A 72089-nucleotide genomic window follows, 5' to 3' on the forward strand; every position below is an offset into this window, starting at 1 on the left:
TTGTAGTCCCCCAGGAAGTAGAAAAAGCTAGGTCTACTCTGATTTCTGATCAGCTGCGTCCTTGCAAAACCAAGTTTGGACCTTTACGCTGGTAAAGTTCGATTTCTGTTTTATTCCCTTTCTATTTTGATAAGCAAATTGTCTTGTTGTGTCCCTTTGTACTTTTTACTTTGTTTTTGTAAATATCGTTGTATATATTTCCTTCTGCACTGGTGCACTTTTTTTGTGGGGCTATTAAATCTTTATTTAATAAGCTAGTCTTATGAATACTAAGCAGAGCTTTACATCTCCTAGAGAGAGACTGCAGTGTAATTGTGTTACAAGTTCAGTGCCTGATTGTGTGCTGTGATTGTTCATCGCTACCGTGTGAGATTGCATTGTGTATGTGGCGTTCTTGTACTTTGGCCTAAAGCCTGTGGCTGAACCAAAATACGTAAAACGCCAGCCTGAGTGCAAGCAGCTCGACAGCAGTGTATGAAATACTTGCCGTGTCTAGCAGTATCGTCGCTGATGACTGCTAGTGGTGGCTGAGTTGTACAGAGTGTTGTTGAGAGGCGACCGTGGGGCTGGTTCCTGACATATTGGTGGCAGCGGTGGGATTGCTTAGTACATTAATATGCTGTTTAACTTAAAGTGAACCTAAAGTCACTTAAAAAAAACGAGATTAACTCACCTGGGGCTTCCCTCAGCCCCCTGCAGACGATCGGTGCCCTCGCAGCTCCGCTCCGATGTCCCAGGACCCGCCGGCGAGCACTTCCGGTTTGGCCGTCACCGGCCGACAGGGATGGGAACGCGAGTGATTGTTCGCGTTCCCAGCCTGTATATCGCCCCCTATGCTGCTATTGCGGCCAGGAGGTCACAATAGCAGCATAGGGGGCGATATACAGGCTGGGAACGCGAACAATCACTCGCGTTCCCATCCCTGTCGGCCGGTGACGGCCAAACCGGAAGTGCTCGCCGGCGGGTCCTGGGACATCGGAGCGGAGCTGCGAGGGCACCGATCGTCTGCAGGGGGCTGAGGGAAGCCCCAGGTGAGTTAATCTGTTTTTTTAAGTGACTTTAGGTTCACTTTAATATGCTGTTTAACTTATCCTGTGTACTAAGGGATGAAAGCTTTTTAGAAGCAACTACAGTCTACTCACTGCAGAATCTATATACTTTTTTCACAAAGGGGACACTTGGCATTTTGTTCCCCCCTTTCTTGTTTTTCTTTTCGATACAATGGCTCCAAAAACAAAGGGGACACAATGGGCTCGATTCACAAAGCAGTGCTAACCCAGTTAGAGACTTTAGGCGTGATAACCATTGCACCATGCTGGTGAAATGCCAGTTTAGGTGTGATAAGTTTAGGTGTGATAAGTTTAGGTGTGATAAGTTTAGGCATGCTAAGTTTAGATAAGTGTAGATAGCGTGCAAAGTCCCGCACGCAAAGCAGCGCCATTAAATTCTATGCATAGTGCACCAGACTTTGCTAGCGCAAAACTTTTGATCAGCTGTGCACTGCGGTGTTAACGCAGTTGGTGCTTAAACTTATCATGCCTAAACTTATCACACCTAAACTTATCATGCCTAAACTTATCACACCTAAACTTATCACACCTAAACTTATCATGCCTAAACTGAGTTTAGGCATGATAAAGGGCTTTTCACCAGAGTGCTAACTGTTAGCACCGCTTTGTGAATCAGGCCCTATGGCTCCAAAAACAAAGGGGACACTTGGCATTTTGTTCCCCCCTTTCTTGTTTTTCTTTTCGATACAATGGGCTCGATTCACAAAGCGGTGCTAACCCAGTTAGAGACTTTGGCCTCGATTCACAAAGCGGTAATAACCCAGTTATCACGCCTAAAAGACTTTAGGCGTGATGACCTTTTCACCACTGAGTTATCACCGCTTTTTCCTGCTCTTCGCGCGAAGTTACCGCGCGTACGCGCGTTCGCGCGTTCGCGCGTGAGAGCGCGCGCAAAGTCCCATAGGGCTTAATGGGAGCTTCGCGCGAAGCGGGGACGCTGCGCGCGCACGCGCGCGGTTGCGCACGCAAAACTTTGCGCGCGGCAACTTCGCGCGAGTTTCTTCTTATCATGCCTAAAGTGACTTTAGGCGTGATAAGGGCCTTTTCACCACGGTGCTAACACTTTGCACCGCTTGGTGAATCGAGCCCTTTAGGCGTGATAACCATTGCACCACGCTGGTGAAAAGCCAGTTTAGGGGCCTGATTCACAAAGCGGTGCTAACAGTTAGCACCCTGGTGAAAAGCCCTTTATCATGCCTAAACTCAGTTTAGGCATGATAAGTTTAGGTGTGATAAGTTTAGGTGTGATAAGTTTAGGCATGATAAGTTTAGGTGTGATAAGTTTAGGTGTGATAAGTTTAAGCGCCAATTGCGTTAGCACCGCAGTGCACAGCTGATCAAAAGTTTTACGCTAGCAAAGACTGGTGCACTTCGTATAAAGTTTAATGGCGCTGCTTTGTGTGCGGGACTTTGCAAGTGATCTAAACTTATCTAAACTTATCATGCCTAAACTTATCACACCTAAACTTATCATGCCTAAACTTATCACACCTAAACTGGCTTTTCACCAGAGTGGTGCAATGGTTATCATGCCTAAAGTTTCTAACTGGGTTAGCACCGCTTTGTGAATCGAGCCCTAGGTGTGATAAGTTTAGGCATGCTAAGTTTAGATAAGTTTAGATCACTTGCAAAGTCCCGCACGCAAAGCAGCGCCATTAAACTTTATGCAAAGTGCACCAGACTTTGCTAGCGCAAAACTTTTGATCAGCTGTGCACTGCGGTGCTAACGCAGTTGGCGCTTAAACTTATCACGCCTAAACTTATCACGCCTAAAGTTATCATGCCTAAACTTATCACGCCTAAACTTATCACGCCTAAACTTATCACACCTAAACTTATCACACCTAAACTTATCACACCTAAACTTATCACACCTAGGCCTCGATTCACAAAGCGGTGATAACCCAGTTATCACGCCTAAAAGACTTTAGGCGTGATGACCTTTTCACCACTGAGTTATCACCGATTTTTCCTGCTCTTCGCGCGAAGTTACCGCGCGTAAGCGCGTTCGCGCGTACGCGCATAAGAGCGCGCGCAAAGTCCCATAGGGCTTAATGGGAGCTTCGCGCGAAGCGTCGGGTGTTGCGCGCGCACTTACGCGCGTACGCGCGTACGCGCGTACGCGCGGCAACTTCGCGCGAGTTTCTTCTTATCATGCCTAAAGTGACTTTAGGCGTGATAAGGGCCTTTTCACCACGGTGCTAACACTTTGCACCGCTTGGTGAATCGAGCCCTTAAACTTATCATGCCTAAACTGAGTTTAGGCATGATAAAGGGCTTTTCACTAGCGTGCTAACTGTTAGCACCGCTTTGTGAATCAGGCCCAATGGCTCCAAAAACAAGCAGCTATGTGAAACAGAGCCAAGACGACCTGCTTAACCTATGTAAACACAGAGGCATTGAGGAGTACGATGAGGCAGAGAAAGCCCATGCTCCAACATCAGCGGATGCAACTCCTAGCAAGTCAGAGGATGTATCGCTACTGCCACAGGATGCAAGAGGAGGTGATGTCCAGGATGATTCGCCTAACCCAGAGATAGCATCTCTGGAAGCTGATCCACAAGTTCTGGGCTTGGCTGATTCAGAACTGCGCCTAACGCTGATTTTGGAACATCGGCAAGCCGAAAGGGAAATACGACAAGCAGCGCGGGAAATATGACAAACCAAGAGGGAATGTGCTGAGCGTCGACACCAGCTGGAGCTGGCTAAACTTCAACCGCAGCAGAATAGGTCTGCCGGAGCACAGGGGTGAGGGAGTCACTAGAATCCCCCTGGACAAGTTTCCCACTATGGATATAAAAGGCGATATAGACACTTTTCTACAGGGTTTGAAAGGTCTTGTCGTCAGTATGAGGCGCCTTGTGAGCAGTAGGCAAGGTATCTCACACCAGGGCTGAGAGGCAAGGCCCTAGAGGCGTTTGTGAGTCTTCCGCAGGAGGAAGAAGAGGACTTTGAGGCAATTAAAAAAGCCATAGCTAAATGATACCATCTCACGCCAAAGGTGTATTGTAAACATTTCAGGACATTGCAGCGAGGTCCTAATGACAGCTACTTGGACCTTGCCTATGGTCTGCGCACTAGTAGGAAGACTGTTTGGTGCACCGTAGCTGCTATTTACAGCATACCATTTGGAGCACATTGCTCACCCGCTGCCTATCGCAGCGTTAGCACGCGGCAGCGAGTTGTTATATGCAGGGCTGGATTTGTACTCTTTACCGCCCAAGGCCACTGTCACCAACAGCCGCCCCCTTCAGTATAGGTAGCCAGATGATTCCAACCCTCCTTTCCCTCCAGTATAGGTAGCCAGATGACCCCTCCCCCCTTTCCCTCCAGTATAGGTAGCCAGATGACCCTTCCCCCCTTTCCCTCCAGTATAGGTAGCCAGATGATTCCAACCCTCCTTTCCCTCCAGTATAGGTAGCCAGATGACCCCTCCCCCCTTTCCCTCCAGTATAGGTAGCCAGATGATTCCAACCCTCCTTTCCCTCCAGTATAGGTAGCCAGATGACCCCTCCCCCCTTTCCCTCCAGTATAGGTAGCCAGATGATTCCAACCCTCCTTTCCCTCCAGTATAGGTAGCCAGATGACCCCTCCCCCCTTTCCCTCCAGTATAGGTAGCCAGATGACCCTTCCCCCCTTTCCCTCCAGTATAGGTAGCCAGATGATTCCAACCCTCCTTTCCCTCCAGTATAGGTAGCCAGATGACCCCCCTCCCCGTATAGGTAATCAGAAACCCCTCCCCCTTTCCCTCCAGTATAGGTAGCCAGATGACTCCTTTAATCCCTCCTTTTCCCACCCCTCTTTCAGTATAGGTAGCCAGCTCACCTTCACACTGCAGCAGCCATAAGTGTCATTCATTTCTCCAATTGTCTTCAGTGTAGAAGCTTCCTCTTCCTTTCCGTTTCCAATCCTGCCCAAGTCCATAGCCGCCGGCCACAATGCAAACATGCACGAAGAGCAAGGTGGCTGCTGCAGCGCTCGCCTGATCTCCCTGCATTGCAGCATTTGCAAGCTTGCAAATGCTACAACAGCTTAGCCTGCTGCTTTGGTGCCCTTGCTCCTGTGGTGCCCTCGGCCATGGCCTAGTTGGCCTTGGCCTAAATCCAGCCCTGGCTATATGCAGAACGGACAGCTACCCCAGTGTCTATTACCACCCTGAGGAGACGGACAACTTGCCACAACAAGCCTGGTCTCCGGCTAGTAGGTTGCATGCCTCCTTTGCTGGCTTCTCCTATCCTGGACTGCCAGTGCCAGTCATCACATCAGGTGAGATTATTCCTGCACCAGCCTCCCCTCACACACCAGAGTCCCTCTGCGCTCTCCATTTGTGTCCTCCTACAGATCGCTCCATAATCACTGAGGCTAACCAAAGAGAAGCTCCAACCTCCATGTGGGACCTGTCCAATTCGATTACATCGATGTGATCGTTCCCCCTGTAAAAGTTACTGCGGTCTTCTATGCACACTTTTGCTTTCTCGCTGATTCGATGAGGGCATTTCAGTGTGATACAAGGCTAAAATACAATCTATGCAGTGCTCACATATTTACAAAGCAAGCTAGATATGACAGAGCAGATTCTAAGATAAAAAAGTAAGGGAGGAAATGACATCAGGATTGGCAGAGTGGACCAAGATGGCAAATGCGAGGACAAGAATTATCTTCATTTACTTTTTAAAATTTTCTGAAATCAAAACATGGACAGTAGTTATCTACTATATCTATATGTGTTGTTGTTTTTTTTTTCTGGCATAGTATGGCTGACCCCGCTGCTTTGAAGTGGATCCGAGATGAAAAACGAACTATAACAAGTAACTTGTCTATATATATCTTATCTAAAGTTTAGATAGTTTACACAGCAAATCTAGCTGCAAACAGCTTCAATAGTTTATGATTATTTATTCCTGTGATACAATGAGGGCAACCATGTTCTGTTTGTCACATTGTCACAGGCTGAGGGCTGGAGATGCTATCAGCTTGCCTGTGTGTAATGTGACAAATTCAGTCCCCTCTCCTCCCTCCTCCCCACTGCCTCTGAAATCTCTGGCTAGTAACCTCCTCTTCCTCCTCCTGCCCAGACTGAGCTCCCATGAGCCCTTGCTACCTGGGACTGAGTGCCAAGGCTCTCTAAAAAGCTGTGGGCGAGGCTTGTTTAGTTTATAGGGAATTAGAGTACTAAAACAAAACAAAAAAGTATTTGGCTTGAGGAATGCCCTATAAACAATATGAAAGGAACACAAGTATGCAATAAGTAAAAGTTTATCTCGGATCCACTTTAACTAATTGCTCTTGGAAGAACTTTTTTTTTTTTTTATTAAAATGTTGTTGGACAAATCTGAAGACAAATGGCTTGCAATTTGAATATGTATGGCGTTATTTCTACTGTCGGAAAAGGGTAATCTTCACACGTTACCCATTGTTTGTTTTACATTAGGAAGCTGTTTGTATGTCTACTGAACTGGCTAACAGAGCACCACCTTCTGTTGGCAAACAGTGTTATCGACGCAAAATATATAAATTATGCATGCCTTCACAGCTTGCCGTCACGTGATCCGCTCTTCATACAGCGCGACGTACACCGCGCCTCGTCATACAACAACTTATCATTATAATATGTCTTCAGGGATTTTACTTACCACGTTGCGATATTCTGCTAAAGCAGCAGAGTCTATTTCAAGGCAGAGGTTAAACATATATAAATACATTAACAGCCAAGCCTGGTACACATTAAAATTCGTGGCTAGAATATAGGGGCTTTTAAAAAGTTATTACAAAAACAAAAAACAAAAACAAAAAAAACAAAAAAACTTCTTTACAAAGTTTCATATCAAAGAAAACCAAGGGTTCGGACACAGGTCACACGGTAATCATTCAGAGCGAACAAAGAACGACGGAAGATCGAGTCTGTAACAAACTTATCTCGTGTTGTCTCTGGAGGCTGCTCTGACAGTGTGGAGCAGCTGGAGGAAGCTTCCTCTTCCTCTGTGGACAGTCACATCCCCGGCTCCCCTGTAGACGTGGGTCAGCGTGTTGTTTCTGGCAGTCTCCCTAGGAGGATGCGCGCAGCTCAGAGCTGCCTTTATAGGTTAAGGAGGCGTGTCTGAGGTGTGTCCGCTGATTCCTGCGGTCGGCTGACACTTGCTGCAGGGATGTTGCTGATTGGTCTGATTTTCCTGAGGGCTTGGTCTGTGCTCTATTCCTGCTATATAAGCCCCGGGCATTCAGTTACTAGCTGTCCGTTGATATTATACCTAGTCTAGCTAGTATATCAGAGCTATATATATATGCAGACACTGCCGATATATATGTACTCTAGTCAGATCAGTTATATATATTGTAAATTGTAATTGTATATCTATATATATAATAGAGTAAGTGCCTCAACCTTCAAGCAAGAAGAAGAAGTAGTACCCTGCCCCCAGGGCGTGCCTCAACCTTCAAGCCAGAAGAAGTACTTTGCATGAGAAAATGTATGCGTACTCAAACACCAAGTTTAAGGCCTCTTTTCCACGGACTGTTGAGCTGTGTGTTCAGCAAGCAGTTACCAGGCAGCAGTGAGCAAATACCAGGCAGCAACAAGCAGTTACCAGACAGCAGTGAGCAGTTGTGAGAGTTTGAGAGTCATTTCACTGCCTATCAACAGTCCATGGAAAAGAGGCCTTACCCTAGCAAGTCTGGCTTTGCAAATCTGGCCTAATTGGCTATTCATGAGGCAATGCTCATGCAAATGCATGAAAAAACCAATAGCGCAAAGCGGTCACCCTGCTACATGCTACATTAGCTAGAGTGACCAGATTTTTGTGGGTCCAACCTGGGACAGGGAGGGAGGGGGGCGGCGCCGAAAAGTGGGGAGGACTGAGGAGCGCGCAACGATGAAGACCGGGGGGGGCTGCGTCGCGCGCAACGCGCCGTGGCGAAAATGGGCGTGGCCATGACGTTGTATGGGCGGAGCTAACGTAATGATGTAACAGCGAGGCATAAGAAAGCAGTGTTTACGCCATGATGTGAACAAACGAGACTTTGCATCATGGGTGTGCAGAAACTGTGTGATGCTAATAGTATACCGTAACCACAAAGCAGCAAACATAGCCATCTATGACCATTAAATAATAAATGCAGTAACAGTTACCCCGGACACCAGAAAATAAACGCAATGGGCAACATGTCAGCACAAAATAAACGCAATGCGGGCATCATGTCAGTATAAAATAAATGCAATGCGGGCAACATGTCAGTACAAAATAAACGCAACACGGGCAAACATGTCAGTACAAAATAAACGCAATGCGGGCAAACATGTCAGTACAAAATAAACACAATAGGGGCAAACATTTCCCCAGAAAAGAAACGCAATGCGGGCAAACATTTCACCAGAAAAGAAACGCAATGCGGGCAAACATTTCACCAGAAAAGAAACGCAATGCGGGCAAACATTTTACCAGAAAAGAAACGCAATGCGGGCAAACATTTCACCAGAAAAGAAAGGTAATGAGAGCAAATTTCACCTGGAAAAGAAAGCATTTACTCACCTGGCAGAAGTCTCCTTCCTCTGGCGCGCTGCTCCCAGGACCATCTTGCTGCCGATCTTCTCTCCCGAGCTGATAGGGCTATGGCAAGATGGCGCCCGAAGCCCTGTACTGGAGACACAAATAGTCTCCAGTACAGGGCTCCGGCGGCCATCTTGCCGTAGTCCTGCTCGCCTGCCGGTGTCGGAACAGACACCGGAAGAGGAGGCTGGAGGCTGGAGCGGGGCTGCGGGCAATGAACTGGCACGGTGTCTATAGACGCCGCTGCCAGTTCATGAGGATAGAGTGGCCAGACTCCCGAGGCCGGGACGTCCTGCTGCTGAAAGTGGGACATTTCCCGGGACCTCATGCTGCCTGGGACAGCGGACCCCGAATCCGGGATGCGTCCCGGGCGATCCGGGACGTCTGGTCACTCTACATTAGCACTATCCAGGAGCGCCACAGGGAGGATTCCCAATGCCCCCTTTGTATACAACCGGGGGGACCACAGGGTCCCAGGCTCTCTCACTGCCTGGGAACCACAGCGGCACCCCGGAGGGGGAGGATGAGTGGTGCAGACGACCCCCCCAAGTGTGGCCAGCGCCGGGGAGAGCCGTCCGCACTCACCTCCCAATATTAAAAACAGGCACTTACCTTAACGTCCATTGCGTTCTGCTACATGCGCATTAACTTGGGGGCACCACATGAGAAAGGAGAGAAGCATGGGTCACCCCAAGCTTTAGAGCTCAGGGCTGGCTCACATACAGCACTCCAGAGGGGGGGGGGGAGGACAGGAGCAGACAACTCACTCCAGGGTTCCCACCACCGGAGCAAGCCATCCACCACCTGCCTCCAAAGGATACAAACTGCACAAAATGCTTTCCATGAGAAAATGAATGTGCATGTAACAGAACGCAATGGACGTTAAGGTAAGTGCCTGTTTTTAATATTAGGAGGTGGGTGCGGAAGGCTCTCCCCGGCGCTGGCCACGCTTGGGGGGGGGGCGTCTGCACCACCCATCCTCCCCCTCCGGGGTGCCGCTGTGGTTCCCAGGCAGCAAGAGAGCCTGGAACTAGTGTTGGGCGAACAGTGTTCGCCACTGTTCGGGTTCTGCAGAACATCACCCTGTTCGGGTGATGTTCGAGTTCGGCCGAACACCTGACGGTGCTCGGCCAAACCGTTCGGCCACATGGCCGAACTAAGAGCGCATGGCCGAACGTTCCCCAAGCGTTTGGCTAGCGCTGTGATTGGCCGAACGGGTCACGTGGTTCGGGCCCGAACGCGCTCTGATTGGCCGAACGGTCACGTGGTTCGGGTAAATAAATACGCGAACCACGTCATATCTCCGCCATTTCTCTGTGGGTTTAGCTTTGGGTAGGCAGGCAGGGTAGTTCGCTCTCCAGCCACGCTAGCCAGGGTCCCCCCCAGTCATTGTGTGTCGCTGCTGGGAACAGTAGTACACCGCTCGCTCAGCCACACTATATATATAGCATTGTTTACTGCCATTGTGCACCTCGCTCAGCCACGCTATATATAGCATTGTGTTTTCTGACACTCTGTGTACACGGCTTAGCCTGGCTATATAGCATTGTGTGTACTGCCACTGTGCACCTCGCTCAGCCACGCTATATATAGCATTGTGTTTTCTGACACTCTGTGTACACGGCTTAGCCTGACTATATAGCATTGTGTGTACTGCCACTGTGCACCTCGCTCAGCCACGCTATATATAGCATTGTGTTTTCTGACACTCTGTGTACACGGCTTAGCCTGACTATATAGCATTGTGTGTACTGCCACTGTGCACCTCGCTCAGCCACGCTATATATAGCATTGTGTTTACTGCCACTCTGTGTACACCGCTCAGCCAGACTATATACCATTGTTTACTGACACTCTGTGTACACCGCTCAGCCAGACTATATACCATTGTTTACTGACACTCTGTGTACACGGCTCAGCCTGACTATATAGCATTGTGTGTACTGCCACTGTGCACCTCGCTCAGCCACGCTATATATAGCATTGTGTTTACTGCCACTCTGTGTACACGGCTTAGCCTGACTATATAGCATTGTGTGTACTGCCACTGTTCACCTCGCTCAGCCACGCTATATATAGCATTGTGTTTACTGCCACTCTGTGTACACCGCTCAGCCAGACTATATACCATTGTTTACTGACACTCTGTGTACACCGCTCAGCCAGACTATATACCATTGTTTACTGACACTCTGTGTACACGGCTCAGCCTGACTATATAGCATTGTGTGTACTGCCACTGTGCACCTCGCTCAGCCACGCTATATATAGCATTGTGTTTACTGCCACTCTGTGTACACCGCTCAGCCAGACTATATACCATTGTTTACTGACATTCTGTGTACACCGCTCAGCCAGACTATATACCATTGTTTACTGACACTCTGTGTACACGGCTCAGCCTGACTATATAGCATTGTGTGTACTGCCACTGTGTACCTCGCTCAGCCACGCTATATATAGCATTGTGTTTTCTGACACTCTGTGTACACCGCTCAGCCAGACTATATAGCATTGTGTGTACTGCCACTGTGCACCTCGCTCAGCCACGCTATATATAGCATTGTGTTTTCTGACATCTGTGTACACGGCTCAGCCTGACTATATAGCATTGTGTGTACTGCCACTGTGCACCTCGCTTAGCCACGCTATATATAGCATTGTGTTTACTGCCACTCTGTGTACACGGCTTAGCCTGACTATATAGCATTGTGTGTACTGCCACTGTGCACCTCGCTCAGCCACGCTATATATAGCATTGTGTTTACTGCCACTCTGTGTACACCGCTCAGCCAGACTATATACCATTGTTTACTGACACTCTGTGTACACCGCTCAGCCAGACTATATACCATTGTTTACTGACACTCTGTGTACACGGCTCAGCCTGACTATATAGCATTGTGTGTACTGCCACTGTGTACCTCGCTCAGCCACGCTATATATAGCATTGTTTACTGACACTCTGTGTACACCGCTCAGCCAGACTATATAGCATTGTGTGTACTGCCACTGTGCACCTCGCTCAGCCACGCTATATATAGCATTGTGTTTACTGCCACTCTGTGTACACCGCTCAGCCAGACTATATACCATTGTTTACTGACACTCTGGGCTCGATTCACCAAGCGGTGCTAACCCAGTTATCACGCCTAAAGGACTTTAGGCGTGATGACCTCTTCACCACTGAGTTAGCACCGTTTTTGCCTGCACTTCGCGCGAAGTTATCGCGCGCAAAGTTTTGCGCGCGCACCCGCACAGGTGCGCGCGCAAAGTCCCATAGGGTTTAATGGGCGCATCGCGCGAAGTGCGGGGCGCTTCGCGCGCACGCACGCGGGAGCGCGCGCAAAACTTTACGCGCGGAAACTTCGCGCGAAGCCCTTCTTATCATGCCTAAAGTGACTTTAGGCGTGAAGAGGGCCTTTTCACCACGGTGCTAACACTTTGCACCGCTTGGTGAATCGAGCCCTCTGTGTACACCGCTCAGCCAGACTATATACCATTGTTTACTGACACTCTGTGTACACGGCTCAGCCTGACTATATAGCATTGTGTGTACTGCCACTGTGTACCTCGCTCAGCCACGCTATATATAGCATTGTTTACTGACACTCTGTGTACACCGCTCAGCCAGACTATACAGCATTGTGTGTACTGCCACTCTGTGTACACGGCTCAGCCAGACTATATATCATTGTGTGTACTGCCACTCTGTGTACACCGCTCAGCCAGACTATATAGCATTGTGTGTACTGCCACTGTGTACCTCGCTCAGCCACGCTATATATAGCATTGTTTACTGACACTCTGTGTACACGGCTCAGCCAGACTATATAGCATTGTGTACTGCCACTTTGTGTACACCGCTCAGCCAGACTATATAGCATTGTGTGTACTGCCACTCTGTGTACACCGCTCAGCCAGACTATATAGCATTGTGTTTACTTCCACTCTGTGTCTGCTGGGCCTGGGAACAGTAGTACACCGCTCACCTGCCACTGTATAGCATTGTGCTCTGTGTCGCTGCTGGGAATAGTGGTACACCGCTCACCCGCCACTGTATAGCATTGTGCTCTGTGTCGCTGCTGGGAATAGTGGTACTGTATAGCATTTCTGTACTGCCACTGTACTGCTGCCAGTCAGCGTGTACTGTAAGGATAAGTGAAATGAGGAAGAAATCCGGTGAAAGAGGAAGGGGCAAGGGAAGAGGTGTTTCCCCTCACGGTTCACGTACAGGCCACAGGGGAGCACCCAAGAAAACCCACTCAATACCGCCCATGTTGTCCAGGACAACAACCCTCACAGATCCAAAAGAACAGGACCAGATAATTACTTGGATGACCTCTCAAGCGTCCAGCAGTGGGTTAAGCAGCACCAGCACATCACGCACGAGGTCCGAGTCCTCAGCCAGTTACAAGGAGCCAGTGGGCACAAAGCTGACACAACCGGCAGCGACACCACGCACACAACTGCCTGTTAACCAGTCCGATGAATTACCTCAGGACACAATGGGGTATTCGCAGGAGCTATTCCCAGCCCAACAAACTTCCACCTTTCAAAGGTCAATGGAGGAACAGCCAGAAATGTTGTGCCCGGATTCACAACCATTAACTGTGGGAAATGCACCGCGCACTGAAATACAAGGCGAGTCCGAGGAGGACTCGGAAACCCAAATCCCAGAGCAAGTTGGGCAGGAGGGGTTGCAATTGCAGGAGGTCGGCCGACAAGATCTGGAAGACGACGTTGGAGTGAGCTGCGCAGAGGTTGTTCTGGGGAGCTCTACTCCACGGCGGCGGCCCCCCACAATGACATATGACGAGTATGAGGAGATGGAAGAGGAGGGTATGGACAATGTGGACAGAGACCCAGATTTTGTTTGTGAACGAGAACATTGCCGTCGTAGCAGCAGCACAGATGAGTCTGTTGAAGAACCCACTGCTGCACGAGTTTGCCTTGTGCCACAAGGTAGGTGGCGCGCAATTTCAGGCACCACAAGCGTGGAAGTTCAAGTGAGAGGCAAAAGAGGAGCAAACAGAAATCACCAGCAAGGAGGCAGGTGCTCCAAAGTCTGGGCTTTCTTTGAAGACTGCACTGAGGATGTTACCATGGCGATTTGCAAGGTGTGCAAGACCCGCCTGAGCAGGGGGAAAAGTATTAACAACCTCTCCACCACCAGCATGAGCCGCCACATGCTATCCAAACATCCCACTCTGTGGGCAAACGCGGCAGGACAGGGTACCAGCAACACTGCCTCCTTTGGGTTCACCAGACTCACCACCAGACCCGCCTCAGCAGCAGCAGTAGCCCAGCCATTGCGTGGTTCACAACATTCACAAACATCAGACGACGCTGACACTGTCACTTTCCGGAGTAGTGCTCTTGAGGTCTCCCAGTGTTCATCAAACACAACAACCAACAGCCCTTCAGTGTGCAGCCCTACGATTCAGTTGTCTGTCTCGGAGATGTTTGATCGCAAGAGGAAATTGCCAGAAAATGACCCCCGGGCCGTGGCAGTAACAGCCAGCATAGCCAAGCTTCTGGCCTGCGAAATGCTGCCATATCGAGTGGTGGAGACAAACAGCTTCAAGGGCATGATGTCAGTGGCCATCCCACGTTACGTGGTTCCCAGCCGCTACCACTTTGCGCGCTCTGCAGTGCCTGAGTTGCATGAGCACGTGGTCAGCAAAATAACCCGAAGCTTGAAGAATGCCGTTGCCTGCAAGGTTCACCTCACCACTGACACCTGGACGAGTGCGTTCGGCCAGGGTCGATACATCTCCCTTACCGCACACTGGGTGAACCTTGTGGAGCCTGGCAGCGATTCCTCACCTGCTACGGCGCGGGTGTTGCCCACGCCGCAAACAGCTGCACCGCCGTCCCTCCCACTGGATAACAACAGCAGCACCTACCTCTCTGACTCCTTCTCCTCCAACGCATCTCAAAGCTGTACCTCATCTGGAAACGCTAACCCAGCAGCAGTAGGATCGTGGAAGCAGTGCAGCACAGCTGTTGGCATGCGTCAGCAAGCGTTGCTGAAGCTGATCTGCCTTGGGGATAAGCAGCACACAGGGGAGGAAATTTGGAAGGGAATAAAGGAACAGACGGATTTGTGGCTGGCACCGCTGGACCTGAAACCGGGCATGGTTGTGTGTGATAATGGGAGTAATCTCATTCGCGCTTTAAGGTTGGCTAAGCTGACACACATCCCTTGCCTGGCGCACGTGATGAACCTAGTAGTTCAGCGGTTCCTGAGGACATACCCAGGCGTGGCCGATCTTCTGTTGAAGATGCGTCGAGTGGCCAAACATTGTAGAAATTCCAGTACTGCTTCGGGGGCACTCACCAAGATGCAGGAGCGCTTCAATCTCCCCCACCATCGCTTGCTGTGTGATGTCCCTACGCGCTGGAATTCTACGCTGCACATGCTAGCACGCTTTTGTGAGCAGAAGAGTGCAGTGGTCCAGTAAATGACGACGCAGTACCGAGGCGCATCCGGACAGCTGCCAAGCTTCTGTGGATCCGATTGGGCCAACATGTTGGACCTCTGCCAAGTCCTCCAAAATTTTGAGCAATCCACGTTGCTTGTGAGCAGTGACAACTCTTCAGTCAGCATTACCATACCACTGCTGTGTTTACTGAAGAGGTCAATGTTGAAAATCAAGGAAACAGCTGTCATGATGCAACTGGGGGAATCTGAAGGAGAAAACGATCAGCGTGATGGTACCAACATCAGGCCATCCGCCTCAGGGAACGCTGGCCCCAGCAGCTATGACGAAGAAGAGGAGGAGGAACAGCTGGAGTTGGAGCAGGAATTTCATGCCACCACTGACGAGGGCCAGAGCGGTGCACGTTGGACTTCCACAATTCAGCGCGAATGGTCAGCAGAAGCAGACCAGGAGGAAGGTGACGACTATGATGCATCACAACAACTATCACAACGCTCACAAGAGGATGATGAGGATTCTGGTAGGACTCTGGCACACATGGCTCAATTCATGCTAGACTGCATTGAACGCGACCCACGCATTGTGCGCATTCTGGACAACACCAATTACTGGGTTTATACCCTTCTGGATCCACGGTACAAACACAATGTTCCAAAACTGCTTGAAGAAAGAGTCAGACAGGTCAAAATGGAAGAATACCAGCAGGCCCTTGTGGAGACTTTAGAGAGGAGATTGACATCCTCCCCCTCCTCTAGCCAGTTTTACGCCGACAGACTGACTTCCGCAAACCCAGGACGACCAGGAGGGCAGCAAACAACGCAAGCCGCAGCTAGTGCCCAAAAGGGAATGGTATCGGCAGTGTCCTTGGAGTGGGAAAATTTTCTGACACCCATGCAGCAGCAGCCCACTGAACAGCAAGCGTGCAGATCCACCTCCAACACCGATCGCCTGGAGAAGATGGTCAAGGACTACATGTCAGATGACGTAGCTGTGTCGAACAATCCATCTGCACCCTTCAACTATTGGGTATCGAAGCTAGACACCTGGCACGAACTGGCAATGTACGCAATAGAGGTGCTGGCTTGCCCGGCAGCCAGCGTTATGTCGGAACGCTGTTTCAGTGCTGCCAGAGGCATCGTCACAGATCGGCGTATCCGCCTCTCCACAGAAAATGCAGACCGTCTGACTCAAATTAAAATGTATCAATTCTGGATTGGAAATGACTACGCAACACTCCAGGACCCCAACCAAGTAACATGACCAATGAACATCTGGGATGGTGTAGCGTTTCCGGTCCCTGTTTATTGAACCTCTCATCTGTATTACATTTATGACTGCATGGCGGCAAAAAGCATTGCTGCTATATCCGCACGCTTTTTGTCCTCATGCAAGGCCTGGGTTGTTGTGTCTCAAAAAGCATGGCCTTCTCCTCCTGCGCCTCCTCCTGTTCCATCACGTCTGCTGCTGCTGGGTTAGCGTTGCCGCGTGGTCCCTGTTTATTGAACCACTTATCTTTATTACATTTATGACTGCATGGCGGTACCTCATGCAAGGCCTGGGTTTTTGTGTCTCAAAAAGCATGGCCTTCTCCTCCTGCGCCTCCTCCTGTTCCATCACGTCTGCTGCTGCTGGGTTAGCGTTGCCGCGTGGTCCCTGTTTATTGAACCACTTATCTTTATTACATTTATGACTGCATGGCGGTAAAAAGCATGCTATCCGCACGCTTCTTGTCCTCATGCAAGGCCTGGGTTGTTGTGTCTCACAAAGCGTGGCCTTCTCCTCCTGCGCCTCCTCCTGTTCCATCACGTCTGCTGCTGCTGGGTTAGCGTTGCCTCGTGGTCCCTGTTTATTGAACCACTTATCTTTATTACATTGATGACTGCATGGCGGTACAAAGCATGCTATCCGCACGCTTCTTGTCCTCATGCAAGGCCTGGGTTGTTGTGTCTCACAAAGCGTGGCCTTCTCCTCCTGCGCCACCCTCCTCCTGTTCCATCACGTGTGCTGCTGCTGGGTTAGCGTTACCGGTCCCTTTTCCTGGAACCTCTTATATGTATTACATTTATGACTGCATGCCGACAAAAAGCATGTTACCTGTGCAAAGAAAACAGACATTTCCCGCATTTAAAGAGACTCTGTAACATGAAAAACATCCCCTGGGGGGTACTCACCTCGGGTGGGGGAAGCCTCGGGATCCTAATGAGGCTTCCCACGCCGTCCTCTGTCCCACGGGGGTCTCGCCGCAGCCCTCCGAACAGCCGGCGACTGTGCCGACTGTCAGTTCAATATTTACCTTTGCTGGCTCCAGCGGGGGCGCTGTGGCGACTTTCGGCACGGAAATAGACGGAAATACCCGATCTCCGTCGGGTCCGCTCTACTGCGCAGGTGCCGGAAACTTGCGCCTGCGCAGTAGAGCAGACCCGACGGCGATCGGGTATTTCTGCCTACTTCGGCGCCGACAGCCATCAGAGCGCCTGCGCAGGAGCCAGGAAGGTAAATATTGCGTCACCGCTGTACGGAGGGCTACAGCGAGACCCCCGAGGGACGCAGGACGGCGTGGGAATCCTCATTAGGATCCTGAGGCTTCCCCCACCCGAGGTGAGTACCCCCCAGGGGCCGTTTTGTCGTTACAGTTCCTCTTTAAAAGACAGTTTTCCCTTTGAAACTTTAAAATCGATTTTCTCAAAAACTATAAGCTCTTTTTGCTAAATTTTTTTTCCTCTTGTACCCACTCCCAAGGTGCACATACCCTGTAAATTTGGGGTATGTAGCATGTAAGGAGGCTTTACAAAGCACAAAAGTTCGGGTCCCCATTGACTTCCATTATGTTCGGAGTTCGGGTCGAACACCCGAACATCGCGGCCATGTTCGGCCTGTTCGGCCCGAACCCGAACATCTAGATGTTCGCCCAACACTACCTGGAACCCCGCGGTCCCCCCGGTTGTATAAAAAGGGGGCATTGGGAATCCTCCCCGTGGCGCTCCTGGATAGTGCTAATGTAGCATAAACTAATTCCCGCAGGGCGATCGTTTTGTGGTATTGGTTTTTGGACCCGGCATAGTTTGGCATGCGAAAGCAAATGCATATTTGCATGAGAATTGCCTCATGAATAGCCAATTAGGCCGGATTTGCAAAGCCAATCTTGCTAGGGTTAAACTTAGTGTTTGAGCACGCAAACATTTTCTCATGGCCTACTTCTTCTTCTTGCTTCAAGGTTGTGGCACGTACTCTATTAGATAGACAGATGCGGCGTATGCTACGACGCGGGTTGGCTAGTTGTATATTATTTGTCTATCTGAGTATGACCTCGGCTCGCTTAAGACTCTGTCTCTGTCTCTTCCTACTTGTACTACAGTCATCTGATTTTCGGGTCTGACCTCGGTCTGTTCCTTACTCTGTTTCTGCCTAAACCCCTGGTACCTCAGCTCTGTTACGTGTATGATTTATTGGCTATCCCTGACTATCCGATATCTGCATATGTGTACACCAAGCATCCTGTACTCAGGCATTAATTTACAACATCGTTAGTGATGGCGTGCATTTACATAACTCGATGACTCGACAGATAATTCACACACGCCACTAAAAAATGACACATCTCCTTCTTTTCACCCCGCCACACTTCCTGGGTGCTTCAGTCATGATCTACCGCTTGGAGATGCATACCTATGAAACGGCTGCCGGGAGATTTGGGCACAGGGTAAAGCCGTTAAAAGGCTTATCCTGCTCCTGCACAAGTCCCGGTGGCGTTAATTACTATTTCCCCTCCATGCCGCCGTGGATAGTAGGTGAAAGATGTAATTCGGCTTCCAGCTATTGCTGGCGGTTGTATTACAGTGTTTTTGTAGTAATTTGTGCTTCGTTTTTTGTCGGCGCCCAAATCACTCGTTGAGTGCCGCTGTGGCCGTAATTCCTATTACGGACTATGGTGGCGCATGCTGCGCCCAAATCTCCTGTGCTGTTTTTCATTTGGAGATGACTGTATTGGACCCCTGGAAGGAGGATTACAACTGGAGGGGTCCTTGCAGAAGGCACACTAAGGTTGCTGGTTGTACTAGGCCAGGGCTGCCCCAGTAGGTTGATCATGATCTATCGGTAGATCGCGACCGCTTGCTGGGTAGATCGCGGCCTCATGGCTGCGTCCCATGAAATTTTGCAGCCGGCAGCTGTAGAACGCGGCCCATCACATTCTGCTGCTGGCCGTTAGTCTCGATCGTGGCCAATCAGGGGAGGAGAGAGGCATGGCTGAGAGGCCAGGGCCGGTTCTGCCATGACGCAGTGTTATGGCTGGGAGCGGCGCTGGAAGCAACACTTCCGCCTGCCCTCACACTGCCCACCAGAGCGCTCCCTCAGCCGCCGAATTGCACATCTGCCATCCAGGCAACCGCGACGTGTGGAGACCAGGACAAGCCAAAGACACCACCGCTGGAGCTGGAGAGAGGTAAGTGGTAACATATGCCCGGCTCCTATATCTAGCTATTTATACTAAAGCACATATACCTAGCTAACCTATACTGAAGGCACCTATACCTAACTACCTATAGGGTGGGGGGGTTAGTAAGTTTAGGATTTGAAACGTTGGTAGATCTCCTGGCCTCGGCAAAATTTAAAGTAGCTCGCGTGCCGAAAAAGTGTGGGCACCCCTGTACTAGGCACTTGGAAGGAGTGTTAGAATGGGAAGTGTGCTTGCAGGAGACACAAGGATGAATGTGGCTGCATTGGGCAATGGGCACCTGGAAGGTGGATTAGAAATGGAAGGGTCCTTGCAGAAGACACAAGGATGGATACGGCTTTATTGGGTACCTGGATTAGGACCCAGAAGGACCATCAGTGCCCTGAGTAAACTACAATATAAAGGAGCCTGTCAGAAGAGTATGAATGATCTCTTGCTGGCAGAAGTTGTGTCCTCAGCACTCTTCAATAAGCTGAAATCAGCAGTTAGGAAGTTTTTGGTGCAACTTTAATATCATTCCACAGGACACATAGGCTGATGCCTGAAGGTCCTACCTCTGCAGACTAAAGGGACTGCAGCAGAAGCCTTGCTGTATCCAGGCAAAACTGGTGGAAAGCATGGAACCTGCTGAGGTGGACAGGACTTGGATTTACAGGAGCAAGGTAAGTATATTCAGGTAAGAATCACGAGATTATGGCTTGGGCAGTGCTGGATGTACCATAAGATACTCTAGGTTCATGTCTACAAACACCTGATGATGGAAAGGTGGCTCAGTCCCCTCCTGAGTGCCACCCTCACTCCTTCCGTATGCAGAGGTTACTCACCTGACACTCGGCATTCCACTGATGAGATCTCCCATCAGTCGGGAGCACCTCTGACTACCTAATGCTAAGGGGAACCTTTGGCTACCTAATACTAAGGGGCACCTGTTGCTACCTATAATGGGCAAGAGAAGTAAGGGAGACGTGACAGCTGGGACAGCAAGCACACTTGTGGTGCGGTTCGGCAGGTGTCTGTAGGGTCATGGAGAGCAAAGTCTAGGGTGCCAGGACATCTGTGCCTATAGGTTCCTGTGATGTAAATCCCTGCCTCGGCATGGGAGTAGCTTTTGAGATGGCTACAACTCAGAAGCCATCTGTGACAGGTTGATCTTGATAGACATGTCCGTTTTTTGCTTTTTTTTTATCAACCTATGGAACTTTGGTTTGTGGAGACCCTCTGTAGGATAATGTCTTTGCCCAATGGGCGGCTTGATAACTAACTTATCAAAGAGTGAAACAAGCAATAAGAAAGATGAAATAACACGAGAGACAAACAGATGAGGACAACTAGATTTGGGGTTTTTGCCTCGAGAGGAGAAAATGATTCAGATAATTATGAATAACATTTATCCAGAATTTTCCGAAAACCGCTGCCTTTATGAAAAACAATTGCCAGATGGCATACATTATCATTCTTTCTCTCCTTTCACAAAAGCAGCATTAATTGCAGAGCCGCCCCAGGCTCCACTCAGCTCATCAGTATGATAACACTCCATGACCCTGATTAACCATCAGTCTACTCAATTAAAGGGATCGTTTAGACATTCAACCAATCATTTGCCTGCAGAGCCACCTGGGCCTCAACCAGGGGCTCCATTTCTAACATTCCCTTGCCCTCCCTCGTCTCCTCGTGGCTTTTTAACATATCTCCAAAAAGACGTAATTGAATTAAATAAAAGCATCTCTTTTTTTTTTTCGAGGGCAGCTGCAGCATCTTCTGTTTGTGGTACGTCAAGCCTTCAGCGTTAAGAAGAACCGCATATGCTCCAAATTAGCAGGTCGAAGAGATGAAACAGTCGATGATAGTATTTTAGTGCCAGCGTGAGAAACAGCTCACAGCTGTGCGCAATTTACAATTAAAGGATTTATCAGGCCGCGATTGTACGGGCGAAATCAAGTGATGAGAGGTCAGTTAGTGAATTAGACCAATTAGGGACTTTTACAGTCAAATGATCTGTCTTATTACCTATTGATGGGACGCCCGCCGTCCTAGCGTCACGCCGGTCACCCTTCAGAAGGTGCTTAATGAAGTGGCGTACTTTTTTTTTATATATTCCAGCAGTTTGATGTAAGGCACTTAGCAGGTCTGTGGAACACGAGAGATGTCACGTTAGATGAAACGTACGCTGTGAACTTGTGCGGGTGGAACGTAAGTTCGTGGTGTAAAACGGTTTGTGCTGTCTAAGAACATAAATAACCACAATCGGGTCCATTCACAAAACTTATTCTATGAATGATCTCTGCTAGCTTCTTGTTCACCACAGCTATAAAATATATTTCCAGCAATTCCCAAGGAGCATAGGGGAAAAACTCTCAAAATAAGCAATTTCTTATTCATTTAACTTTGTTATAACTTTTCTCACCTTATTTGCAATACTCATTTTGCTTGTTGGGTACTTTTTTTTGAGGGGGGGAGGGGGGCCACAAAGGGGGCACGATGGCAAGCTGGTGGGGCCCATTTTAGTGATCAAAATCAATGTTTGTATGGCAAGCTTTAGATATTTTTTTCCTTGCTCAGATGATAAAGTCAAGGCTAACTAATTCAGCACTGAACTAGAATAGTTACCTACAGATGTACTTGGCTAGCTGGCTGGTATGCTTTAATCCTACTTGAAAAGCAAGCTGCTCCTGTGTGGACAGATCACAGACAAATCATTCCAACCCCCAGCCTGCATCTCACGACTCTACAAGCAAGGGAAGGGGGAAGAGGCAGGAAGGAGAGAAATACTGTGTGTGTTTTTCCTTACCTTAGTAGCTAATCATTGCTGGAGACCAGAGCTTGTATTTTACAGACAGGAAGTTTTGAATCAGGATCATTATCCTGTTTTTTACAGACTCTCTCCTGTTCACTGTATACTGCCGGAGCATCGAAACAGTTAACTGTATGTTAGTGAGCAGGAGGGCACTCAGAGGGGCACAGTGATTCCTGGGAGGGAGGAAGTGCCCCAGTGTAGCTCTACCCATGTTTATAGATAAGAAGAGATAAGAAGAAATAATCTGCCTTCATCTTAAAGAGAAGGTCCAAGGAAAATAAAAAAAAAGATCTATTTACCTGGGGGCTTCCTCCAGGCCTTGGCAGTCATCCTCTGCCCTCAGCTCTGCTCCAATCCGGTGTCCCGGGGTCCCCTCCGCTGCAGATGCCGACCTCACTGACGTGGTCTGAAGTGTTCTGCATGGGCGCAATAGTTTTGCATGTGCGCAGAACACTATAGACCATGTAAGCGCGATCGCGAGCACAGTAGATGCCAGTTGGCATCTGTAGCGGCGGGGACCCTGGGAGACCGGCTGCAAGTGGAGCTGCAGCAAGGAGCATATAGGCTGCCAGGGGCTGGAGGAAGCTCCGGGTAAGTAGACCTTTTTTTTTTAAAAAAAAAACTCCTTGTTTCTGTCCCTAACCAGTTCGCGTCCCTGGGGTTTTCCCCCTAAAAAACCCAAGCAATTTTCTACATTTCACAGGTCTCCTATTCATTAGCCAATAACTTTAGCAGTACTTATCACAAATAAATGATCTATACCTTGTTTTTTTCGCCACCAATTAGGCTTTCTTTGGGTGGTACTTTTTGCTAAGAACTATTTTATTTATCTATGCATTATAATGGAAATATGGTGAAAAAAATGTAAAAAGTAATTTTTCCTTAGTTTGCAGCCATTATAGTTTGAAAATAAAAAGTGTTGCTAAAGATTAAACCCTCACATTTTATTTGACCTTGTGTCCTGGTTATTACAACATTTAAATTATGTTCCTAGTACAATGTATGGCGACAATATTTTATTTGGAAATGAAGGTGTATTTTTTCCATTTTTTGCTTTTGCTTTTCTCATTGTAGTTTATCAGTAATTAAAAGCCAGTATTTGTATTATATAACAGTAACACGCCCTCATGGTGTACATATTTAAAAAGCTAAGTCCCTAAGGTAACAATGTATGTATTCTCTTTTCAATTCTGTTACTTTTCTTTCTTTTTACAAATGTTTTACTTTGGCACAGGGTATATAAAAATAATAATTGTATTGCTTTTGATTCAGTTTGTCATGAAAAAAAAATCAGTTGACATAGTCCTTAGCCCTAATATACCTCAAATTGTATTCTCTTGCTTGTCACGGTTAAAATGATACCCCATATACATAATCAGGTAGCTATTTGGGCTCACAGCAGCCTCTTCACCACGAGTAGCACCAATGACTTTTTCAAGGCCATTTTTTTCACCAGATGTAACATTGTCATTCTTTCTTATCAAAGCCCCTACAGCATCAGGACATTCAATACACGTCACAAATGTCACCATTCTGAAAACTAGAGACCCAGGTCTACTGAAATATTGCCATTTTGTAACAGTCGCACTTATGCATTTTTCATGAAATTTGAACGTAACATTGAAAATGCTGTTTTTTTACAGGTTTTTTCACTTTGCAACGAAAATAAAGTCAGGTGACATAGGCCTTAGCCCTAATATACCTCAAATTGTATTCTTTTGCATGTCACGGTTAAAATGATACCCCATATACATAATCAGGTAGCTATTTTGGCTCACAGCAGCCTCTTCACCACGAGTAGCACCAATGACTTTTTCAAGACCATTTTTTTCACCAAATTTAACATTGTCATTCTTTCTTATCAAAGCACCTGGAGCATCAGAACATTCAATATATGTCACAAATGTCACCATTCTGAAAACTAGAGATTCAGGTATACTCAGATATTGCCATTTTGTAACAGTCGGACTGATGCGGTTTTCATGAAATTTGAACATAACTTTGAAAATGCTGTTTTTTACAGGTTTTTTTTCACTTTTGTCATGAAAATAAAGTCAGGTGACATAGGCCTTAGCCCTAATACATGTCAAATACATACGTATATTATATATATTATTTACGTCAAATTCTATCTTGCTTTTCAAGATTAAATTGGTACCCCTTTAGCTTTCTGGGTGCATAGTACACCATTACACTCAAGGTGCGCAATGGCTTGTAATGTACAGCAAGGTTATGTAATGTACAGCATAAATATATGATTCCCAAATGACAAATAAATTATAACTCACCACTGGAGATCTATGAGGCAGCATTAGATGGGAGGGATGAATTGAGCCAATCCAGGAGTTAGAAGCTGGAGAAGGGTAGTCAGCCAAGCCAGGGTCAAAAACCAGAGAATGGTCATCAGCCAATCCATGGGTCAGAAACCAGAGAATAATCGTCAGCCAATCCAAGGGTCAGAAACCGGAGAATGGTCGTCAGCCAATCCAGGGGTCAGAAACCAGAGAATGATCGTCAGCCAATCCAAGGGTCAAAAACCGGAGAATGGTTATCAGCCAATCCAGGGGTCATAAATCGGAGAATGGTCGTCAGCCAATCCAGGGGTCAGAAACCAGAGAATGATCGTCAGCCAATCCAAGGGTCAGAAACCGGAGAATGGTCGTCAGCCAATCCAGGGGTCATAAATCGGAGAATGGTCGTCAGCCAATCCAGGGGTCATAAATCGGAGAATGGTCGTCAGCCAATCCAGGGGTCGGAAACCAGATGACAAAATGTATATAGTGAACACAGTTTGAAAAAGATGAATCGCTAATAATTTTGAACTGTGTGGTACACTTTAAAACAGCCGTTAACACAGAGGCCTGGTTTTGATGGGCACTTAGGGCAGTGGTATCTGGAGTCCCTTCTGATGTGGTGTTTGGTACACACTTTACATCTTTTTTGAGGATATTTTTTTAATGGATTAGAGGGGAGTGACACAGGGAAATGCCTATCGCGAAGTCTTACCACATCTTCACAATCCAGAGAGTCTGTGGGGTGCGCAGTATTAGCAGGTTCACCAATCAGTGCTGAAACCACATCCTCCTGGAACTTGATGTATGTGTCCGCATTGCCCGATTCTTTGTAGATGACAAAAGCATTGTACAATGTCATCTGCAGGAGATGAATTCCGACTTTTTTGTACCACGCCTTGGTTTTTCGGTGGACTGCATATGGTTCAAGCACCTGATCAGAGAGGTCGACACCCCCCATGTACTTGCTGTACTCTGCAATGGCTACTGGCTTTTGTTGCGTTTCTCCCTGAGATACCGTTGTCACTGTAGCCTCCGTGTGAATTGTGGACAACATGAGTACGTCCCTCTTGTCCCTGTATTTTAGTGCCAAGAGTTCATTACTTCGGAGGCTGAAGGACTCTCCCTTTTGCAATTTTTTGTGTAGGACCTGCTGAGGCATTGCTTTCCTGTTCGGCCTCACAGTACCACATGCTGGAGTTTCAGATGCATACAGGAATTTAAAAAGCGGTACACTTGTGTAGAAATTATCTACGTACAAGTGGTACCCTTTGTGCAGAAGTGGATTAAGCAGGTCCACAACAATTTTTCCGGTGGTACCCAAGTATGATGGGCATCCAGCGGGCTCAAGCACACTGTCTTTCCCTTCATATACATTAAAAGCATATGTATATCCAGTCCTGCTCTCGCAAACCTTATATAGCTTAACCCCATACCTGGCACGTTTGCTGGGGATGTACTGTTTAATGGCTAACCTGCCATGGAAGGGAACCAGGGACTCATCCACTGAAATGTTTTGCTCAGGCTTGTATACCTCACAAAACTTTTTGTTGAGGTGATTGAGAAGAGGCCTTATTTTAAATAAGCGGTCACGGTCTGGGTCATCAGAGGGGAGATCGTTATCATTATTGTTAAAATGCAGAAATTGCATGAGCATTTGATAACGGCCCCTGGTCATTGTTGCCCGGTAAATAGCCATCCAATGTATTGGTTTTTTGGACCAATACATTTGGACTTGTGGTTTCCATGTAATGCCCATGTTGAAAGTCAGGCCAAGGAAAGCTTTAAGCTCAGTGATGGATGTGGGCTTCCATTTTGATTTGTAATAAGAGGAAGGATGATCAGCCAAAAATTGTTGAGCATAGATGTTAGTCTGCTCAACGATATATTCCAGGAACTGGTCAGTAATCAGCAACTGAAAAAAATCAAGAGGTGCCATATTTGCGGTCTCAACTAATAATCCGCTGCTTGCGGTAAAAGGGGGGATATTGGGTTCTTCCATATTTGGAGTAGACCATACAAGATCACACATTTCAGGTGGTACCTGAGTGTCTCTCCGAGGTACCTTTCGCCTTCTATTCTGCCGTGGCCTGGTGGCACTTTGACCGCCCTGACTGCTATGGCTGGTTGCTGCAACAGTGTCCACTGCTCTCCCTTCTCTGACACCTGATGGCCCTTCTTCACCCGAATCACTCTCGCTGATGGCCTTAGACTGCACCCTTCTGCGGACTTTCTGCGCTGGTCGCCTTTCGGACTCAGATATAGAGTCGCTATCGGAAATCGACTCTGAGTCATCTATTGGTAGCCACTCAGCGCCCTCAGATTCCTCCCCACTTGTGCTGCTGTTTTGCAGGAAGGCGCATGCCTCTTCTGCCGAGTAAAACCGTTTGGTCATTTTAGTATCGGGTTTGGGAAAGGTAGGTAGGTTTTTTTGTTTGTTGGTGTTTTTAGATAGGTAGGTAGGTAGGTAGGTAGGTAGGGCAATCTATACCCCAGAAACGTAAAGTAAACCCCAGAAAAGTTTTTAAAAAGGTAGGGGTTTTTTAGGTATAGGTAGGTAGGGCAAAATATATACGTATAACCTATATATATCTATTTATATATATATATATGTAGATATATATATACATACACACACGTTAAACTTAAGTAAACCGCAGAAAAGTTTTAAAAAGGTGGGAAGTGGGTAGAAGGGCTTAGCTTAGGGATAAGCTGGCAGGGTATGGGAGATACAGGGTTAATGGCCTAGGTATGGGGTATAATACTATATAATTTTAATCAAAAAACACTAAGCTCACGATCAGCAGATCAGCAGCTCCTGTCACATCAGAATCCCCTCAGAGACAGAATGACAGGTTTCTGAGGTGACAGAGCTACTGTAAATAAATGTTTGTAAACATTTTATTAAGATTTTAAGAATGATAGCTGCTATTGGTCATAGCAGCCATCATTCACAATTTCAAGCATTTTGATTGGCTTATGGGAACACTTTCCCACTCACCAATCACTGGGCAAAAAGAGACACTGGGGGGCGTGCTAGGATCAGGCTTTATTGATAGATCATAGCTTCAATGAATGAAGCAGTGATCTATCATATATTAACTTTTATTAACTATATTGATTGGTTGTAGGAATGTATATTCCTACATACCAATCATTCCTACAAGCGAAATCCGCGTGATCGCGCGCGTGCACGCGCGCAATCGTGCACAGCATGCAAAAAACCATCTATTGTTTACATTTTTAATGAATGATCACAGCTGCGAGGTGCAGCGGTGATCATTCATATATAGGACATTTGGATTGGTTAAAGGAACGTTTGTTCCTATACTCCAATTCATACTCTATCAGCGGGTAACGCCGGCTCGTGCACGCGCACGTGCGCGCGCACGGGAAGCCCTGACAGCCGGCAGTCTCATAATCACGTCGTCTGGCTTTCACAGGCATATGCCAGCGACGTGATTATACTGTATGTGGGACACAAACTGGCTAAAATATTTCTATTACAGGAGAATTTAGCGTAATTTCACTGAACCAAATGTTCAGTAACTATAACATTTGTCTTTAATTGTGTGGTTAAGGACTGTAATTTTACTGATCCAATAAACAAAACTCTCATAGATTGTGATGCGTTTCTCAGGACTAGGTTCCCTCTTCATCAGGCATATAAAGAGAATAAAATCTCCCATGAGCCCTAGCAAAGCCTAGCGACTCAGGGCCCTTTCAGTTTTTTTACCGTACCCCACCGTCGTGCAATAAAGGTCTATGGAAAATTTCATACTAGGACGCTACGGCAAGACGAGATGTTTTTGCCGCATCCCCGACGCAGGGCCAGAAAACGTAACCGCGCGGTATCTGTGGCGAGCTGCAGCGGATGTCATGCTAGGCTATGGCGACGCGTGCAAGCGTATTTTAACAATATGATTCCGTGTACTTCCTGCATACCCGAAACAGGAAGTGACAGCAAGCACGCGTCAATCCCTGCTTGGGCAGTGGCCAGACAGCGAACACCGCGCTATTGCAGGTCTGTTTTTGATGGTGCAACAATGCACCACATTGCTGACGCTCTTAACCTCACCATTGAGTTGTTTCCCTGAGAGGAGGTACATTTCCCTTTACCTTCTCTATTTTTAAACTGCTTTTAATAATTGAATTTCACTTTGGCGCCTCTGAACCACGCACATAACCACACCACCTCATGTGGAGGACATATCCCGTTGTTGTTTTGTCCATAACAGCAGTGAAGGACTTTTTAACCTGAGTGGGATTGGATTTTGTTCTTAGCATACTGTGTGGCCACTGCTGCAGCACACAAATGTGAGCATAATTATTTACATACAGTAGTCTTAAGAAACTTACTACACTAATTTGGCTTTTGGCTTCCTCCCACGTTCCCCTTCCCCCTTTTTTTGATTGGACTTAGGAGACTTGAGGCGAAAATAAACTAATAACGTAAAAGATTGTATCCATCTTCCTTCTCCTAAAGATGACTTTTTAAGATATTCCACAAGTTTATTTTATGTGTAAATCTACTTTTTAAGTTTTAACTGTTTTATTATTTTTGCTCAATGACACATTCATTGAAGTATGCCAGAGCTAAAATCTATGAACTATTGACCCTTTTATCTCTTTCCTGCTCTCAGAAGCCATTTTCTGCTAGAAAAGTGTTTTATAGTTGGAATTTCTTATCAGTGAGGGTTACACTGTACTCACTTCCAGTCTGAGTCAGGACTGAGTCAGCCACTCACATACCTGATATTTAACTCTTTCAGGCAGACAAAGAAAAAAAGGAACACAGGAATTTGTGTGCCTGGCACTGTACATACCCATGTCTATTTCATCATGTCACATGTAACCTCGGTTATCTTTTAATAGGCGGAATTTTGAATTCAGTCAGATTTGGAATTTGGGAGTTTCAACCATCCCTACTAATGACCACTGAGATTGTATTCTGACATTGCCCCATCCCATAAGGTAGCCTCCTGATACACTTTGGAGCCCAAACTGAACACCTTGAATGAAAGCATCTGTCCAGTCTCATTTGTTAACTTAGAGTTCCAAAGCCAGTAGAAAACATGCCTGGTCTCCCAGAATGCTCTGGGGGAAGGATAATTCCACATAACTAAACAGCCTAGGCTAAGCATCACTGGGAGGGTGGAGCTACATACAATACACAACAATATAAAGCTATAGGAAGTGGTTATCCAGAATAATTGACTGTATTCTCCTATATGGTCACTACAGGTCCTCTTTAATTGACCGCATCCTGCGATTAAGTGTAGGGAGCAAAACTAAATTTCCTTATCTGAAAGGTGGGCTTTCTAATCTGAGTTTGCCCACAGAACATTAAAATATCTAAGCAAAGTCTGTTGGAAAGTTGATGGAGGGACCCCATATTTCTTCTGACGGGCTTGGCTGGATCACCAGAAAGCTCTTGGGAGCAAAATTATATGTGAAGATGACACTGGATCTGGTGAGTCTAATACATTCTAGAGAAAGCATCTGTTTTAATATTGAGAACGTTGAGGTCTAAGAAAACAGAAACTTCTAGTACCTAAGTTAGCCAGGTGGGAAACTGCAGGGGTTCTGCTTCTGCCTACCAGGCATAAGGTTGTGAGTTTGACTCCCAGCTCCACTCATTGTCTTAACCTATGGCTGGAGTTCAGCTACAGCCATGGGCTTGACCTGTGTCCTAGATTGCCATGGCTGGAGCTGTAATGTTGACGGTAACCCCCCTTGCGGAACAAGGTGGTATAACCTACACCACTTGGCAAAGAGGTAAAAAAAAGCAAAACCATTTAACTTCACACAAAAGAAGTTTATGAGCTTAGGTACCGGGTCACCAGACAGTTTAAATGCAAAGTAGGATCTCAACTGTTTGTATTAATTTGACACTATATTGATTTTCTGTATATTATGATTCCTCCAGTCCATGTTTTATATAGATCATTTGATGTTGAACAGACTTGTTACCTGTCAGGTTCAGCCCACAATGGGTGAAATCTTTTGTATAAATGTAATTTCCTGCTTGTTCATGACGAGCTGAGACTAAGGACATGTGTGTCTGAAACGCGTCAGCTGCCTTGTCTGTCTTTTACACCACTGTGGCCTTCTGTGCTGAAGTTCTATCTGTATTCCAAGCTGCATGAAGCCACAGACCGACAAAGGCATGCACCTGCCGGGAGAGGGGAGACACTACTCTGCCAAAGACTCTGCGAAGGCCCCATGGAGCACAGTTAAGTTGGAGGCCCCTAGCGGCTCTGGGGGCCTTGCTGCAACAATTGCCCCCTTTGCCTCTATGCGGCCCTGTCTAGCATAAACCCATTAACTTATTACCCTATTTTTGGATGTAGAAATAAACCAACACAAACGCAAGGAGAAGGTACAAGTCCCATTCAGATAGCTAACCTAGGACTGTGCCGCTGCAAGGCAAGAGTGCCAGTTATAGATGGTTTTGGGAGAAAAGTATGTTCCATTGGAGGGGGAGTAGAGTTGGGCCGAACGGTTCGCCTGCGAACGGTTCCATGCGAACTTCCGTGGTTCGCGTTCGCGTCCCGCAGGCGAACCTTTGCGGAAGTTCGGTTCGCCCCATAATGCACCATGGAGGGTCAACTTTGACCCTCTACATCACAGTCAGCAGGCACAGTGTAGCCAATTAGGCTACACTAGCCCCTGGAGCCACTCCCCCCTACTAAAAGGCAGGCAGCGGCGACCATTACGGTCACTCGTGTGCCACTGCCTGCCTGCATTAGTGAGAGTAGGGCGAGCTGCTGCACACTCTCTCTCATAGGGAAAGATTAGTTAGGCTTAGCTTGTTCCTGGCTGCATACCTGTCCTGTGAACCCACCACTGCATACCTGTTCTGTGAACCCACCACTGCATACCTGTTCTGTGAACCCACCACTGCATACCTGTTCTGTGAACCCACCACTGCATACCTGTACTGTGAACCCACCACTGCATACCTGTTCTGTGAACCCACCACTGCATACCTGTACTGTGAACCCACCACTGCATACCTGTTCTGTGAACCCACCACTGCATACCTGTTCAGTGAACCCGCCACTGCATACCTGTTCAGTGAACCCGCCACTGCATACCTGTTCTGTTCAGTGAACCCGCCACTGCATACCTGTTCTGTTCAGTGAACCCGCCACTGCATACCTGTTCTGTTCAGTGAACCCGCCACTGTATACCTGTTCTGTTCAGTGAACCCGCCACTGTATACCTGTTCTGTTCAGTGAACACGCCACTGCATACCTGTTCTGTTCAGTGAACCCGCCACTGCATACCTGTTCTGTTCAGTGAACAGTTTGGTGTGTCAGTGTGAAGCAGTACCTTAATTACACTACCTGATTGATGTATACACATGCAAGATGTTTTAAAGCACTTTAGGCCTGTCATTTAGCATTCAATATGATTTCTGCCCTTAAAACGCTGCTTTGCGTCAAATCCAGATTTTTCCCGGGGACTTTTGGCGTGTATCCCACTCCGCCATGCCCCCCTCCAGGTGTTAGACCCCTTGAAACATCTTTTCCATCACTTTTGTGGCCAGCATAATTTTTTTTTCTTCAAAGTTCGCATCCCCATTGAAGTCTATTGCGGTTCACGAACTTTAACGCGAACCGAACCTTCCGCGGAAGTTCGCGAACCCGGTTCGCGAACCTAAAATCGGAGGTTCGGCCCAACTCTAAGGGGGAGGTATAATGGACATTTTGAGTGTAATATTACGTTACACCAGGAAGGTAATACTAGGTTTTTTGGGGGTAAATAATAACAAAACAGGAAGCAGAGGCATAACTAAAGGAAAGCAGCCTCTGGGACTGCGGGGAGGTGGGGGTGGGGTGGGGTGGGGGATCAGAGTTGTAAAGCGGCCCCAAATATTACTTCACTCCCTCTGATAAAGGGGCGCCATCCTCCAGATCAGATGGTTTTGTGGCTACACTTGTTATGGGTGTGAAGATTATTGGGGCTACACTTGTTTTAGGACCCTTGTGAGATGGGCTCCCAGGCTGTGAGGATCGCTAGAAGTAGGCAATGAAGAGGGTGTACACATCCGGGGGCCCTGTCTAAAGTATTGCTGGAAGCCCCATGATTTGTAGTTACGCACCTGACAGTAAGGCTACCCTAAATTGGAGTGGTAGGTTGGGTTATATTCTACATTTATTCTACATTGGGAGCAAAAGGCTTGGTGGATATGCTAAGTTTCAAGGGGGTCGGGGAGGGGGGATTCACAGTATTTTATACCAGTAGAGGTAGTGCTGGGGCTTTGGGATTTTGGAAGGTGATGGAATGGTTTTTAGATGCGGGGAATCCAGCTAGTTTTGGCAGTGCAGAGTATGAACTGAAGACAGGAGCCGACAATTCTGCCTGCGAGGAAACCAACTGACAACTCGCACCAAAGCTATACTGTACTAAACTGCCAGTTATGATATTATTAACCACTCCAGCCTACAGCGTCGAAAATCATATGCATCCGAGCAATGTTCACCTCCCATTCATTTGCCAATAACTTTATCGCTACTTATCACATTTAATTGATCTATATCTTGTTTTTTGCGCCACTGCTTTGGGTGGTACATTTTGCTAAAAATTATTTTTTTCTAAATCCATTTTAACAAGAAGATTAAGAAAGAAATGGATTATTTCTCAGTGTTTAGCCATTATAGTTTAAAATGAATACATGCTACCGTAATTAAAACTCATGTATTGTATTTGCCCATTTGTCCCGGTTATTACACCATTTAAAGTATGTCCCTATCACAATTTATGGCGCCAATATTTTATTTAGGAATAAAGGTGCATTTTTTCAATTTGCGTCCATCACTATTTACAAGCTTATAATTAAAAAATATATAATAGGATACTCTCTTGACATGCATATTTAAAAAGTTCAGACTCTTAGGTAACTATTTATGTTGTTTGTTTGATTTTAATTGTATTTTTTTATTTTTATTAAAAAATATATATGGGTAATTTTTGGTGTGGGAGGGAAACAGATAATTTTAAATGTAAAATAATGTAATTCACGCTTTCAGGAACAATAAAGAGCACAGGAGCCCTTTTTTTTGCAGAAAAACTGCGGTCTCTGATAAGAGACCATCGGTTTTCTGCAGAGAACTTAGATCGGTGAATGGGAATTATATTCCCATTCACTGATCGGGGAACTAACGGCAGGCAGCGGGAGCGCGCGCGATCTCATGCAGCGGCAGCAGCACAGTCTATCTGGATGGATATATCCGTCCAGATAGACTTAAGTGGTTAAAGAAGAACGGTCGCAAAAATCTTAAAATTTAAAACACATACAAATAAGTAGTACATTTCTTCCAGAGTAAAATGAACCATAAATTACTTTTCTCCTATATTGCTGTCACAGTAGGTAGTAGAAATCTGACAGAACTGACAGGTTTTGGGCTAGTCCATCTCTCCATAGGGGATTCTCAGCATGGCCTCTATTCTTTATAAAGACATTCCCTGAAAAAGATTCATACAAAGATGCTGGCCAGCCTCCCTGCTCACTGCACACTTTTTTGGCAGTTGGACACAGCAACTGCCATTGACTAAGTGCTTTTAAAAATAAAGACAACCCTGAGAACCCCCCATGAGAAGATGGGCTAGTCCAAAATCTGTCGCTAATGTCAGTTTTCTACTACTTACTGTAAGTGACAGCAACATATGAGAAAAGTAATTTATGGCTTATTTTACTCTGGAAGAAACGCACTTCTTATTTGTGTATGTTTACATGTACGGTATTTTAAATTTTAAGATTTTTGCAACAGTGGTCCTTTAAGGAAAGATTCATATGATCTTTGGTTTGAAGAGTAGTGATGAGCCCAAATTTCACATAATCATAATTTTGCATCGTAATTCGCAATTATGATTCAGAATTGTAATGCAAAATTTCAGGAAAAAATTGTAATTTATTTTGCATGTAAATGTAATCAAGAATCATAATTTCGCAATTTTGCATACTTTTGTTCTGACTTTAGCCAAATGCTCTATACATGCTCTTGTCCCCAACATTGCTAGGTATGTTAAGGGGAATAATGGGAGCAAGTTAAAAAAAAAAATAACTTTTCAAAAAAACCTTGTAATTTTTGAGAAACACAATTTATATATATAAAAGTGTGTGGTGTGTGTGTGTGTGTGTGTGTGTGTGTGTGTGTGCACGTGTGTGTGTGTGCACGTGCGTGTGTGTGTGTCGAAAACAGCTTGACCAATTTGAATGAAACTTGGTGTACAGATCCCTTACTACCTGGGATGATATGTTCTGGGGGTCTCGCGTTCCCCCTGTACACCTGGGTGGAGCTACAAACAGCAAATCAGATTTCACCCTTTCATGTCAATGGAAAAAATGTAAAAGCCTGCCATTCTCACAGTAATCAAGCCAGGCACTTGGTGACCGAGGTTACAAATTCAGGAAAAGTGGGCGGAGCATAAAACAGCCAATCAAATTTCAGCCATTCATTTTAAATGGGAAATTGTAAACTGCAGCCATTCTAACACGGTTAATCGCAGGGCTCTCAAACTTGCCACAGTTGGTCACTGGGTGAATGTGATTAAGATTCAAGAAAGTGGGTGGAGCCTACCACAGACAATCAAAATTCACCTATTGATTTTCAAGGGAAATACTTCAACTGCTGCTATTCTTACACTGTTGATGGCAGAGGCTTCAAACTTGCTAAAGTCGGTCTTTGGGTGACTGGGGTCTAACTTCACTAAAGGGGGGGGGGGGCACAAACAGTCAATCAGATATATTTGGTGGAAAAAACTGCTTCCATTCGCACATTTTTGATGCCAGGAACCTGAAAGCTCACAAACTTGGTCATTGGGTGACTGTGTGTCAAGGTTACAAAAAAGTGGGCAGAGCCAAAACAAATGTTACTGGGAAAATATAAACTGCAGCCATTCGTACACATTTAATGGCAGGGTTCTCAAACTTTGCACAGTTGGTTGCTGGGTGACTGAAATTAAGATTTTGGAAGGTGGGTGGAGCCTACAACAGCCAATAAAAATTCACCTTTTGATTTTCAAAGGGAATATTTAAGCTGCTACCATTCTTGAACTGTTAATAGCAGATGCCTCAAACCTGCTCCAGTTGGTCACTGGGTGACTAGGGTTCAAATTCAGAAAGGGGGCGGAGCCACAAACAGCCAATCACATTTGTTTATTTTTCAATGGGAATATACAAAGTATTGATACCAAGGACCCCAAAGCTGATAAACTTGATAATTGAGTGACTGTATGTCAAGGTTAGAAAAAGTGGGCGGCGCCAACAACTTAATTTTTTACATGGCAGGGTTCCCAAACTTGACACAATTGGCCACTGGGCGACTGGGATTAATATTCAGAAATGTAGGTGGAGCTTTCAACAGCCAATTAAAATACATCTATTGATTTTCAAGGGAAATATTTACATTGCTGCCATTCAGGCAGAGGCCTCAAATCTGGTACACTGGGAGACTAGGGTTTAAATTCTGAAAAGGGGGCGGGCCAAAACCAGCCAATCAGATTTTAATGGTAAAATGCAACTTATTGATGCCAAAGACCCCACAGCTCATAAACTTGGTCATTGAGTGACTGTATGTCAAGTTTAGAAATAGTGGGCAGAGCCAAAAACAACTACCTTTTTATATGGGAAAATATAAACTGCAGCTATTCTTACACTGTTAATGGCAGGGTTCTCAAACTTGACACAGTTGATCACTGGGTGACTGGGATTAATATTCAGAAAAGTAGGTGGAGCCTACAAGAGAATGAAAATACACCTATTGATTTTCCATGGGAATATTGAAACTGCAGCCATTCTTACACTACACTGTTAATGGCAGAGACCTCAAACCTGCTACAATCGGTCGTTAAGTGACTGGGGTTCAAATTCACTAAAGTGGCGGAGCCAAAAACAGCCAGATTTCTTTGCTGGATAAACTGCTTCTATTCACACAATTTTGATGCCAGGAACCCAAAAGCTCACAAACTTGGTTATTGAGTAATGACTGTGTGTCAAGGTTACAAAAAGTGGGTGTAGGCAAAAACAGATTAATATTCAGGAAAGTGGGTGGAGCCTAAAAAAGCCACTCAAAATTCACCTGTTGATTTTCAAGGGGAATATTAAAATTGCTGCCATTCTTGCACTGTTAATGGCACAAGCCTCAAACCTGGTACAGTTGGTCATTGGGTCACTGGGGTTCAAATTCAGAAAAGGGGACGGAGCCACAAACAGTCATTCAGATTTTGAAAAACACAAACGAGACCGAGAGCCCAATATGGTGCAGTATCTCAGAGTAGAATGAAATAAATGTAAATCGATAGTAGATATACTCACAAGGTTGGGTTACCGCAAAGGCAACCACTAAAACGGCAGGTGGGGAGAATTATAACCTGAACCCACTCAGGTATTAAAAATGTCGCTCTCTGTAAACAAGAAAAACAGATGGGGATGCACCCCTCCACCCAGGGTGGACTCAATCAATGAAACTTGACCTTCTAACATATTAGAAGGTCAGGTTCTGGTAAGAACGCCTCTGGGACAGAGGCGTTCCTACCAGAACTTGACCTTCTAATGTGTTTCTCCTTTTTGATTGCCTGATGAAGCGGCAGCCTTGCCCGTGAAACGCGTTGCATATACTTGGAGAATCCCCAATAAATAATATTGTTGTTTATCAACGGCTCATTGGCTTGTCCTTACCTGAGGGAGGTAAGTCCACCTACATCCCTCCTTTTAAATGGTTTTTAAATATTTTATTCTTGCTGGCGCCTCTGTTGTGTTCAATTATTTCAGCCAATCAGATTTGTTTCATTTCATGGGAAAATACAAATTATTGATGCCAAGGACCCCAAAGCACACAAACTTGGGCATTGAGTGACTGTGTGTCCAGGTTACAAAAAGTGGGCGGAGCCATAAACAAATTTCACTTGGAAAATATAAACTGCATCCCTTCTTACACTGTTTATGGCAGGGTTCCCAAACTTTGCCCAGATGGTCACTGGGTGACTGAGAGTAATATTCAGGGGAGTGGGTGGAGCCTATAATAGCCAGTAAAAATTCACCTGTTGATTTTCCAGTGGAATATTTAAATTGCTGCCATTTTTACACTGTTATTGGCAGATACCTCAAACCTGCTACAGCTGGTTATTGGGTGACTGGGGTTCAAATGCTGGAGAGGGGCGGAGCCACAAAAAGCCAATCTGATTTCTTTAATTTCTTTGGGAATATACAAACTATTGATGCCAAGGACCCCAAAGCTCACAAACTTGGTCATTGAGTGTTTGTGCGTTAGAGTATGAAAAAGTGGGCGGAGCCAACACCAGTAAAATACATACACGGGCAACCTCGGGTCATCAGTGGGTGGAGACAAATACAAATTTCACTGGGAAAATGTAAACTGCAGCCATTCTTACACTGTTAATGGCAGGGTTCTTAAACTTTGTACAGTTGGTCACTGGGTGACTGGCATTAATATTCAGAAAAGTGGGTGGAGCCTACAAAAGTGAATCAAACTTTACCTATTGCTTTTCAAGGGAAATATTTAATTACTACCATTCTTGCACTGTTAATGGCACAGGCCTCAAATCTGGTACAGTTGGTCATTGGGTGACTGGGGTTCAATTTCAGAAAAGGGGGTGGAGCCACAAACAGCCAATCAGATTTTGTTTTCATTTCAATGCAAATTGTTGATGCCAAAGACAGCAAAGCTCACAAACTTGGTCATTGAGTAACTGTGTGTTAGGGTTAGAAAAAGTGGGCGGAGCCAACACCAGCCAAATACATACCCGGGCAACGCCGGGCAATTAGCTAGTTTTAAATATGCAAAGAAAAAATTATTTTTAGACTGTCATTTTTCTGAGTTTAAAAAAAAAAATGTTTCCTTTGCATATTTAAAATCTATTTTCTAAAAAACTACAAGGTCTTTTAGAAAAATTCATTTTTTTCTTTTTTTTTTCTTATTCCCCTTAACATATCTAGCAAATTTGGTGATGATAGCACGTATAGAGGCTTTGCTATTAACAGCTACAGTCTGCACAAAATTACGCAATAAATGACGTGAAAAGTAAGCGAAATTTCAAAGGGATTACATGAAATAAATTGAATGTCCAAATTGTAATTATGCGTAATTTTAGCGTTATGGTAATTAGCAGATTACGATGATCACTTTAAGAGATGTCTTAGACAATCTGTCCACCATCTCAGTTGAGGGAACTTTTAGATTCCTTCTGGACAGATTTCTGTTGGTTCCCAGCATTTGACAAGGCTCCCAATGTTGCTCCATGCTGTCGATAATTTAGGGGCTCTGCCATTAAACAATGCATCAGAAGAAGAACAGCGAAATGCCATGAAAGGGCTTAAACTGCATCGCTGTTACCGCAGTCTCCGAAGAGTAAACTATTTGTGAAGTCTGTCATCCCACCAGCCTGCAGCACTGAAGGATAATCAAAGTAAATCATTACTCATGACTTTACTTGAGCAAAATTGAGAGTGCCACAAGCAAGAAAAACTATAAAGACAAGTGAAGTGAAATATTCATTCAGTGATTAATATAACATTAGATGACCCATTTGAACGTTGCAATCTTCTAAGACAACAAAGGCTTGAGTGAGCCGTATAGTCGTGAGTACAAGCAGTTCTGGAACTCCCCAGGTAGGCCCTCACCCCACAAAGTCTGCTGTGTGAATACTATAGCCAATAACCACTTTGTTTTATCATCCTAACAAATGGGATGGGACCTCAGGACAAACTCTCAGCGGGGGCTCACTGAGAAAGTTGAAACTTCTAAAACTACTAAAGAAGAGATTTCAGCAAGTATGGAACCTCAACTTAGTCCACAGAAGATCTGAGCATGATATGATCTCCGTAAAAGGTATAACAGTTTTTCTGGCACCAGGTGTTACATTTTAAAGGTTAAAACTTTTGACCATAATTTTTCACCGGAAACTTTCCTGAACCCGCTCATCTAACAGAAAGATCATCTCCAGCTCCAAAAACTCCTTTCACTCTCACCTAGAGAATCCTATAATTTCTAGCTGCTCCTCCATAGAGATGGCCCGAATAGGTCGCTGGCGAGCAGCATTCTGCAAACATCGGCTGTTCGCATTCGCGGCGAATAGCGAACATTTGGGGCTCGATTCACAAAGCGGTGCTAACCCAGTTAGAGACTTTAGGCATGATAACCATTGCACCACGCTGGTGAAAAGCCAGTTTAGGCGTGATAAGTTTAGGCATGCTAAGTTTAGGCATGCTAAGTTTAGATAAGTTTAGATTGCACGCAAAGTCCCGCACGCAAAACAGCGCCATTAAACTCTATGCGAAGTGCACCAAACTTTGCTAGCGCAAAACTTTTGATCAGCTGTGCACTGCGGTGCTAACCCAGTTGGTGCTTAAACTTATCATGCCTAAACTTATCACACCTAAACTTAACATGCCTAAACTTATCACACCTAAACTTATCACACCTAAACTTATCATGCCTAAAGTGAGTTTAGGCATGATAAAGGGCTTTTCACCAGCGTGCTAACTGTTAGCACCGCTTTGTGAATCAGGCCCTTGGTGTGTTCTATTTGCCCCTATACATCATCATTGAGCTAAACTTTGACCCCTTACCTCACAGTCAGCAGACACATGGCAACCAATTTTTTCTTTAAAGGTTATGATGCTGTTGCTCATCTTTTAGAGCAGAGAGGAAGTGCTGAGTTCAGGTCTGCTTTATAACAAGGGTCACCTTCCGCTTTAAGAAGTACAGTAAATGCCAGAAAATACAATGGTGAAGCGAGCTGAGCGATGTCCTTGAAGCAGGTTTGGGAGAAACAGCTGAGGAGCGTCTTGAGCGAAGTGTATAATTGGTGTGTGATCTTTGTGTGGATCTCACACCATTGGGTGAGAGCCACCATATGTCCCGTGATTGATAGGAACATTTAATGAGTTCTTACAAGCAATTAAATAATCAAGAGGGCCTGCTGTTCCACGGCTTAGCTTGATAGAACGCTGACAAATGAAGAGATATCAGCCACCTAATCAAAGGAACATATTTCCTTGGGAACAAAATAATATTACCCACCAGTGCAATCAAAGGACAAAAGAACACGGAGAGGACAACAGAGGAAGATAAACGGCCTGCTCATTTCATTACTGCCGTTTTACGGGCTCCATTTATTGGGGGCTATTAAATCAAAAGGAAAATTAGGCTGGTTAAATATTTTCATTCGTCTTGCGGTCTTGCAGGCTCGCTCCTCTGCCGGGATCAGGAACGCCGTGCTAGAGGACGCCGAGTGTCTCCTTTAAACAAGAAACTCTCCCTCACTGAAAACTTTACTCCTTCTTACATTAAAGTAGAACTCTGGAGTGTGATATGGCCAGTCTTTTTTTTCCTTTCAATTCAAGCACTTTATTGTCATTGTATGACACAACTGTAACGATTGGTGTCAACACCCAGAGAGAATTTGATTATTGGTGATGTGCAGTATCACCAGTAATACAGATATATACCCGATTATGGATGATCTGCAGAATCACCAATAATCCGAGTATGACTAACCTCTGGACACCTATATAGTGTGAGTGTTTGGTGCAACAGTAATGACTTTGAGTAGGACCACCCGAGGAGCAGGTGGTCCTTGGCAGTATGAGAAATACCTCCCTCTGGGAAGGGTGAAGACCTTCCAGCAGCCTGAAACTTCCAAGGCCCCAGGCCCAGGCCCCAGGCTGAATAGCAGGAAGGCCCTGTGGCTAAGTGACACCTAGAAGGTGGGCATCACAAGCAGCACTGAGAACTAATCCCTCAATAGAGTGTGATAGCTCGCAAGGTCGGGCAGGCTAGGTCGGCAACACACGAGCAGATAAGGTACAGAGACAGAAGGCTGATTCGGTAACCAGGGACAGGCAGGGTTGGCAACAGGTAATCAGATATGCGTAGGTACCGAATCAGAAAGCAGAAGGAGAGTCAGGAAAGCAATAGGTCATAACAGATATCAAAGAAGGCCTAGTCTTGGGTGTGAGGTCCGTGGTCTCAACACCCTGGAACTAGTCTGAAGTATAACACAATAGTAACACAGTATCCCTAGTCTTGGGTGTGAGGTCGTGGTCTCGACACCCTGGAACTAGTCTGAAGTATAACACAATAGTAACACAGTATCCCTAGTCTTGGGTGTGAGGTCCGTGGTCTCAACACCCTGGAACTAGTCTGAAGGATAACACAATAGTAAATAACACAGTAGTAATCTGGCTCAGTGTGAATCCCCAGGGGCACCTGGTTCTAACACACTGTGGGATCTGACTATGGTCTGAGTGCTTTCACGTAAGTATTCGCAACGGCAACTTGAGACTGACCAGCAATAACTATATATAGAGCGGCGCTCCCCGGCGCCACCCATCGCTGATCAACCAATAGCCGCCCGCTCTGAGATCAGCTGACCAACCTGGTCAGTTGATCCCTCTTCGTTTGTCATAAAGGTTCCGCCTCTCAGCGCGCGCACGTATTCTTCAATCTGTGTGTACTAGAAGGCCCAGCCACATCAGACGCACGCTGCCACGTGTAAACCGCTGAGTTGAATGCGGAACCAGCCGCCTCGCTGCCAGTACACGCGGCGGCTTTTCCGCAATCTATTACAACAACAAAATTATTTTCATGACAACCCTACGGTGCAAATGAGAAGCATAGTGATAGTAACAAAGGTAGAAATTATACAGCATAAGGTAGAATGATATGTACATAAGGTAGAATTATACAGTCAGCAACAACAACGAAACATTTGTAGATCGATTTTCTCCTGTAGGACCCAAAGTGCATAAGCTTGCCTCAGATCAGTACATAGTGATGTACATAGTGATGAAATAAATGTTATGTGATCATAAATGCCAGACTATACAGGTGGCTTTTCAGTTTTGATTAAAACGTGTCCAGGGTTGGAGCTTTCTTGATTACATTTAACAAGTTTATGGCAGATAGGAAAAAGCTGTTTTTCAGTATCTTTCTAAAACGTCTACCTAATGGAAGGAGCTCAAACGAGGTGTTTCCAGAATGAGTTTTGTCCTTGATAATGTTTCTGGCCCTTTTCATACAGCGAGTCTTATACAAGAGTTCCAATGATGGTAGTTCAGTGCCGATATAATGGCTTCTGCTGTTTCAACAACTCGCTGCAGGGTTTCTCCAGCGGCCTTGGTGCAGATGTTGTACCAGGCCGCCATGCAGTTGTAGTCAGTAGTTGTAGTACATCTGTAACAATTAACCAGCGGCTTCTGTGGGAGGTTAGCGCTCCTTAGTTTCCTCAAAAAGTAGAGGCTTTGTTGCGCCTTGCTAATTACAGCTAAAGCATTGTCAGCCCAGGACAGGTCCTCTGCAATGGTTACACCCAAAGATGTAAAGCTGGAAACTCTCTCCACAGAGGAATACAATTTGTAACGTACCACCTTCTTAAACTTTTCTTGCCTTTCAAAGGTTTTTTTTGCCACAAAACACTCTCTCTAGCAAGCTGGTCTCTTCATCTTTGTGAAAGAATAGTCCCATAGGATCCCATAGGGTTTCAGAGGGTCCAGCATGATGGGCGGCTTTGCTGCTGTGAAAAGAAAAAGAAGTTGGTAGGGGTTCACTTTCCCTGGAGGAGTGGTATTTGGAGTAAGGTTCCTGGGAAGCATTGCTTTGTGATTGGTGGATACATGTAGGAAAGGGAGCCTTTAGCTAGGGAGGAAGAGGAGGGGTTTACCAGTTTGTGACAATGAATGAGTCTCCTTCCCTCCCGCCCCAATTTTTTTTTGTTATTAGTCTTTGAATATGATTTCTGTCCCCTCTTCTCTTTAGGTGGAGTAAGTGTGGCGTTGTCCTTTCATCGCAGCCTGTCAGGGGAGGATTGTCGGTATTCCCTTAACGGTCAGTCGTTTATTGTTCTCTTATTAGAGAGGAGCTGTCAGCCATACTATCTCAGAAAAAAAAACACATATATAAGTAGACAAATACTTGCTCTACTTACATAACATATGTATTGCACTGTCCACATTTTGATTTTAGTGATTCTTCTACAGTAAAAAAAGTGTGGCTATTTTGAAGCCAATCCTGATGTCATTTCCTCCCTTACTCTCCTCTGCCTGATTTGCCCGCCCTACACTATAGAAAGTGCATTGTCTCAGCATGAGAAATATTGGCCAATCAGAGAGGAACAGAGGTGTGGGAGGGGAAAACAGGATGAAAAGAGACTTCAGCCAATCACACGGCATTAGTTAAGTCTGAGTGGAAATAGAGAAGCAAAAAAGGACAACCCAGCATGCCCTGCAACTTCCTTTTTGTGTACCAAATTTTGTGTGTACCAAATAAGAGTCAGGTAAACTGGGGAATTATAATTTATCAACAAGAAAAGTAATAGTGATTTTATCTTTTGGATTGCCTGGTTAGCATCCTTATTACTTGTTTACCAGATAAAAATAAAGAATTGATTTTTTATTTTATGCCCGACAGTTACACTTTAAAGTGGGCTCCCAGATTCCAACATAAGGACCCCCAGGACCTATCCCACATAACTGGGGTTAATTACCACTACCTCCTCTTGGGCTCCGGAAATGGGGACAAACCCCTAGCCATGGAAAGAGGCTTTGCAAGAGAGGAGAAAGCTTTCTGCCTCACCTGCAAGATCAGCCCATACCATGAAGGCTGGTATTGTTTTGGCTATAGAAGCATTGTGTAAGATTTAAGGATGGGTTATGCTATTTTTTTTATTAAAAAAAAAAACACAACCACCCCTTCCTAAAGCATTTATTAATCCATTCTCCCTCATGCATGCTGGTATAGGGAGGATGTCTGAGCGGACCCACATGGGGTTCTGCCATAATTACCTTTATCAGTATCTAGTGATGGCCATGTCTAGGAGAACTCATGGGGATTCATGTGATTTGTTTGATCAGCTGATAGATTTGCAAAGCTCTGATTTGCTGTGATCACATCCTGCTTTTGGTACATGATCAGGACTAGCTAATCAGAGACTTATATATGTATCAGGAGACCACACTGATCACATGCTTCTTCATGACTTCTCCTAGACATGACCATCACTAATCAGAGACTTACATATCTATCACCTGACCAGACTGATCACATGCTTCTCCATGACTTCTCCTAGACATGACCATCACTAATTAGAGACTTGCATATCTATCACCTGACCACACTGATCACATCCTTCTCCATGACTTCTCCTAGACATGGCCATCACTAATCAGAGACTTACATATCTATCACCTGACCAGACTGATCACATGCTTCTCCATGACTTCTTCTAGACACGACCATCACTAATCAGAGACTTACATATCTATCACCTGACCACACTGATCACATGCTTCTCCCTGACTTCTCCTAGACATGACCATCACTATTCAGATACTTGCATATCTATCACCTGACCACGCTGATCACATGCTTCTCCATGACTTCTCCTAGACACGCCCATCACTAATCAGAGACTTACATCTCTATCACCTGACCAGACTGATCACATGCTTCTCCATAACTTCTCCTAGACATGACCATCACTAATCAGAGACTTACGTATCTATAACCTGACCAGATTGATCACATGCTTCTCCATGACTTCTTGACATGACCATCACTAATCAGAGACTTACAAATCTATTACCTGACCACACTGATCACATGCTTCTCCCTGACTTCTCCTAGACATGACCATCACTATTCAGATACTTGCATATCTATCACCTGACCACGCTGATCACATGCTTCTCCATGACTTCTCCTAGACACGCCCATCACTAATCAGAGACTTACATATCTATCACCTGACCAGACTGATCACATGCTTCTCCATAACTTCTCCTAGACATGACCATCACTAATCAGAGACTTATGTATCTATAACCTGACCAGATTGATCACATGCTTCTCCATGACTTCTTGACATGACCATCACTAATCAGAGACTTACAAATCTATTACCTGACCACACTGATCACATGCTTCTCCATGACTTCTCCTAGACATGACCATCACTAATCAGAGACTTACATATCTATCACCTGACCAGACTGATCACATGCTTCTCCATGACTTCTCCTAGACACAACCATCACTAATCAGAGACTTACATATCTATCACCTGACCACACTGATCACATGCTTCTCCATGACTTCTCCTAGACATGACCATCACTATTCAGAGACTTACATATCTATCACCTGACCAAACTGATCACATGCTTCTCCATGACGTCTCCTAGACATGACCATCACTATTCAGAGACTTACATATCTATCACCTGACCACGCTGATCACATGCTTCTCCATGACTTCTCCTAGACACGCCCATCACTAATCAGAGACATACATATCTATCACCTGACCAGACTGATCACATGCCTCTCCATAACTTCTCCTAGACATGACCATCACTAATCAGAGACATACGTATCTATCACCTGACCAGACTGATCACAAGCTTCTCCATGACTTCTAGACATGACCATCACTAATCAGAGACTTACAAATCTATTACCTGACCACACTGATCACATGCTTCTCCATGACTTCTCCAAGACATGAGCATCACTAATCAGAGACTTACATATCTATCACCTGACCACACTGATCACATGCTTCTCCATGACTTCTCCTAGACATGACCATCACTAATCAGAGACTTACATATCTATCACATGACCAGACTGATCACATGCTTCTCCATGACTTCTCCTAGACATGATCATCACTACTCAGAGACTTACATATCTATCACCTGACCACACTGATCACATGCTTCTCCATGACTTCTCCTAGACACACCAATCACTAATCAGAGCCTTACATATCTATCACCTGACCAGACTGATCACAAGCTTCTCCCTGACTTCTCCTAGACACGACCATCACTAATCAGAGACTTACATATCTATCATCTGACCAGACTGATCACATGCTTCTCCATGACTTCTCCTAGACATGACCATCACTAATCAGAGACTTACATATCTATCACCTGACCAGACTGATCGCATGCTTCTCCATGACTTCTCCTAGACATGACTATCACTAAGAGACTTATATATCTATCACCTGACCAGACTGATCGCATGCTTCTCCATGACTTCTCCTAGACATGACCATCACTAATCAGAGACTTACATATCTATCACCTGACCAGACTGATCACACGCTTCTCCATGACGTCTCCTAGACATGACCATCACTAATCAGAGACTTACATATCTATCACCTGACCACACTGATCACATGCTTCTCCATGACTTCTCCTAGACATGACCATCGCTATCAGCCTCACATGGGATATGATATGGGGGAGGCTCTATAAGAGAGGAGCAGCAAAGCCTCAACCTCTCCTACAAAGCTCTGTCCATATCCTAGGCAAGGGGCTCATCCCTATGCACAGGAGGTGACGGTTATTAATCTAACGGATGGGTATTGGGGGCACTTATGGTGGTAACTAAGCTTCTTTTAATAAGGAATCCCCCAGATGTCTGTCCTTTTTGCATTAAATAAGCATGTAAAGGGACTCATTTTTGATCCCTTACCCATTTTTAGTATTAATATTATAATAATCTTTATTAATAATAAACAAAACATCTTCTTCATCCCTTTTTTATCTGTCACTTTCTTTATTTTGTATTCTTCTCCTCAAGGGCTTCTTCTCCTCCCCGACGGACTACCGCAGCCCTTCCCTGCTACTCGCCACACCCGTTGTAAAGGTACCCTTGGCCCCATCATCAAACTCCATGCCCACAGCTGCACTCCTCGCCACAGCTCTGCTAAAACATCCTTGGCAGCCACCCTAGCACCCCAGGGCCCTGACGCTTGGCCTCAGCCAGATCAGGGAGTTGCACACAAATTCATTATTTATTTGAAATAATACTGCAGGGCAGAGAGTGTCCCCCGCCCCAACTCCCCCCCTTCCCCCTGATAACCGGACACATTGAGCAGTCCTGCATCGGAGGACAGAGGCAGAGGGAAAAGTCAGGTGACAGTAGCAGTAGGTCACTTACTGTCTGTGACCACCTGCTGAAGAGGCGCCAATGATGATCCGGGCCCGGGGGGAAAGCACGCAGGGCAGGTCACCAGGCAACAAGCAGGGCGGGTCACCAGGCAGGGGAACACAGAAGCATCGCCGTGAAGACAGCCAGGACTCCTCCATCGGCGCTCTGTCTGGCCTGCAATACCGCTAGACGTCAAGTATCATCATGCGGTGACGTCAGAGCAGAAGGAGAATGCCGCAGGACGCCCAGAAGGAGTGTGGGAACTGGGAAGGATGGTGATGATCGCGCTGGCGTACTTTCATTCGCCTGTACCGCGCATCACCTGTCCTGCTCACTCAGCGGCTCCCACAGTCAGTGTCTTCTTGCCGGCGCCCCCCTTCCTGTCCTGCCAGTCTGCGCCCAGTGCGGTCGCCCGGCCCGCACGGTGGTAAAAACGGCCCTGTCTCTGGCTCACCTCAACCATATTAGCTCCAAAGTATCTTTACATTTTCCGCTGGGGATTCCTATTGGTTTCTATAATAACCAGTGAGATTCCTTAAAAGGGAGGAAGAAGATTTTTTTGTTATTTTGTAACTAAAACAAATGAAAACCAACGCCAGTGGCAGGTGAGAAATACTTGCTACAAGCGAAGCAGGTGAAATCTTCTAGCTCATTTGCCTTAATAGAAGGAAGCTCAGGAGCCCTCTATGGGTTCCCCTGATGGAATTGAGGCAGTTGAAGGAAAACAATGGTAGCAGGAAAAAAGAGCAAAGGATGAGGGTGGACGAAAAGGGCGCCGCCATAGACTATAATGCAATTATCATTAATACACCGAAAAAAACAGAAAAAGGCTGCCGCGAAAAATATCATTAATAACAACATTAGAACATTACAGTTTTTGAAGTAGGTTATGGTTATAGAAGCTTGCAACGTTATGTTTTTTATCATATTATTTCATTTATATGTACAGATTTTACGTTATCAAAGATATTATTGCTTCTATGTGTAAAAGGATGTTTCTGTAGAGGGAGTGGTTACGTTTAGGCGCCACCAGGGGGCGTGGCTAGGGTTAGGCGTCACCAGGGGGAGTGGTTAGGGTTACGCACCACCTGGGGGAGGTTGGCTTTAGGCAACACCAGAGGGGGTGGTTAGGATCAGGCACCACCGAGGGGGGGGGGGGGGAGTGGTTAGTTTTAGGCACCACCAGTGGAGGGGTCTGTGTGAGAGTAGGGTTGGGTTAAGCTGTATTGTTGAATTACGTAACGATTTTTAATGTTAATACGTTTTCATTATTTGTTGTCTGTAATTAGAATGGTATTTATTGTTAACCAAGTCTGACAACAATGTTTATCGTTATCAGATTTCGTTATCCACCGGCGCCATTTCATTATCAAGCCAAGACCTTTTTCCACTGCGCCCTTTTTTCATGCACACAAAATAATCATAAGCAGGTATTATATCTATATATATAATAGAGTAAGTGCCTCACCCTTCAAGCCAGAAGAATAAGTACTTTGCATGAGAAAAATTATGTGTGCTCAAACACCAAGTTTAAGGCCTCTTTTCCATGGACTGTTGAGCTGTGTGCTCAGCAAGCAGTTACCAGGCAGCTGTGAGCAGATACCAGGCAGCAACAAGCAGTTACCAGGCAGCAGTGAGCAGTTGTGAGAGTTTGAGAGGCATTTCACTGCCTATCAACAGTCCATGGAAAAGAGGCCTTACCTTAGCAAGTCTGGCTTTGCAAATCTGGCCTAATTGGCTATTCATGAGGCAATGCTCATGCAAATGTATGCACAAACCAATACCGCAAAGCGGTCACCCTGCTACATGCTACATTAGCACTATCCAGGAGCGCCACAGGGAGGATTCCCAATGCCCCCTTTTTAAACAACCGGGGGGACCGCAGGGTCCCAGGCTCTCTCACTGTCTGGGAACCACAGCGGCACCCCGGAGGGGGAGGCTGGGTGGCGCAGACGACCCCCTCAAGTGTGCCCAGTGCTGGGGAGAGCCGTCTGCACTCACCTCCCAATATTAAAAACAGACACTTACCTTAACGTCCATTGCGTTCTGCTACATGCGCATTAACTTGGGGGCACCACATGAGAGAGGAGTGAAGCATGGGTCACCCCGAGCTTTAGAGCTCAGGGCTGGCTCACATACAGCACTCCAGAGGGGGGGAGGACAGGCACAGACAACTCACTCCAGGGTTCACACCACCGGAGCAAGCCATCCACCACCTGCCTCCAAAGGATACAAACTGCACAAAATGCTTTCCATGAGAAAATTAATGCGCATGTAGCAGAACGCAATGGACATTAAGGTAAGTGCCTGTTTTTAATATTAGGAGGTGGGTGCGGACGGCTCTCCCCGGTGCTGGCCACGCTAGGGGGGGGGGGGGGGGGCGGCTGCGCCACCCAGCCTCCCCCTTCCTGGGTGCCGCTGTGGTTCCCAGGCAGCGAGAGAGCCTGGGACCCCGTGGTCCCCCCGTTTGTATAAAAAGGGGGCATTGGGAATCCTCCCCGTGGCGCTCCTGGATAGTGCTAATGTATGCATATTTGCATGAGCATTGCCTCATGAATAGCCAATTAGGCCAGATTTGGAAAGCCAGACTTGCTAGGGTTAAACTTGGTGTTTGAGCACGCATAATTTTTCTCATGGAAAGCATTTTTTGCAGTTGTATCCTTTGGAGGCAGGTGGTGGATGGCTTGCTCTGGTGGTGTGAGCCCTGGAGTGAGTTGTTTGCGCCTGTCCTCCCCACCCCCCTCTGGAGTGTTGTATGTATGTGAGCCAGCCCTGAGCTCTAAAGCTTGGGGTGACCCATGCTTCACTCCTTTCTAATGTGGTGCCCCCAAGTTAATGTGCATGTAGCAGAACGCAATGGACGTTAAGGTAAGTGCCAGTTTTTAATATTGGGAGGTGGGTGTGGACGGCTCTCCCCGGCGCTGACCACACTTGGGGGGGGGGTCGGCTGCGCGCCCTCCCCCTCCGGGGTGCCGCTGTGGTTTCCAGGCAGTGAGAGAGACTGGGACCCCGCGGTCCCCCGGTTGTATGGGGGCATTGGGAATCCTCCCCGTGGCGCTCCTAGATAGTGCTAATGTAGCATGAACTAATTCCCGCAGGGCAATCGCTTTGCAGTATTGGTTTTTGGACCCTGCATAGTTTGGCATGCGAAAGCAAATGTATATTTGCATGAGCATTGCCTCATGAATAGCCAATTAGGCCGGATTTGCAAAGCCAGACTTGCTAGGGTTAAACTTGGTGTTTGAGCACGCATACATTTTCTCATGGAAAGCTTACTTCTTCTTCTTGCTTCAAGGTTGAGGCACGTACTCTATTAGATAGATAGATGCGGCGTATGCTACGACGCGGGTTGGCTAGTAGTATATATTCTTGTCATTAACTAGTTCCTCCCCCCCCCCTCCCCGGTAGTTGCTGAGCAGTTTAACCTGTTGCAGAAACCAATGGGATCTCACCTGCATCCTGATTGGCTGATGAACAGCTTTGGGTGGGCTGAGAAGTTGTACAAGGCTTGGCTCTCTAAGTTGCAATAAGGTGCAAGTTATGTTTTAAAGAATTTGTGTACGGTATTGTTTTTAGCTAACAAACGGCCTATCTTCTATTTCCTTTAGCATAACAAATTCCACACTCTTTTTGAGTCCCCACTAAAGTCCTATATCTGTCCTTTGCTCCTCTTTGTTAGAATATGGAATATCCTATCAGAACGCAAGAAGAAACTCAAAATAATTTTGATATTACTTTTTCACCTACGTTTTGGTACTTTTTTAGTTGAAAAGTGCTGAAAAGTTATTTTAAATTGAAGATGAAAAATTATATCTCAGAAGAAAACTCAGGTGAAACAGTGAATTGCATATGGGCCATTATGATTTACAAAGCTTTTTCACCTGTTTTCCTCTGTTTTCACCTTATCTAACCAATTAACTTTAACCAGTTCGCTATCAGTCGTTTTTCACTTTATGCATCCGAGCTATGTTCACCTTCCATTCATTATTATAACTTTATTACTACTTATCACAATGAACTGATCTATATCTTGTTTTTTCCGCCACCAATTAGGCTTTCTTTGGGGGTACATTTTACTAAGAGCCACTTTATTGTAAATGCATTTTAAAAGGAAGAATAGGAAAAAAACGGAAAAAAATCATTATTTCTCACTTTTCGGCAATTATAGTTTTAAAATAATACATGCCTCCATAATTAAAACCCACGTATTGTATATGCCCATTTGTCCCGGTTATTACACCTTTCAAATTATGTCCCTATCATAATGTATGGCGATAATATTTTATTTGGAAATAAAAGTGCATTTTTTCCGTTTTGCATTCATCACTATTTACAAGCTTATAATAAAAAAAAATTGAAATATTTCATCTTTACAAAGATATTTAAAAAGTTTAGACCCTTAGGTAAATATTTGTGTTTTTTTTTTATTGTAATGTTTTTTTTTTAATTAACCACTTAACATCTCAGTCGTTTTCAGCTTATGCATCCAAGCAATGTTCACCTCCCATTCATTAGCCTATAACTTTATAACTACTTATCACAATGAACTGATCTATATCTTGTTTTTTCCGCCACCAATTCGGCTTTCTTTGGGGGGTTTTCGGCCATTATAGTTTTAAAATAATACATGCCTCCATAATTAAAACCCACGTATTGTTATTGCCCATTTGTCACGGTTATTTCACCATTTAAATTATGTCCCTATCACAATGTATCGCGACAATATTTTATTTGGAAATAAAAGAGCATTTTTTCCGTTTTGCATACATCACTATTTACAAGCTTATAAAAAAAAAATAGAGAGAAATATTTCATCTTTACATAGATATTTAAAAAGTTTAGACCCTTAGGTAAATATTTATGTTTTTTTTTTTTTTATAGTAATGTTTTTTTTTGTTTTTTTTATTAAACATTTTATGTGGGCATTTTTGGGAGGGTGGGATATAAAAGTGTTTAATTTGGTGAAATATTGGTGTATTGTAATGTTTTTGAGGATTTTCTTGTAGTTTTACTTTTTGGCCACAAGATGGCAATCTCGATTTTTTTTTACATGACTCTAAGCGTACAATGAAGCTTCCGAGAGAAGCTGTCGCTTTTTCAGCGGGGGAGAGGAATCAATGATCGGGCTCCATAGCCCGATAAATTGATTCCGTGGCTACCGACTCCGCGGCCGGGAGTGCGCGTGCACGCGTGCGATCGGCCGCGGGAGCGCGCGGGAGTGCGCCTGTCCTCCTTGACGTTTTTATACGTCAAGGAGGACAAAGTGGTTAAACATTTTATGTGGGTATTTTTTGGGAGGGTGGGATTGAAATTGTATTTTTTTTTGTAAATATGTGTATTCTTATTTTTATTTAACATTTAGATGTAGTTTACTTTTTGTCCACAAGATGGCAGCCATGAGCTTGTTTACAGTGACATCACTCTAAGCGTAACACGTACGCTTAGAGCGACGTAGGGGAACATAGGAAGCAGAAAAAGCGTAGCTTCCGAGAGAAGCTGTCGCTTTTTCTGCGGGGTGAAAAAAAGCCTACTGATTCGTTGGCTAACAAACCGCGGGCCAGGAGCGCGCGTGCACGCGCGCGATCGTTCGCGGGAACGTGCAGGAGCGCACATGGCTTCCTGGACGTGAGTTACACGTCCAGGAATGTCAAATAGTTAAGCTCCCAAAGAGCAAAAATCTAATATAATTAAGGTAAGAAAGTAATATTGAAATTAAATTAATCAGGAACAACTTGCTTTGAGTGAATATTTTGCTTGTAAATGTGCTGAAAAGGTATTTTTATCAATTGGGTGATAAATAAGTCATTGTTGAGAAGGTTTGTGAATACAACCTCTTGTCATAAAATGCATTTTAAGCCCCCAGCAAGCAAGAAAATACTCAAAATCTTTTTGATAGTACTTTTTCACCTACTTTTAGGTACTTTTTCAATTGTAAAATGCTGAAAAGTTGTTTTAAAGAGAGTATGAAAATTATCTCCTAGGAGATACCTCAGGAGAAAAAGGCACTTATGAAAAAAGGAGCGCCGTGAAAAGAGGGCCCGGCTGGATAACAAAATAACGAAATCTGATAACGATAAACATCGTTGTCAAACTTGGTTTACGATAAATACCGTTGTAAAAACAGACGGGAAATAATAATGAAAAGATATTAACGTTAAAAATCGTTACGTAGTTCAACAATACAGCTTAACCCAACCATTGGAATCAACTCCTCTATACTTTATCGTTACACACTTTATTTATAATGCTCAAGTTTATTTCTGGGTCACTTTGAAATCCATTTCCAAGTCATTTTTTTTCTTCATCCAAACTTTCCATTCAATTTCAGTATATAATCAATACTTTGTCACAATTTTCTTCTTTTATATTTACCGTAATTACTCATTTGAAAAGGAATGAAAGGAACCAAAAATAAATGAAGAAAAAAACCCTAAATGTTCTTTGGCCTTTTGAAAGGGTGGCAATCAATGAAGTTTCCAGAAGGTTGTATCTCATTAGGTTCTATAGAGACTGCAGAGCCGGCTATAATGTACCCACCGGCAGACACACTGTCTCAATATTATTACAGGAAGGAGGGCAAATTAATAGTTTTGCATCGATCACAAATATTGCCCGTTGTTTGGTCGGTTCCCACCGTTGCTTTTCCGTAATGATGATGCTGGTGGAAATCGAGATCATTTTGTTTTTTATTTATTTCGGCACTTTGCAATAGAAAAATGTTGATGATACGAAATTACATGTTACCGATTGCGTGGCTTGATTTGCCGTAGCCAATTTTGGCTGATTTTGTACAGGATTTTCCATACCCTGTATTTTTTTTAACACTTTAATTTCTTTTGGACAGAAGCACAAACGAGAAAAATTGCAGCTGATCCGCTTTGCATTACAAAGGTGCTATTAGTACACAGCGCTCGTCACTGGAATTCCAAGATACCTTTGAACTTCTTTAAGACCAGCTCAATCCAAAATTGAATAAAGCAAATGTTGAACCACTGTTAACAAGTTACAGATTGCCCAGCAAGCTCAGGGTGAACCAGAACTCCTAGGAGTGTGCTGGGTAATCTGTAACTCTGGGTGTTTCAACCCTGCAGGTTCTTGGATGTAGAATCTACATCCTGCATTGAAGATGCTGCTGCCACGTCTCGCATGCGCACTCCCCTGTCGCTGTGGAGCACCTGTTCAAATTCATTGCTGCTATACTAAAAGTTGCAAAAGTAAATAAGTGGTAACTTTTTTTTTAACTGCAGTTATATGTTAATTAAAGGGACACTGAAGCAAAAAAAAAATTATGATATAATGGTTTGTATGTGTAGTACAGCTAAGTAAAAAAACATTAGCAGCAGAGACTGAATATTGAGTCTAATATTGTTTCCAGTAAAGGAAGAGCTAAGAGACTTCAGTTGTTATCTATGCAAATTAGCCATTGAGCTCCACGACTTTCAAAGTCGCAGAGAACTCTGCCAGACACTTGAGATAATACGCTTTAAAAGACAATGGGCTTGATTTACAAAACGGTGCTAACTTTAGCACTGGCCCTTAGCACCTCTAAACTCAGTTGAAATGTGAGAAGTAGTGATCATGCGCAAAGTACCGCGCGCAAAGTTTTGCAGCTGCACTGCACAGAGCGCAGGGCGCTCCGCGCGAAGTGCCCACTAAAGCCTATGGGACCAAGCGCGCGCATAGGACTTTTGCGTGCGGTACTTAGCGCGCGATCTGATTGAGAAAACTGGTGCTAACCTACTTAGCACCCTGGTTAGCACACCTTAAGACTTTAGACGTGCTGAGTAGGTTAGCACCGCTTAGTAAATCAAGCCCAATGTATCTTTTTTTCCCTCTGCAGGGAAGATTGTACAGAGCAGGCTAGTTAACTTTTGGACCCATTTAGAATGCTGTCTAAACTGCAAATATTAGAGAATGATGCAATGTTATAAAAAACACTATATAACTGAAAATAAAAATATTAGAATATTTTCTGTGCTACTAAAATTCTAGTAATTATCGGTATTACACGACCAATTCATTATATCATAATTTTTTTCGTGCGCCGGCTGCGCGGTCAGGCTTTCAGCAGCCTTTGCGTCACGTTTGGATGCGGTCGCGTTTTTTCTTCCCCTAGGGGGACATTACCCTTCACGGTTAGCCGCCCCTGAAAGCTACATGTAGCTTCCAGGGGCACCTCGAACGTAAGCGAAAATAGGGACCTGAACGCCGCGTTCGTGCAAACGCATGCAAAAGCTCGGTGCAAACGCTCCGATTCACTTGAATGGGAGCGTTTAACGCGACGTTCCGAACGCTTGCGGTAAACGCTCCGCAACCATCCGTCTGAACCAGCCCTAAGGGTACTTTCACGCTGGTACATTGGCCTCAATTCACTAAGGGCATTTTTGAAAAATTTATTTTGGTTGGTAAATTCCCACATTTGGTATATATACTTTTTTTCCCCCAAATTCACTTCAATTCACTAAGCTCTACTCGGTAAGTATCACCAGCTGTGGAGCAGGTAAACGTTGAGGCAGGGAGCTATGTGTATGAGGCAGAGTTTTCTGTCCAGGGCATAGTGTTGGGCGAACAGTGTTCGCCACTGTTCGGGTTCTGCAGAACATCACCCTGTTCGGGTGATGTTCGAGTTCGGCCGAACACCTGACGGTGCTCGGCCAAACCGTTCGGCCATATGGCCGAACTAAGAGCGCATGGCCAAACGTTCCCCGAACGTTCGGCTAGCGCTGTGATTGGCCGAACGGGTCACGTGGTTCGGACCCGAACGCGCTCTGATTGGCCGAACTGTCACGTGGTTCGGGTAAATAAATACCCGAACCACGTCATATCTCCGCCATTTGTCTGTGGGTTTAGCTTTGGGTAGGCAGGCAGGGTAGTTCGCGCTCCAGCCACGCTAGCCAGGGTCCCCCCCAGTCATTGTGTCACTGCTGGGAACAGTAGTACACCGCTTGCTCAGCCACACTATATAGCATTCTGTTTACTGCCACTCTGTGTACCTCGCTCAGCCACACTATATAGCATTCTGTTTACTGCCACTCTGTGTCTGCTGGGAATAGTAGTACACCGCTTGCTCAGCCACACTATATAGCATTCTGTTTACTGCCACTCTGTGTACCTCGCTCAGCCACACTATATAGCATTCTGTTTACTGCCACTCTGTGTCTGCTGGGAATAGTGGTACACCGCTCGCTCAGCCACACTATATAGCATTCTGTTCACTGTTCTGTGTCTGCTGGGAATAGTGGTACACCGCTCGCTCAGCCACACTATATAGCATTCTGTTTACTGTTCTGTGTCTGCTGGGAATAGTGGTACACCGCTCGCTCAGCCACACTATATAGCATTCTGTTCACTGTTCTGTGTCTGCTGGGAATAGTGGTACACCGCTCGCTCAGCCACACTATATAGCATTCTGTTCACTGTTCTGTGTCTGCTGGGAATAGTGGTACACCGCTCGCTCAGCCACACTATATAGCATTCTGTTTACTGTTCTGTGTCTGCTGGGAATAGTGGTACACCGCTCGCTCATCCACACTATATAGCATTTTTGTTCACTGTTCTGTGTCTGCTGGGAATAGTGGTACACCGCTCGCTCAGCCACACTATATAGCATTCTGTTCACTGTTCTGTGTCTGCTGGGAATAGTGGTACACCGCTCGCTCAGCCACACTATATAGCATTCTGTTCACTGTTCTGTGTCTGCTGGGAATAGTGGTACACCGCTCGCTCAGCCACACTATATAGCATTCTGTTTACTGTTCTGTGTCTGCTGGGAATAGTGGTACACCGCTCGCTCAGCCACACTATATAGCATTCTGTTTACTGTTCTGTGTCTGCTGGGAATAGTGGTACACCGCTCGCTCAGCCACACTATATAGCATTCTGTTTACTGTTCTGTGTCTGCTGGGAACAGTAGTACACCGCTCGCTCAGCCAGAGTATATAGCATTGTGTTTACTGCCACTCTGTGTACACCGCTCAGCCAGACTATATACCATTGTTTACTGACACTCTGTGTACACCGCTCAGCCAGACTATATACCATTGTTTACTGACACTCTGTGTACACCGCTCAGCCAGACTATATACCATTGTTTACTGCCACTCTGATTCTGCTGGGAACAGTAGTACACCGCTCGCTCAGCCAGACTATATACCATTGTTTACTGACACTCTGTGTACACCGCTCAGCCAGACTATATACCATTGTTTACTGCCACTCTGATTCTGCTGGGAACAGTAGTACACCGCTCGCTCAGCCAGACTATATACCATTGTTTACTGACACTATATAGCAGACTATATAGCATTGTGTGTACACCGCTCAGCCAGACTATATACCATTGTTTACTGACACTCTGTGTACACCGCTCAGCCAGACTATATACCATTGTTTACTGCCACTCTGATTCTGCTGGGAACAGTAGTACACCGCTCGCTCAGCCAGACTATATACCATTGTTTACTGACACTCTGTGTACACCGCTCAGCCAGACTATATACCATTGTTTACTGCCACTCTGATTCTGCTGGGAACAGTAGTACACCGCTCGCTCAGCCAGACTATATAGCATTGTGTTTACTGCCACTCTGTGTACACCGCTCAGCCACACTATATAGCATTGCGTACTCTGCCAGTCAGTGTGTATATTGCTGGGATCAGTAATACTCCACTCACCGTCAACCACTATATGAGCTCAACATGAGTTCCCCAGAGACCTCCGCTGTGAGCAGCACTCCCAACAACAGCAACAGCCAACGCCCCACGCAAGCTATAACATCCACCCCAGCAGCCAGTGGTCAGCAGCAGCCCTCCCCGGAGGAGAACGTTGTGTCCATCAGTCCGTCGCCAGAGCGATTAATGAGGGCTGCCATTGAGGAGATGATGGGGCCTGATGTGGAGGAGGAGGTCTGGCTCAGGCCAGCATCCCAAGTTAATGTTGAGGACGATGAGGGGTCTGTGTCTGGGGATGTTGGGGTGGCAGAGGTGGTGGGTGGGTCAGACTCAGGAGAAGAGTTGTATGATGAGGATGATGATCGGGACCATCTGTATGTGCCTCAGAGTCCGACCCCGGAAAACATGTTGTATCGTGTGTTTAGGTACTAAAATCTGCGTTCCCTCCCAGTAGTGTTGGGCGAACAGTGTTTGCCACTGTTCGGGTTCTGCAGAACATCACCCTGTTCGGGGTGACTATATAGCAGACTATATAGCATTGTGTTTAATGCCACTCTGTGTACACGGCTCAGCCACACTATATAGCATTGTGTTTACTTCCACTCTGTGTCTGCTGGGAACAGTAGTACACCGCTCACCCGCCACTGTATAGCATTGTGCTCTGTGTCACTGCTGACAATAGTGGTACACCGCTCACCCACCACTGTATAGCATTTCTGTACTGCCACTGTACTGCTGCCAGTCAGCGTGTACTTTAAGGATAAGTGAAATAAGGAAGAAATCCGGTGAAAGAGGGAGGGGCAAGGGAAGAGGTGTTTCCCCTGACGGTTCACGTACAGGCCACAGGGGAGCACCCAAGAAAACCCACTCAATACTGCCCATGTTGTCCAGGACAACAACCCTCACAGATCCAAAAGAACAGGACCAGATAATTACTTGGATGACCTCTCAAGCGTCCAGCAGTGGGTTAAGCAGCACCAGCACATCACGCACGAGGTCCGAGTCCTCAGCCAGTTAAAGTCTGGGCTTTCTTTGAAGACTGCACTGAGGATGTTACCATGGCGATTTGCAAGGTGTGCAAGACCCGCCTGAGCAGGGGGAAAAGTATTAACAACCTCTCCACCACCAGCATGAGCCGCCACATTCTATCCAAACATCCCACTCTGTGGGCAAACGTGGCAGGACAGGGTACCACCAGCAACACTGCCTCCCTTGGGTTCACCAGACTCACCACCAGACCCGCCTCAGCAGCAGCAGTAGCCCAGCCATTGCGTGGTTCACAACATTCACAAACATCAGACGATGCTGACACTGTCACTTTGACTAGTGCTCTTGAGGTCTCCCAGTGTTCATCAAACACAACAACCAACAGCCCTTCGGTGTGCAGCGCTACGGTTGAGTTGTCTGTCTCTGAGATGTTTGAGCACAAGAGGAAATTGCCAGCAAATGACCCCCGGGCCGTGGCAGTAACAGCCAGCCAGCATAGCCAAGCTTCTGGCCTGCGAAATGCTGCCATATCGAGTGGTGGAGACAAACAGCTTCAAGGGCATGATGTCAGTGGCCATCCCACGTTACGTGGTTCCCAGCCGCTACCACTTTGCGCGCTCTGCAGTGCCTGAGTTGCATGAGCACGTGGTCAGCTAAATAACCCGAAGCTTGAAGAATGCCGTTGCCTGCAAGGTTCACCTCACCACTGACACCTGGACGAGTGCGTTCGGCCAGGGTCGATACATCTCCCTTACCGCGCACTGGGTGAACCTTGTGGAGCCTGGCAGCGATTCCTCACCTGCTACGGCGCGGGTGTTGCCCACGCCGCAAACAGCTGGATAACAACAGCAGCACCTACCTCTCTGACTCCTTCTCCTCCAACGCATCTCAAAGCTGTACCTCATCCGGAAATGCTAACCCAGCACCAGCAGCAGTAGGATCGTGGAAGCAGTGCAGCACAGCTGTTGGCATGCGTCAGCAAGCGTTGCTGAAGCTGATCTGCCTTGGGGATAAGCAGCACACAGGGGAGGAAATTTGGAGGGGAATAAAGGAACAGACGGATTTGTGGCTGGCACCGCTGGACCTGAAACCGGGCATGAAGCTAGACACCTGGCACGAACTGGCAATGTACGCAATAGAGGTGCTGGCTTGCCCGGCAGCCAGCGTTATGTCGGAACGCTGTTTCAGTGCTGCCGGAGGCATCATCACAGATCGGCGTATCCGCCTCTCCACAGAAAATGCAGACCGTCTGACTCAAATTAAAATGAATCAATCCTGGATTGGAAACGACTACGCAACACTCCTGGACCCCAACCAAGTAACATGACCGATGAACATCTGGGATGGTTTAGCGTTTCCGGTCCCTGTTTATTGAACCTCTCATCTGTATTACATTTATGACTGCATGGCGGCAAAAAGCATTGCTGCTATATCCGCACGCTTTTTGTCCTCATGCAAGGCCTGGGTTGTTGTGTCTCACAAAGCGTGGCCTTCTCCTCCTGCGCCTCCTCCTGTTCCATCACGTGTGCTGCTGCTGCTGCTGCTGCTGCTGGGTTACCGTTGCCGGTCCCTGTTTATGGAACCTCTTATCTTTATTACATTTATGACTACATGGCGGTACAAAGCATGCTATCCGCACGCTTTTTGTCCTCATGCAAGGCCTGGGTTGTTGTGTCTCACAAAGCGTGGCCTTCTCCTCCTGCGCCTCCTCCTGTTCCATCACGTGTGCTGCTGCTGCTGCTGCTGCTGGGTTACCGTTGCCGGTCCCTGTTTATGGAACCTCTTATCTTTATTACATTTATGACTACATGGCGGTACAAAGCATGCTATCCGCACGCTTTTTGTCCTCATGCAAGGCCTGGGTTGTTGTGTCTCACAAAGCGTGGCCTTCTCCTCCTGCGCCTCCTCCTGTTCCATCACGTGTGCTGCTGCTGGGTTAGCGTTGCCGCGTGGTCCCTGTTTATTGAACCACTTATCTTTATTACATTTATGACTGCATGGTGGTACAAAGCATGCTATCCGCACGCTTCTTGTCCTCATGCAAGGCCTGGGTTGTTGTGTCTCAAAGCGTGGCCTTCTCCTCCTGCGCCACCCTCCTCCTGTTCCATCACGTGTGCTGCTGCTGGGTTAGCATTACCGGTCCCTTTTCCTGGAACCTCTTATATGTATTACATTTATGACTGCATGCCGACAAAAAGCATGTTACCTGTGCAAAGAAAACAGACATTTCCCGCATTTAAAAGACAGTTTTCCCTTTGAAACTTTAAAATCGATTTTCTCAAAAACTATAAGCTCTTTTTGCTAAATTTTTTTTTCCTCTTGTACCCACTCCCAAGGTGCACATACCCTGTAAATTTGGGGTATGTAGCATGTAAGGAGGCTTTACAAACCACAAAAGTTCGGGTCCCCATTGACTTCCATTATGTTCGGAGTTCGGGTCGAACACCCGAACATCGCGGCCATGTTCGGCCTGTTCGGCCCGAACCCGAACATCTAGATGTTCGCCCAACACTACCAGGGCATCCCGGACATCCCTTTAGATATGCTGCAGCCACCAGGGGGAGCTCTTCTGTATACCAGAATACAGATATGGACATCTAAAGGAATGCAGAAAAGCTTCAAAAAATGTCACCTTCCGCTGCTCCGTAAGAGTGAAGTCCCATCTCACAAAGCATCAGACCCAATCAGTGTAAGAAGCTGGGCTGTGTAGCTCTCCCTGTTGCAGGGGCGTAACAATAGACCCACCACCATGTTTCACAGTAGGAATGGTGTACCTTTTATCATAGGTCTTGTTGACTCCTCTCCAAATGAAGTATTTATTTTTGGGGTCAAAAAGTTCATGATATCCAGCTCTTGAGGAAGCAGGACCCATTGCCTGGGATACATGTGGAGCCTATCATAGGGCCCACTGTTACTACCCTGCTCTGGGGTCCTCAGCAGTGTTGATCAGATACCTCATTATCCTATTCGAGTTTGGTCGAATTCGGATAGTAAACTATCCAAATTCACTCGAAGTTCGATATTCGAGTTAATCGAATATCCGATTCGACCTCGGATATCCGACGTCACTATCCAAGTCTGTATTCGAGTAAAATATTCGAGCTGGCCTTAAATAGCTTTTAAAACTTGTATTGGAGGTCAATGATGCATGAAACCACCTTTTTTATGAAGAAAAACATCAAGTGATTATGTGGTGATGTAGTAGTTATAAAAAAGGTATCAAAAATAGTAAATTAACTTCATGAAAAGTGTTTGCATGAGAAGGTGTGTCCAAAATGGTTGTTGGAAGTCTTCATTTACATCGTCTTCATCTTCTTCTTCTATATCTTCATCTTCTTCTTCTATATCTTCTTCTTCTTCTTCTTCTATATCTTCTTCTTCTATATCTTCTTCTTCTTTCTTCTTCTTCTTCTTCCTCTTCTTCTCTATCATTATATTATGTGTCTTGGTTTTCCTTTCTTTTGTAATATTTTTTTTTACTTCATTTGTGGAAATATTTTATTTTAATAACAACACCATAGTTATATTTGTGTTGATGGCATAATAGGTAGGTAGTGGCACATTGCAAGCCACAGCGCCTTTTTCTGTGTACCCTGGCGGTGGTAAAACACAGACATCAGCAGGAGGAAGAAGTAGTTTCAGCTATTGTAGTGTGGTAATAGCTGGTAGGAGAGTGGGTGGCAGCAGAAAATAGTTCTTCTTGTGTTCTCCCTGGCAGTGGTAGCAGCACACAGACAGCAGAAGTTCAATGCAGCTACAGGAGGAGGAGTAGTGTGTGTCAGGCAGTGTGATGTGACTGCTGACATAATAGGCCCTGGTTCCTACCAGGGCCGTAAATGAACATCATGAGGTACCAGACAGCGGTCGTGAAGCCCACATTGTGTCCAATACACAATTGGGACAGCACAGTTTTCAACCTGGACACCTCTAAAATAATTAATTTTTTTTTTCAAAATAATGCAGCTATTTTTGAGAGTAAATAGCTGGTGGCGCATGGGCAGCAGCACATTGTAATGTGTTCCCTGGCAGTGGAAACATACAGACAGCAGGAGGAAATACAGCAGCAGGCAGCGTGAGGAGGATAAGTGTGTGGCAGACTGGCAGCAGGCAGGAGGGCAGGCAGCCAGACATAATAGGCCCTGGTTCCTAGCGGTGGTACCAGGGCCGTAAATAAACACCATGAGGTTCCAGACAGCGGTAGTGAAGCCCACATTGTGTCCAATACACAATTGGGACAGCACAGTTTTCAACACGGACACCTTTAAAATAATTGATTTTTTTTTTCAAAATAATGCAGCTATTTTTGAGTGTGAATAGCTGGTGGCGCATGGGCAGCAGCACCTTGTAATGTGTTCCCTGGCAGTGGAAACATACAGACAGCAGGAGGAAATACAGCAGCAGGCAGCGTGAGGAGGATGAGTGTGTGGCAGACTGGCAGCAGGCAGCAGGCAGGAGGGCAGGCAGCCAGACATAATAGGCCCTGGTTCCTAGCGGTGGTACCAGGGCCGTAAATAAACACCATGAGGTTCCACACAGCGGTCATGAAGCCCACATTGTGTCCAATAGACAATTGGGACAGCACAGTTTTCAACCCGGACACCTCTAAAATAATTAACAAATTTTTTTTTTCAAAATAATGCAGCTATTTTTGAGTTTAAATAGCTGGTGGCGCATGGGCAGCAGCACCTTGTAATGTGTTCCCTGGCAGTGGAGACACAGACAGCAGGAGGAAATACAACAGCAGGCAGCGTGAGGAGGATGAGTGTGTGGCAGTGGCAGCAGGCAGGCGGGCAGCGAGACATAGCTGGTGGCGCATGGGCAGCAGCACCTTGTAATGTGTTCCCAGGCAGTGGAGACACAGACAGCAGGAGGAAATACAACAGCAGGCAGCGTGAGGAGGATGAGTGTGTGGCAGACTGGCAGCAGGCAGCAGGAGGGCAGGCAGCGAGACATAATAGGCCCTGGGTCCTAGCGGTGGTTCCAGGGGTGTAAATAAACACCATGAGGTTCCAGACAGCGGTCGTGAAGCCCACATTGTGTCCAATACACAATTGGGACAGCACAGTTTTCAACCCGGACACCTCTAAAATAATAACACAAAATTATTACATTTTTTTTTCAGAAATGCAGCTATTTGTGAGCGTAAATAGCTGGTGGCGCATGGGCAGCAGCACCTTTTAATGTCTTCCCTGGCAATGGAAACACAGACAGCAGGAAGAAATACAGCAGCAGCAGCAGGTGCAATGTGTGTGTGCCACTTCATGTCCCCCTCTCGCCGACAACAGGGGCCAGGAATTCGCCTTCCACCCAAGCCTGGTTCATTTTGAGAAACGTCAGTCTGTCCACAGACTTGTGAGACAGACGAGATCGCTTCTCAGTGACGACTCCACCAGCTGCACTGAAGCAACGCTCTGACAGTACGCTGGAAGGGGGGCAGGAGAGCACTTCCAGGGCGTACTGCGCAAGCTCGCTCCAGATCGGCAGGTGCTTGACCCAATACTCCATGGGATCAACAGGGGCCATGCTGTCAAGCCCGCTGAAGGACCCCATGTAGCCAGCCACCATGCGGGTCAAGCGCTGTCTGTGACTGGAGAAGCTATGTCGCAAAGAAGATGCAGAAAAACATCCGGCACTGTAGCAATAGACTTCATTTATTGCGGACTGTGCTCAAACAATGGAATGCGTATAGCAAACATTATGTGATCAAGGCAATAAAGTCCTACCGTGGGTGTAGAGTTGGCAGTGGGCGCAGGGTGTAATAGGGCAGCCTGACGGCCGTTTCGCACGGCGGTGCTTCTTCTTAAGGCTAAACCTTAAGAAGAAGCACCGCCGTGCGAAACGGTCGTCAGGCTGCCCTATTACACCCTGCGCCCACTGCCAACTCTACACCCACGGTAGGACTGTATTGCCTTGATCACATAATGTTTGCTATACGCATTCCATTGTTTGAGCACAGTCCGCAATAAATGAAGTCTATTGCTACAGTGCCGCGTGTTTTTCTGCATCTTCTTTGGGACATAGTATCCCTTGGCGTTTTGAGCCATCCTGAGCACGTAAGATAATAATCAAGAAAGTGGGTGTTATATGTGTCCATCCTGTCTTTCTCAGTGGACTACTCCTCTGGGTAGTGCCGACCATCCTACCGCTTTTTCTACATTGTTGTGTGACTGGAGAAGGATGCTGCTGCAGGCACCTCCTCTTTAGTCCCTGGCAGCTCTACACTCATGTAGAGCTCGTTGGTCAGAGACAGTAGGTCTGTGGTACGCGTGCGCTTGCTGCTGGTGGATGCAGGCACCTGCTGCTGCCTCTGTGCTGGCTGGACAGTGGGGGTGGATGGCTGAGGGAAGGCTTCCTCCAAGCGCTCAACAAGGGACAGCTGCAAATCCCTAATTTGTTGCGCACGGTCTCCTCCTGCAGACAGGAACTGGCTGAGCTTTCCCTTCAGACGTGGGTCCAGCATCATGCAGATCCAGATGTCCTCCCTCTGCTTCATCTGGATGACCCTTGGGTCCTTGCGCAGGCACCTCAGCATGTGCGCTGCCATTGGGAAGAGTCTGGCCACGTCTGCTGGCACATTATCGGCAGCCCCAGAGCCGACAGTGCTGTCCTCCTCTGCCTCCTCCACCTCATCCTCTCTCCACCCCCACACCACTCCACTGCTGCTCCCCCTCATCAGCAGCAAGGTCAGGGACCTCCACCAACTCCAAGCCCTCCTCCTCAGAGGTGGCCTTTGAAGCTGCCTGCAGCTCCTGCTGGTCCAAGGCTGCTGCTCCCTCTTCCAGCAGTGCATACAGGGCCCTGTCCAGCACACACACCATGGGGACCCACTCGCACACCATTGCATGGTCCCTGCTTACCATGTTGGTGGCCTGCAGGAAGGGTGCCAGCACTGAGCACACCTGCTGCATGTGCCCCCAGTCCTCCGTGAAGATGATGGATAGGAGGTTGGTGGCGGCACGCCCAGTTGCAGTGATGGCGGCAACTGTTGCTCGTGCAACGTACTGGCTGACAGCCTGCCTCTGTTCAACCAGACGCTCCAACATCGCCAGGGTGGAGTTCCAGCGAGTTGGAACATTGATCATGAGCCGGTGCTGTGGCAGGTGCAGCTCCTTCTGCACCTCTTCCAGGCTCGCTACGGCTGCAGGCGAGAGCCGGAAATGATGCACAACCTTCCTTGCCGCCTCAAGGAGTCGGTCCATCCCCTGGTAGGTCCGCAGGAACTTTTGGACTACCAGGTTCAGGACGTGCGCCAGGCAGGGGATGTGGGTCAGGTCTCCCCTGCTGATTGCAGCAACCAGGTTTGCCCCATTGTTGGACACCACTTCTCCGACTCTGAGGCCTCTGGAGGTCAGCCAATTCCTCTCCTGCTCTCGGAGTTTGGCCAGGACATGGTTCGCCATCAGTTTGGTCTTCCCCAGGCTGACCAATTCCAGCAGCGCTTGGCAGTGGCGGGGATTCACGCTGCTGCTGAGGCGGGGGGTTTGGGCTGGTGTGCCGGAGGATGGAAGCGGATCAGAGGAACCTGCTGCAATTCCACTGACCCTGCATGGTGGCACCACCCACTGCATTGTTGCTGCTGCTGCTGCTCTGACAGTGCCTGATGCTGCTCCCCCCTCCTCACCCCCTTTCACCAAGCTGACCCAATTCGCAGTTAAGGACAGATAACGGCCTGTCCCAAACCGGCTGCTCCACGAGTCCATGGTGACGTGGACCCGTTAACCCACCGTGTGATCCAGCCCTCTCCCGACATTGGCCATCACAGAGCGGTGAAGTGCAGGGATGGCCGTGCGTGCAAAAAAATGTCGGCTGGGGATTGGCCAATCGGGGGCTGCACACATCAGGAACGCACGCATGTCGCTCCCCTCCTGCACAAGGGAATAAGGCAGGAGTTGGGAGCACATGGCCCGTGCCAGCAAGCCGTTCAGTTGACGCACGTGACGGCTGCTGGAAGGCAGAACCCTGACCACCCCCCGGAAGGTGTCGCTGAGCAGGGTCTGGCGACGCCTTTTTCTGGCACGGGAATCACTGGAGGGAGCAGAGGAGGCCACTGAGGACTGGCTGCCAGAACAGGCCTCAGTGTCGGCGGCAGGAGTTGCAGAGGGAGGAGGAGCAGTGCGTTTCTGATGCACTCCTGCTGGTGCTGCTGGAGGAGGTGGAGGAGGGCGGGTGGCTGCTGCCAACGGCTTCGCAGTGGTGGCGGGTCTGCCACTGCCAGCTTCTTTCAACTTCATGAACTCCTCATGCTCATGGAAGTGTTTCCCTGCCAGATGGTTCACCAGAGAGGTGGTGCCATACGCAGAGGGCTCCTTCCCTCTGCTGAGCTGCTGGCGGCACTGGTTGCAAGTGGCATACTTGCACTCCACATATGGCAGGGTGAAAAAACTCCAAATTGGGGAGGTGAAGTTGCCCCTTCGGCTGGAAGGTGCTGCTGCCACTGGTCTCCCTGTGGTGGTTGGGGGGGGGGGGTTCTTGGTGCGGCTGGCGGCACTGGCAGAACTCTCCGCCTCCGGATCAGCACCCTGTGTGGCCTGCATACCACGCCCACTTCTGATCCAGCCTATGCCTGCGATGCTGATCCTCCTAGCAAGGCCTGCAGACGCATCCTCCTCCTCCTCCTCAGAGCTGATGACATACCCAGGATCTGCCACCCAGTCTCTGTCCTTCACCCTGTCATCATCATCCTCCCCCTCCACAAACATGTCCTGCTGGGATGACCCCACAAACTCCCCTTCTGCATGCATGGGCTGAGGGACAGTCACCACTGTCTGACTGTCCAAAGCATCATCCCCCAAAGTGCCCATCAGCATTTATTCCTCCTCCATTGCCAATTCTGCCGCAACAGCACTCCATAGCCCCGCTGTGCTTGGGGATAAGAAGGTGCTGAGTGACAGGGTGCTGGTGTTGCCCGCTGGGGCTGGAGAACTGCACTCCTCCTCCCCAGGCAGTGCTGGGCGGCTGCTGCTGCTGTTGCGAACAGGAGTGGTGGCGGGGGTGGAGGACTCAGTTCCAGAGCTAATGGTGGCCTGCTCATCCACCATCAGTTCCACCACAGAGTCTGCGTCCTTCTCCTCAATAGGACGGGTACGACCTGGCGGTGGGAGGAACATCTGCGCCACACGCTGCTGCTGTGTCTCTGCAGCATGACTCCCAGCTGTTGGGCGGCCAAGCCGTCCACAGCCAGTGGCTAATGGCGGAATAGCCACTGGTGCAGACGCAGAACTGCGCATGGTGGTGGTGGTGGCGCGGCTGCCACGACCTCCTCTCTTGCCAATGCCCTTACTGCCCCTGCCCAAACCGCGGCTGCCAGTGCCAGACATCGTATATTTTTAATATTATACAAATTAAAAAAAAAACGTATGTATGTAAAGGCGGGTGAGACAAGTGGGGTACTTTAATGACTGGTGGTGGTGGGTGTGTGAGGTGACGGCCAGGTGTACTCTACAGCAGAGATTGGTGTAGCGCTAACGAGAGAGTGCGCAGTCCGCACACAAAGACCCTAGCTGATGCTGACTGACGGTGTCCCTATACACAGACTACAGTACAGTACAATTCAGCGAATACACAACACAAGTAATATAAACAATAGGACGGGTGTAGCACTAATGAGAGGATGCGGACAGCACAGACGTGCACTGACTGCGCACACAAAGACCCTAGGTAACGCGGTGACGGACGGTCCCTATACACAGACTAGAGTACACTACAGTACTAACTAAACAATAGAAGAATCTAGCTAAACAATAGAACAGGTGTGACTAGATTACAAAGAGCAGATACAGGACAGGTATATAGCAGTAAAGCTGGGCCTTGCTAACTACAAAATAGTACAATATTCTATCTAACACAGAAGTAGTACAGTAGAATAGGACAGGTGGGAACACAGGTAAGGTAACTAGTAGAGACTAGAGCACAGAGCAGGGCAGGCTGCCTTGCCTAGGCACAGGGCCTAGCTGCTGGCTGCAGCTGCAGCAGCACCAGTGACAGTCTCCCTCCCTAGTCCCTAATCACACTAACTAAACTGCCTAAAATTCAATCTATCTACAATACAAAGCAATACAGGTGAATATCAAGTGTTGGAGTGTAAAAACGCTAGGTGTATTGAACAATAAATGCACTTGCACAGACAAAAAGCACTGGAGCAATCTCTCAGTACAATCAGTCAGTAAGTCACAAGCAGGACGAGTGAGGCAACATGGCGCCCGCTATTTATAGAGGGGGGCTTGGCCAGGCTCCCCCTCTGTGATTGGCTGCAGTCAGAGGGCTGGGAGCCCTCTGATTCGCTTGTGAAGACTCGAGGTGACGTCTGACGTGACGCTATCCGAGCTGGTGACGCTATCCGAGCTCGGATAGCTAGGATATCTCCGGATAGCTGATTGCTTTCCGACTGCGCTCGGATAGCACAGCCCGGATAGCTAATACTATTCGAGCTCGGTAATCAAGCTCGAATAGTGAAAAAAGAGCTAGGATTATCCGAGTACCTCGGATATCCTAGCTCGGATGAGCATCACTGGTCCTCGGAACTCAGTCTCTTGTGCCCGGTGTAGTAAAGCCTTGAACATTAGTTTGCACCTTATACACCTGTATGCCACATATTCCATTGTATTCAGAATTAGATGATTTATAGATTTGCTGATGTCATTTTAGGCGGCTACACACCGAGTGCAAGCACCGCATCGCGAGCGCTGTTATAACAGCGCAGGAGATTTGGGTGCAGCCGGCACCACCATAGACCATAACAGGAATTACATAGCAGCACACAGTGAGTAACTTTGGACGCCGTCAGAAGACGGAGCTGAAGTTACTTTTAAAACACTGTAATTTGGCCGCCAGCAATCGCTGGATGCTGAATTACATCATTTCCCACCATCCACAGCGACCTGGAGGGCGAATAGTAATTAAGACCGCCGGGACTTGTGCAGGAGAAGTGTAAGCTGTATATCGGCTGTATCCTGCGCCCAAGTCTCCCGTAAGTGATTTCATAGGTATGCCCTCATCCCACTGCAGAAATGGGCCTTCATATGACTCTGCTCCACTTTGCGACAATAGGGTCACAGTGGGGTGCGAAAGTTTGGGCAACCTTATTAATTGTCATGATTTTTCTGTATAAATCGTTGGTTGTTACTACAAAAAATGCCAGTTAAATATATCATATAGGAGACACACACAGTGATATTTGAGAAGTGAAAAGAAGTTGATTGGATTTACAGAAAGTGTGCAACAATTGTTTAAATAAAATTAGGCAGGTGCATAAATTTGGACACTGTTGTCATTTTATTGATTCCAAAACCGTATTATTGGAACTCAAATTGGCTTGGTAAGCTCAGTGACCCCTGACCTACGTACACAGGAGAATCTAATTATGAGGAAGAGTATTTAAGGGGGTCAATTGTAAGTTTCCCTCCTCTTTTTAATTTTCTCTGAGGAGTAGCAACATGGGGGTCTCAAAATAACTCTCAAATGACCTGAAGACAAAGATTGTTCACCATCATGGTTTAGGTGAAGGATACAGAAAACTGTCTCAGAGATTTCAGCTGTCTGTTTCCACAGTTAGGAACATACTGGAGGAAATGGAAGACCACGGGCTCAGTTCAAATTAAGGCTTGAAGTAGCAGACCAAGAAAAATCTTGGATAGACAGAAGCGACGATTGGTGAGAACAGTCAGAGTCAACCCACAGACCAGCACCAAAGACCTACAACATCATCTCGCAGCAGATGGAGTCACTGTGCATCGTTCCACCATTCAGCGCACTTTACACAAGGAGATGCTGTATGCGAGAGTGAGAGTGATGCAGAGGAAGCCTTTTCTCCACCAACAGCACAAACAGAGCCGCTTGAGGTATGCTAAAGCACATTTGAACAAGCCGGCTTCATTTTGAAATAAGGTGCTGTGGACTGATGAAACTAAAATTGAGTTATTTGGGCATAACAAGGGGTGTTATGCATGGAGGAAAAAGATGACAGCATTCTAAGAACTGCTACCTACAGTAAAATGTGGTGGTGGTTCCATCATGCTGTGGGGCTGTGTGGCCAGTGCAGGGACTGGTAATCTTGTCAAAGTTGAGGGATGCATGGATTCCACTCAGTTTCAGCAGATTCTGGAGACCAATGTCCAAGAATCAGTGACAAAGCTGAAACTGCGCCGGGGCTGGATCTTTCAACAAGACAACAACCGTAAACACTGCTCAAAATCCACTAAGGCATTCATGCAGAGGAACAAGTACAACGTTCTGGAATGGCCATCTCAGTCCCCAGACCTGAATATAATTGAAAATCTGTGGTGTGAGTTAAAGAGAGCTGTCCATGCTCGGAAGCCATCTATATATATAATAGACTAAGTGCCTCAACCTTCAAACAGGAAGAAGAAGTACTTTGCATGAGAAAATGTATGCGTGCTCAAACACCAAGTGTAAGGCCTCTTTTCCACGGACTGTTGAGCTGTGTGCTCAGCAAGCAGTTACCAGGCAGCAGTGAGCAGATACCAGGCAGCAACAAGCAGTTACCAGGCAGCAGCAAGCAGTTATCAGTCAGCAGTGAGCAGATACCAGGCAGCAACAAGCAGTTACCAGGCAGCAGCAAGCAGTTTCCAGGCAGCAGTGAGCAGATACCAGGCAGCAGTGAGCAGATACCAGGCAGCAGTGAGCAGATACCAGGCAGCAGTGAGCAGATACCAGGCAGCAACAAGCAGTTACCAGGCATCAGTGAGCAGTTACCAGGCAGCAGCAAGCAGTTACCAGGCAGCAGCAAGCAGTTACCAGGCAGCAGCAAGCAGTTACCAGGCAGCAGCAAGCAGTTACCAGGCAGCAGCGAGCAGTTACCAGGCAGCAGTGAGCAGTTGTGAGAGTTTGAGAGACAT

The 72089-nt window shown here is 46.6% G+C and overlaps 1 protein-coding gene across 1 annotated transcript; it reads right to left on the reverse strand.

Annotated features, from left to right (window-relative positions):
- Nucleotides 1-3775: 3775 nt before the first annotated feature.
- Nucleotides 3776-26993, reverse strand: LOC137518706 (piggyBac transposable element-derived protein 4-like). Its single transcript, XM_068236894.1, has 2 exons — nt 25314-26993; nt 3776-3889 (listed from the first exon to the last, which is right to left on the reverse strand). Exons 1-2 carry the CDS (start codon nt 26991-26993, stop codon nt 3776-3778), a joined length of 1794 nt encoding a protein of 597 aa, XP_068092995.1.
- Nucleotides 26994-72089: the final 45096 nt, after the last annotated feature.

This window comes from Hyperolius riggenbachi, chromosome 5, assembly GCF_040937935.1.
Source record: "Hyperolius riggenbachi isolate aHypRig1 chromosome 5, aHypRig1.pri, whole genome shotgun sequence".
NCBI lineage: Eukaryota > Metazoa > Chordata > Amphibia > Anura > Hyperoliidae > Hyperolius > Hyperolius riggenbachi.

What these genes read in the sequence shown, in the direction of transcription:
- LOC137518706 (XM_068236894.1), bottom strand. Translation starts at nt 26,993, where the DNA reads ATGACCAAACGGTTTTACTCGGCAGAAGAGGCATGCGCCTTCCTGCAA. An exon ending in CTCTGGATTGTGAAGATGTG is followed by an intron (nt 3,890 to 25,313) that starts GTAAGACTTCGC and finishes CAAACCCTGTAG; the next exon opens with AAAAGTGTCTATATCGCCTT.